This window comes from Triticum dicoccoides, chromosome 3B (assembly GCF_002162155.2).
Source record: "Triticum dicoccoides isolate Atlit2015 ecotype Zavitan chromosome 3B, WEW_v2.0, whole genome shotgun sequence".
Classification (NCBI taxonomy): domain Eukaryota; kingdom Viridiplantae; phylum Streptophyta; class Magnoliopsida; order Poales; family Poaceae; genus Triticum; species Triticum dicoccoides.
In genome coordinates this window covers 140,634,550-140,688,360 of record NC_041385.1, presented here as the reverse complement: position 1 = coordinate 140,688,360, position 53,811 = coordinate 140,634,550, and the positions used below count along the sequence as shown (strand labels likewise).

Genomic DNA, 53,811 nt, shown 5'->3' with positions numbered 1-53,811 from the left:
GATGCGACCGATCGAAGCTTCGGCCGGTGCTTCGTCGTGAAACGTTTTCCTTATTTGGGCTGCGTGCGTGGGTTGGGGTAGCGGAGGGGGACGAAAAAACCCAGTGAAAAAAAACCGGACAAAAGTAATGTGACGAGAAAAACCTGGACGCAATCCTGATTTTCCGAAAGCCACGGAAAGGAAGCTACCGATTACACCACAGCTCCTAATAAGAAAAGAAGAAAGCAAACTCCCCACAAGACTATGAAAAAAACGTAGCTCCGGAGGATCTCCAACTCTGAATCTCGTCATCAGGTCCACGACTCTGAAACTAGAAATTCCAATCAAATGTAAAATACTAACAAAGTCCAATTAAAATCAAATGTAAAATAAAAAAAGGCTACTCAATCAGTAATAACAAAATAAAAAAGTATTGAGGCTGCGCCGCTTCACTCGGCACGCACTCAGCCCATACCGCCGGGTACACACGACCCGACCCCCACCAGCGAACGGCCCGAAGCGCCACAACCTAGGCTTCGGTGCGTCTCGTGAACCCACTCTCTACGAGCGCCGCGAACGTGCACAGTTCCGCTCACTGACCGGTGGCGGCCCACGGCTCCGCGAGGCATGGCCCCACCTGCCAGTGTCGGTAGCAGGTTCCCAACGGTCACCGCAGCACGCGGCGGGGTAAACCGGGCGGTCGCGCTATATATGACCCCACCACGCACGCACTGGCAAAACCTCAATCTAACCGTTGGGGTTTCCCGGCTTCCTCCCCTTCCCCCCAAATCCTCGCCGCCGCACCACCTCGGAGAAAGAGAAGCCCCGGCCGCCGCCGCCGCCGAAAGAAGCCATGGCCGCCACCCAGCCCATCGCCAGCGCGGAGGCCTCCCCGGCAGCACAGGCGAAGCGCCGCGGCCGGCCCCCCAAGGCCCCGCTGGCGGCCGAGGTCGAGGCGCCGAGGACCCCGTCGCCCGTGTCCCCGCTGACGGCCGCGGCGGAAGGCTACGAGAGGGAGCGGGAGGCGAGGATCAAGGAGAACATGGAGCGGATGCAGAAGCTCGGCCTCGTCGACCTCGCCACCCGCTTCAACCAGTCCGCCACCCCCGCCGGCACCGGCACCGGTCGCGGCCGCTGGCGACGGAGGCCGGAGACGCCGGGCTCCCCCGACGCCGCCGCTCCCAGGATCAGGACCGCCTCCCCGATGCCGGCGCGCCGGTCCCTCAGGTTCGTTTGCGGCGAATCTAATCTTCTTGGCATGTAGCTTCTCCTGTTCGGTTTATGGGAGGAATCCACCGACTTCTTGTGCAGCTTATTGTTCTTGTGTTCACCATTTTCATCCCACTGCAAATGCTCTTCTTCTTGCGCAGCTTATTATTCTTGTGCGTCTATTATCAAGTATGAACATGCTAATTTCGTTCCCCTTTTGCAGTACGAATATGCCCTTTTTTCATGTTGTAAAATTTGCTAGTATAACGTCAAATCCGGCATTGATTACTTCCATATATTCCCCTTCCCGGCCGTTTGTTTCATTCTGACTACTACTTTTGGTAGTATTTAAATGCTTACCCTCTAAAATTGGCATCTCGAATCTTAGTTTCCCGAAATAGGTTGATTTCTCATGGGATATTTACAGTCCAGTTCATGCCACAAGTTCAGATTCAGTAGCGTCCCTTTCTTGTGTACATGAAGACAATTTACATAGATTCCGTTTACAGTACGTCAAGTTATTTTAGGGGCGTTTACTTTTTTGATCTGACGGTCTAGATTAGGCAATACTACAGAAGAATTCTTGTACTTGTGTTGATTGAGTTCAAGGTAGTTGGTTGATAATTTTTTATATTCATTTCCTTCAATCCTCAACATTAATGTGAATCTTCCTCTTTTGCGATCATTTTCAATTTAGGTTGAAGAGCGTGGAGCCAGTTAGATATGTTGAAATTTGTGAAAAGAAGGAGAAGGGTCTTGATGGTGGAAGGCCTTTCTCTATTGAGGAAGGGTGCAAGGAAGAAGTCTACACTGAAGAGCATGAGAAGCTTTTAGGTACATGTGGCACACCCTGGACTCTCTTTGTGGACGGTTGTGGCAAGGACGGTAAGCGCATCTATGATCAAGTGAGGGGCCAAACCTGTCATCAGTGCCGGTAAGTTTCCCCCCAAGAACTGTCTGGGATCGTCGCAACTTTTCTACACCTTCCTTTGCTAGGCCGTTCTCATGTATGCAGTGTGCTGAACTTACAGCATAAATAGCAGCATTAGGATGAACATATAACACTTAGTGTGTGGTAAAAAGGGTCTGATATTCTTAGTGTAAAGAGAATGTAAAAAGTAACAAGACATGCTGTTGGAATGCAGTTGCACCTTGTGGTGTAACAGAAGATTTAGAAGTTTTCTTGAGGATGCATGATGATAACTTTGTTTTTGTTTGTCATCTTTTCTCAACCCTGACACAAGCATTATCCTTCCATGATACAGCCAGAAAACTCTGGGTCATCATACAAGATGCTGTAATTGCCAGATTGTCCAAGGGCAGTTCTGTGGAGATTGTTTGTACATGAGGTGAGTTCTTTTTCAAAAAATTGAATTTTGAACATTCTAGGGGAAATGAAACATACAATTTTACGTTAATTTACTGTGAGCAGGCGCGCTTCTGTGAAATATTTGTTACCAATCTGTCTGGTAATATATGATTATGCATACATTAATGTTTTGTAATAGGGTTTTATCTGCATCATAAAGGTTGACAGTATTCAAGGTAGATGAACAGAAAAATGGAAACATTCTGACTTGCAGTTTATGAAACATATATGATTTATAGTGTCCAAGTTATGCCATCTGAGGTCCTAGTTCTGATTATTTGGAAAGCTTGTGGGATCAAAACACGGAGGGCTGGGGGAATTTTGATCTTGAATTCATTATATCCCCCTAAATTCTCACTGGTTCCAAATTGATAGTGAGATTTCACCTCCATTTTGTTACTGCAATGTTGTAACAGAAAGATTAGCCGATGGCTGTGTATTTTTCATTGGACTGACATTTTATAACTAATGCAGGTATGGTGAGAATGTGCTGGAAGCTAAGAGCAATCCTAATTGGACATGTCCAGTTTGCCGTGGCATTTGCAATTGCAGCATCTGCAGAACTAAGAGAGGATGGTTCCCTACTGGCAATGCGTACCGGAAGGTAATATACTACAGCATATATGCTTTCAGAATGGAATGAGATTGTGTTTCCATGACTGTTAGTTGTACTTTTAAAGGGGATAGTCCATATAACCCCCCGAAATTTCAGGAATCGACTGCTTAATCCCCTGAACTACAAAACCGGGTGTTTAACCCCCTAATCTTTGCAAAACCAGACAAAACCCCCCCTAAGTCTATGTTAGGTGGTTTCTATAGGTGGTATTGCTTACGTGGCAATATATAATAGTCAAAGAAAAATGATGTCTTCCCACCTGCGGTGCCCCGCGCTCCGTCGCCGCTGACTTACAGCAGGGTGGCCCTCCTGTGGATGCAGCCACTATCCATGTCATCGCTGAAGCTCTCTGTCGGCGGCACTCACATCTTGGCGACGCGCGCGCCTCCGCACCAGAGTTCATGGCGCTCTCGTGCGATCGCTTCTTCCTCAGCTCATGCGTGCGACTCGTCCGATCTCATCTCCAATCCTATATGCTCCTGAGCACGCGTTTCCATGACGAATGGGCAGTCCATGGCACAGGGATGCTTATTAGCTTTGCACGGAGAGTCTTCCACCTCCTCCCGTGTGATGCACCCGTCGTCGTTCCTGGGGAACAGCTTAGTCGGAGTCAGAGATGCCTGAAGTCGAACAGCTATAGACGGCGACGGTGACGAAGGAGTGTTCTCATGTCAAGTCAACACATCCCAGATGACGAACTGTACGACGCGTCACACTACTTCTGTCTGAGATCGGCAAGCTCCGCGAGGCTACCACATCAAAGACGCTGCATACACCTTTGTCCCGGTTCCTATCTATCCCCATGTTTCTTGCTTTCTGCAACACCGCCTTGAACCATACAGAGAAAGAAGCATTAGTTGAAATAGCGGAGAAACAACGTGTTGAAACCGCTTATAGCAGGGTGAGGGGGTTATGTGTCTGGTTTTAGAAACATGAGGGGGTTAAATACCTGGTTTTGTAGTTCAGGGGGTTAAGTGGCCGATTCCTGACAGTTCAGGGGGTTATATGGACTTCTTTCTACTTTTAAATGACCAAAGTTGGAAGAAACATAATAGAGCCAAAGTCACAATCATTTACTGGGGTTATATTTTTTGTTGCTGCTAATTGCTCGAACAGTGCTAAGCAAGCAGGTGTTTTTTTCTGTCATGCAGGTTGTCAGGCTTGGGTACAAATCCGTGGCACACTATCTCATTGCAACAAATAAGGCAGGAGCAAACTCAGGAGATTCAAGCTCAGCTGACTCCTCAAACGAGCTGCCATCTGCCGATGAGGTCTCTGAGCACGCACCAGTTGCCAAGCAGGATGCTGATCTGAGCAGCAACGCTATGAATGATGCTGGTGAAGTTGAGCAGAAGGAAGGAAACATGAAGAAGAAGGCAGCTGTCAAGGATGAAGCCAAGGCCCAGAGGAAGAAGATCACTGCTGATCTGAGCAGCAACGCGGTGAATGATGCTGGTGAAGTTGAGCAGAAGGAAGGAAACATGAAGAAGAAGAAGGCAGCAGCTGTCAAGGATGAAGCCAAGGCCCCAAGGAAGAAGATCACTGCTGATGTGGTCTGCAAGGATGATGGCAGGAGCGAGTCCGGGGTGACATTTGATTCTCTGGAATGTCACCAGGATGTCGGCTGCGTCACTCCATCCAAGCCGGAGCCGAAGAAGAAGAGGAAGTGGGTCGAAGCAAGAAGCCCCGACTGCGTCGCGAGCAGGCTGCGCTCCCGGTCTGCTCCCAAGTCATGAGCACTTGATCTTATGAGGGTCGACGACTCCTTTTGCGTGGGCGATTATCTGTCACTGGCATGATTCTGGTTTGTGGTGTGTTTTGGTTCGTTAGTCGTCGTCGTTTAGTTGCTGTAGGTAATTGCGGGAAGCAATGATGGACGTGGCTGGTGTGGTGTGTGGACTTGCTGTGTATGACCCCTCCATTTTGTTGTGACCTTGACGCTCTGGTTTATCGTGTTGGCCTATCAACCTAGTGTTTCTGTTCATGCGTGTTGTGATTAGCTATTTATGTTGTGTTCATCGTGTGCCCTGTGTAGTTTGATTTTTATATATCTCTTAAAATGTCTGGTCTCTTGTGTTTTCATCATATAAAGATCTTTCCTCTGAATCTCGCATGCCAAAATACCTCTTGTTCTCTTGTGTTTTCATCATAATATATTCGATCTCGCTGCATCAAGAACTGCCTGCCTCCACGATCACAAATACTGTCTTTATTTGTCCTGCCAGCCCAGGAGAAGAAACCGAGCGCCCCGCTAGGGTTTCTCCAGCCGCCTCCGGCGAGGAGGGCACCGCGGGCCAAAGTGACTGGGCACGGGGGAGCAGCACATCTTGGAGGTTCCGAAAAACGCGATGAACGGCCGGAAAGGTGAACGGCGGGAGATCACCGGGGAGCCAGCAAGCCCCAAAGGCAGCGGAGCGGCCGGGCTCGCCGGAGCGAGGAAGCCGGGGAGTTTCCACGACGCGCGGGCGGGGCCAAGCTCAGCCCGCCCAGCGACCCCCCACCCAGCGGGCATGGGCACGGGGGAGCAGCACATCTTGGAGGTTCCGAAAAACGCGATGAACGGCCGGAAAGGTGAACGGCGGGAGATCACCGGGGAGCCAGCAAGCCCCAAAGGCAGCGGAGCGGCCGGGCTCGCCGGAGCGAGGGAGCCGGGGAGTTTCCACGACGCGCGGGCGGGGCCAAGCTCAGCCCGCCCAGCGACCCCCCACCCAGCGGGGCGCCGGCGGCGATGGCCACCCACAGCCCGCAAGGCGCCGTCTTGCTCTGCGGCCACCCGAGGCGAACTCGGCAGCCGGCGGAGGTGCCGAGCCCGCGCGCGAGCAGTCGAACTCCCACCCCTGGGAGTAAGGCCGTCGGCGGCACGGGGCAGCGGAAGGCAATCCGGCGCGGGCAGGGGGACACGGTCGTGGCAGACCGACGCGGCCGGGGGGCGCAGGGGCCAGAGGGGAAGCGCCGGCGAGACCGTCGACGGCCAGGGACGGGGGTGAAGAAGGCGAAGGCGGCGCAGGGGGAGGCGCGTCGGGGGCGTCGCTCCGCGGGTCGCCGCAGTCGCTGCTAGCCATCTTTCACCTCCCCGGACTAGTTATCTGATACCTTTTTACTATTCACTAGTTAAATGCTAGCAACAATGCAAAGTGTGTGCATTCGTTATTCTACTTTGTTCGCTGTGTGCAATAATTCGAAGTCAATGCAAAATACATCTGTTATGTTATTTTGTACATATGTTTAGTTTATATTTACCTCATAGCTATATACTAGCATACCCGCGCGGCGGCAGGCCGCGCCATGTCGATACATGGTGTTTTTCTTATATGCACTGAATTTCAAATCGAAGTAACAGAACTGCGGTGTTAAGGCTGTATTGTCAAAAAGAAAACTAATGCATAGAAGCAAACTGAAAAGGATACATTTATTGTCAGCATGCGTGGTGCACCTTAGATATCAGGAAGTACATGTTGACACTTTCTTAATAAGACTAAATGTCATACATTTATTTCTGACGTACATCATTCTACTTATTTCCAATCTAACGTGCAAGAAAATTGAACAACACTAAAGCGCACACTTTTGAACTAAATGTGAACCAGCAACGGGAAAAATAATAAGGAAGTAGTTGCAGGGCAAAAGCACATTATTTCGTGCGTGTTTGGGGTGGCCTATTTGTTAGTGTAAACGATGTTGGTGGCACTACTGGATCAAAGCATGCATTACTCTATGGATTCAACATATTCTAAGTGTAAAAGGAAATTTAGAAAAACAAATACCATTTTCTAAACAATAGCAAAATGGGGGAAATCATGCATCATAAATAAAATTGTAATTTCAGAAAAATATTGTTTGCAGAAAACAAGGTGTGGCACTAAGAGGAGTGTCACATACAAATAAGATGGATGTTGTGCGCTCAGAAAAACTGAAAGTAAGAATTATCACCCAATTCGGAAATTGTTCACTAACTGAAGCAAAATGCTTAATTTGCTCTTCTTAGTTCCTTCGTTCAGCAGTAACAAAAGAATATCGATTATATAATCCATACACATTTGTGTTTAAAGAAACATAGATGCTCTAATTTATTTTTCAAAATTGGCATGTTCTAGAGAATATAATATAGGTATTAAAGAAACCATCGCTGACATAGTGGTACTTTCAGCGTGTAGAGTTTTACGTACAAATTAGATAGATCATAACGAAGAAGGTAGGTAGATAGCATGCCATGTGGAGAACTGGGCATAGACCCAAACAGCCAACACATGTGCTTCCAGCCGTCCATGTCATGCTAGCTCAAACCACCTTATTTGACGGCCAATGATCTGCGCCGGTCGACCGGCGGAGCGTTGGGCCGGTCCATCATGGGTCGTTGGATGGTCTTGCATGCAGCCGTTAGATGAGGATCTTTTCTTTCGTCCACTCGTTATCCTCATTGCATGCACCTCATATCATCAGAATCCTGCGTACTCTCGATCCTCATAATCCTTCGTGTCGAAGCTTACCTCACGCTGCGTCCTCGCCCGACCTCGCTGCTGATGCAGCTTGTGTCCCCCATCGCAGCAAGCTCCTGCTGGTTTGCCACTTCAATGGCCACTGCCAAGCTAGCAGCACCGCCATGGCCACTCACCCCGCTGACTATTGTGGAGGTCTTCATACTTTCTTCTCTATGTCTCGCGTACACGTCTCGGCTAAGGACTCCAGGTCCAAACAACAGTTCTATTATTGGAGGGTCGCAACCCAGAACAACACCGCTCGAGCTCGTTGGCTCACTAACCCGCGCTTGCCATCGGTTTCTCGCGCCGCCGTGCCGCAACAAGTCGCCGTCGTCGTGTGCGAGGTCGCCGTTGTCGTGACCAGCATGGGGGCACACCTTCGCATCTCCACCACCAGCCAACGTTGCAGCTGCGCCACCACCACCGTCCCCCGTCCCGGAAAATCGACTCTATGGTCATGAGTTTTCATCTCACCATCGCTGCATGTAGCTCCCGCCGTTGACGGTTTTAGCATCCGTCGATGAAGGTTGTAGCATCGCCGGTGGCCGCTTCCAGCAAAAGAACGCTAGGGGTTGTAGCTTCACGCCCAGACGGTTGTAGCATCCGTGTCTTCCGCTCGCAACTCTTCGCATTGCCGATTCCAGCATCACCGGCAGCCGGTTGTAGCATCCTCGTCCGCTTTTCGCAGCTCCTCGCACTGCCGGTTCCGCATCGCTGACAGCCGGGTGTAGCAAAAAGCGATTCTGGTTGTGGCAAAAGGAGACATGGTGGTAGCAAAAATGCGACGCGGTCGTGGTTGCATCTTCCCTGATTCGTGGTTGTGGCCGCCGCCAGCCACAAATGCCAATTGTAGCAAAATTCCTTGCCGGTCGTAGCAAAATCCGACAATGGATGTAGCAAAACTTCGTCACCGCCATCACGGTTACAGCTTCACCATGAAATCAATGTAGCAAAAAAATCTCGCCGGTCGTAGCAAAATCTGGCGATTGATGTAGCAAAAAATCTCACCGGTCGTAGCAAAATCCGGCGATGGATGTAGCAAAACATTGTTACCGCCCTCGCGGTTGTAGCTTCACCATGAAATCAATGTAGCAAAAAATCTCCCCGGTCGCAGCAAAATCCGGTGATGGATATAGCAAAACATTGTCACCGCCGTCACGGTTGCAGCTTCGCCATGAAAATCCATGTAACAAATTTATCGTGCGCCGGTTCCAGCTCGCCAACTTGGTAGCTCCCCTGTGCGGCGGATGACGCAGCAGTCCAAGGCTCCCATTCCAGCAAAGACGCAGCAATCCAAGGCACCCATTCCAGCAAACTTGGTTGCCGATCCAAGCAAAATTGGACGCCGGTTCGAGCTCTTCGCCTTGCTGGTCCCAGCAGCCTGCGGTCGTTGCAGCAAATAGGCTCGCCGGTTCCACTCGCCGCCATGCTGGTTCCAGCATCTAACGGACTGCGGTTGCAACTTGCGGCATGCCGGTTACAGCATCACGTCCGCGTGTCTCCATGTCCCGGCCCAGTTGCAACACCTCGGTTCGCCGCTTCCAGCTTTTCCTGACTGCGGTTTCCGAGCTCCGCGCCCCCACGGTTCAGTATCTGACGGTGCCCAGCCCAGCTCCACGCACAGATTATTGTAGGCTTGTAGCATCGGGGGACACCGGTCCCAGCTCCACACGCTGATGGTTTCAGCACGCCATGATGCAGGTTCCAGCTCCGGGTGTGCAGTTGGTAGCCAAGACAGCGGCAGCTCCGGGTGTGCAGTTGGTAGCCAAGACAGCGGCAGCTCCGGCGTGGTGCGCGGCTGCCGCAAACTCGTGAGGCCCGAAACAACGGGCGGCCGCGCATGGGGTAGATTGCGTGAGGAGAGCTGCTATACACACGACGTTTTTGGACGATGCATGAACGACGCTCCACATCCAGCCATTGAATCAGGGAATAAAGTGCTTCACATCCATCTGATTGTAAATCGTGCATGCATCGTGCATGGAGTGTCGTCTGTCTAGTATTTTCGTTGCGTGAGGGATGGAAGATGGCCACCAACACAATGGTCGGCTGCAGTAGCAAATTATGGATTCAGCTCTCACGTGGTTGGGGGAGGAGTATGCGTCTGCAGCAACATTAGTGGAAGAAGACGTTGAGATAGGAGAAAGAACAGGGAAAGGAGTGGTCAAGATCACGGGAGAGAAGATAAGGTTTGACTAAGCCAAAGAAAAAGTGGCGCGACAGGCTACAGTAACGCAGCTTGGGTGCGAGCAACGTGAGACCGGCCCAAAGTTCCGCCGGTCCGCCGATTATAAAGGTTTCCCTTATTTGACTTGTTTTCATATTTTTCAGTTATTAATGCAATCTTATTCTTTGTGCTACCACCACTATGAGCGCCTTCAGTTACAGTCTAGTAGCAGGTTTGCCTGGCCTGGAGCGCCCATAGGACCTGCATGTACTTTCTGCAAACTAAGGGGCTGTTTGGTTTCCAGCCACACTTTGCCACGCCTAACCTTAGGCAAGTTTGACCAAGTTAGGTAGGTGTTTGGTTCTAGCCACACCTAAGGCAAGGATTATTTTATGAGCAGTGAACCCCACATGTCATAGACACAAAAAGTATGGCAAGATTCCCTTAGGCAAGTCAAAGTGTGGCTAATAATTTAAGCAACTCAACTAAGGCAAGTGTGGCAAAAATCATGTGGCAATATATGGCAAAGATAGTCACAATCCAAACAGCCCCTACATAACCATTGGCTTGAGGCATACCTCTCGCGTACTCGGACACTGCCATTGGTTCCTCTCGGCTGCTCCGTGGCCATCCATGATGCTGGCCTCGTTGTTACGGGCAGCGGCGTCCGCAGATGGGGAGGTGTGGCGGCGCGGCCCACCCGTCGATAGTGAGCGCCGAGGAGTGGTCGGGCCGACCCCGCATGTGCCGGTGGCAGGCAGGATGCTAGTGCCGGTGGCAGGCAGGATGCTAGTGCCGCGAGATGGCAGCTCGCTACTCCCGGGACTACACAGCTGATCTCCAGGGGGCTGGCGGCCTGGGCGACCGCGATCGTGATGCTGACAGCCAAAGGAAGTGTTAGACTAAGCTAGTTGGGTAGCTGTCAGGTTCAGGTCGTAGTTTAGTTTCTGCTGAATAATGTGTGTTTGTGCTTGGGTGATGTAGCCGGTGCATGCACGTAGAAGTAGGAGTGGTGTGCACTACGCACGACCCTCACGTTTTCTCTTTGTTTTTCTTTTTCACCCTAGCTTTACTCCTGGTGGGACTTGGTCGCTGTGTGATGTGGTCGTGGGATGGCGCGGCCATCACGAATCATGGCGATCCCGCCGGGAGGTAGCTAGCTGGGGGTGGCCTCTGTAACAGAATAACAAAAAGAGGAAGGAACGCAGAAAAAGCTGCGAAGTTAGGCAGCGCAAATCTCTCTCTCGCTCGCAAGTTCTTCCTCCTCTCCCACTCACGCTCGATCCGGCAACGACAATTGGCATCAGAGTCCGGCGGTGTGCGATCCTCCGGTGGCCGGCGGTGTTTGATCCGCGGCAGCGATGTCGGGCGACGAGTCAGACGGGAAGAACAAGGGCGGCGCTAGGTCACCATCGCAGACGCCTTCGTCCAAGGCGCCGGTCGCGCGCCTCACTGGCAGCGGCAGCGGCGAGATCCGCGTGGTGGAGCGCGTCGTGCGCGAGGAGTCGGGGTCGTCGCTGATGCTCACCCGCACCAATTACCAAGAGTGGGCGCTCCTCATGCAAGTCAAGTTGCAGGTCGCCCGCGTCTGGACCGCGGTGACTGAAGACGGCGCCGACGAGAACGACGACCGGCGCGCGCTGCAGATAATCCTCACCGGCGTCCCGCCAGAGCTGCTGCGCGTGCTGGCTGCCAAGGACACGGCCAAGATGGCTTGGGAGACGATCAAGACGATGAGGATGGGCAGCGCGCGCCCGCGAGGCTAAGGCGCAGGTGCGCCGGCGAGAATTCGAGGATCTCCGGTTCAAAGACGGAGAGTCCATCGAGGATTTCGGGCTGCGGCTCTCCGCCCTCATCTCCGATCTCGAGTTGTTCGGCGACCCCGTCACCGAGCACAAGGCCGTGCAGAAATTCCTCCGGGCGGTGCCGCGCCGTTATCGTCCGATGGCGATGGCGATCGAGTCACTTCTCAATCTGAAGGCCATGACGATCGAGGAACTCGTCGGTCGCTTCTCTGCATGCGAGGACCACTACGATCTGGACGACGGCGCGTAGCCTGCCGGGCGTCTCTTGCTCACTCACGAGGAGTGGCTGGCCCGCGAGAAGGTGGGCGGCGGCAGTGGCTCGTCGTCTGGAGGCGGCGGCGGCAACACTGGCAAGAACAAGGGGCACGCCAGGGCCAAGCCTCACGGTGGCGGCAAAGGCGCGTCCGGGAGCACGGGCGCGGGCGGCTCTGGCGGGTCTGGCAGCAAGAAAAAGAAAGGCAAGTGCCATCATTGCAGTATTCCAGGACATTGGAAGAAGAAGTGCCGAACGTGGCTGCGCGAGCAGGAGCAGAAGGGCAATCAGGAGCAGGCCAACCTTGCGGAGGCCAACGCGGAGCACGATCAGGGCCTGTACATGGCCGTGGTCACCAGCGTCGATGCTACGCAGGTCGTGGCACCCCAAGAGGTGTATCTCAATGAGGAAAAAGTCATGCCCGTGCCCTCTCCGGATGGTCTGTGGTTCTTTGACACAGGTGCAAGCAGCCACGTGACGGGTGAAAGGGGCGTCTTCGCGTCCCTCGACGAGGATGTGCACGGCACGGTGAGGTTCGGCGACGGCTCTGTTGTGGCCATCCGTGGACGAGGCACGGTGGTGTTCCGCTGCCAGGGTGGTGATCAGCGTGCGCTCGCTGGCGTCTTCTTCATCCCGAGTCTTCGTACGAACATCGTCTCGGTTGGCCAGTTGGACGAGGCGGGCTGCGTCATCAGCATTCAGGACGGGCTCATGGTCATCAGAGACCCAGCTCGCCGCACATTGGCAAGCATCAGGCGGTCTGGCAACCGTCTGTACACTGGCGCACTCACCATGGATGCACCAGCTTGCCTGCTGGCACAAGGAGACGACCTGACCTGGCGTTGGCACGCCCGCCTGGGTCACCTCCACTTCTGCGCCCTCCGAACCATGTCTTCGAAGCAGATGGTGCGTGGAATGCCCGCGATTGATCGGGTCGAGCAATACTGCGACAAATGTGCTCTTGGGAAGCAGCATCGCACGCCGTTCCCGCAGTGCTCCGCGTACCGCGCAGAGCGCGGGCTAGAGCTGGTGCATACAGACCTCTGTAGCCCAATCGAGCCAGTCACGCCGGGAGGTAACAAGTACTTCCTTCTGATCGTGGATGATTATAGCCGTTACATGTGGGTAGAGCTTCTGAGGTCCAAGGATGAAGCCTTTGAGCGTTTCAAGAAGGTGCAGGTGCAGGCTGAGGCTACTGGCAACTGCAAACTGCGTGCGTTCCGGTCGGACCGGGGCGGCGAGTTCAACTCCGGTGAATTCAGGGCGTATTGTGAGGAGCTGGGCGTCAAGCACTATACCACTGCTCCGTACTCGCGGCAGAAAAACGGAGTGGTGGAGAGACGCAATCAAACAGTGGTCGAGATGGCGAGATGCATGCTGAAGAGCATGGAGATGCCGGCGTTCTTCTGGGCTGAGGCAGTGCGGACAGCGGTGTACGTGCTCAATCACGCTCCGACCCGCAGCCTGGAAGGGGTCACGCCGTATGAGGCGTGGCACGGACGCAAGCCTACAGTGCATCATCTGCGCACGTTCGGCTGCACAGTCCACGTCAAGCGCGTCGGCCCCGGCATCACCAAGCTCAGCGACCGCTCCACGCCCATGGTTTTCGTCGGGTACGAAGAGGGTTCCAAAGCTTATCGCGTCTACAACCTAGCAAGCAAGAAAGTACAGGTGACAAGGGATGTTGTGTTCGAAGAGTCAAGGCCGTGGGCGTGGCGTGTGCCGGGCGCGGCGGAGGTGTACACTGCTCCGTCGACGTTCACCGTGGTTTACACCACGGACCAAGGTGTCCATGAGGTAGACCGAGGCACGCCCGCTCTCCCCGGCACGCCGCACTCTCCAACGACTCCCTCTACGCCTGCGTCGAGTGGCTCGCCCTCGGGCATGTCCACGCCTGGGGGGAGCGCGCTCGCGTCGCCATCGTCGTCCGGGACGCCCACGTCTGGGGGAAGCGCGCTCAGGACACCACAGTCCGAGCCAGCGACGCCTGATGGGGGTCGTGAGATCCGTTGGGCCACGCCGCTCACCCATGATGAGAACCGTCGTGATGTAGACACTGGCAACATCCGCTACCGGCGTGTCTCGTGCATCCTCGATGAAACAGAAGGGGATGCGGTAAGGGAAGCCATGGAGCACTGCCTTCTCAGTGCGGAGGAACCAGGTGACATTGTTGAGGCCCTGGACAGCACGGCCTGGAAACAAGCAATGGATGCAGAGATGGACGCGATCGCGGAGAGTGGCACCTGGCACCTCACTTCCCTACCTCAAGGGCACAAGCCGATCGGCCTCAAGTGGGTTTATAAGGTGAAACGCGACCCCGGGGGCAACATTGTCAAGCACAAAGCCAGACTGGTGGCAAAAGGCTACGCACAACGGGAAGGCGTGGACTTTGAGGAGGTCTTCGCACCCGTGGCGCGAATGGAGACCGTGCGCATCTTCCTCGCTCTCGCCGCGCACTCCGGATGGGAAGTTCATCATATGGACGTAAAATCTGCCTTTTTGAATGGCGATCTGGCAGAAGAGGTGTACGTTGTGCAGCCACCGGGGTACGTCATCGCTGGGCGAGAGGGGGAGGTGCTGAAACTGAGCAAGGCTCTGCACGGCTTGCGACAGGCACCCAAATCCTGGCATGCTAAACTGGATGAAAGTTTGTGCGCGCTAGGGTTCAGTAGAAGCCCTCTGGAGCACGCAGTGTACAGGCACGGAGATGCTCGATCTTTTCTGCTCGTGGGAGTGTATGTTGATGATCTAATCATCACAGGTACTGATTCAGCTCATATCGCAGAGTTCAAAGATCAAATGCAGAAGCTCTTCAAGATGAGTGACCTTGGTCTCCTCACTTACTACCTGGGGATCGAAGTAACTCAGTCCAAAGGAGAGATTACCTTGTGCTAGCGAGGATATGCAGAGAAGATCATCGAACAGGCTGGGATGGCTGGCTGCAATCGTTGCAACACCCCCATGGAGTGCATACTGAAGCTGAGGAAGGAAGATGATGCAAAACCCTTTGATCCATCCCTCTACCGCAGCATAATTGGCAGTCTGAGATATCTTGTACACTCAAGGCCTGATATCACACACGCTGTTGGAATTGTGAGCAGATTCATGGAAAAACCAACAAACACACACTGGACAACTGTGAAGCAAATCCTCAGGTATGTGCAAGGGACTTTGAGCTATGGATGCCGTTATGTGCGTGGAGGGAGTGGAGATATTTTGGGATACAGTGACAGCGATCATGCAGGAGATGTGGGAGATCGCAAGAGCACCTCGGGGCATATCTTCTTTCTTGGTAAGAACCCCATTACCTGGACCTCCCAGAAACAGAAAGTGGTGGCGATTAGCTCATGTGAGGCTGAGTATGTGGCCGCTGCTGCAGCAACTTGCCAGGGTCTCTGGCTTAGCAGACTGATCTCAGAGTTGAAGGGAGTAGATCCAAGAAAGTTCAAACTGTTGATCGACAAAAAGTCTGCCATTGCCTTGGCGAAGAACCCTGTCCATCACGATCGCAGTAAGCATATCGATGTGAAGTTCCACTTCATTAGAGATTGCATTGAGCAAGGACAGGTGGAGGTTGATCATGTTGGAACCGAACAGCAACTTGCCGACATTCTGACCAAAGCCCTTGGGCGTGTGCGCTTTGTGGAGATGAGGCAGAAGATGGGTGTCAGTGAAATCATCAGAGACCAACAAGCTTAAGGAGGAGATTTGTTAGACTAAGCTAGTTGGGTAGCTGTCAGGTTCATGTCGTAGTTTAGTTTCTGCTGAATAATGTGTGTGTGTGTGTGTGCTTGGTGATGTAGCGGGTGCATGCACGTAGAAGTAGGAGTGGTGTGCACTACGCACGACCCTCACGTTTTCTCTTTGTTTTTCTTTTTCACCCTAGCTTTACTTCTGGTGGGACTTGGTCGCTGTGTGATGTGGTCGTGGGATGGCGCGGCCATCACGGATCATGGCGATCCCGCCGGGAGGTAGCTAGCTGGGGGTGGCCTCTGTAACAGAATAACAAGAAGAGGAAGGAACGCAGAAAAGGCTGCGAAGTTAGGCAGCACAAATCTCTCTCTCGCTCGCAAGTTCTTCCTCCTCTCTCACTCACGCTCGATCCGGCAACGACAGGAAGATCCATCACCAGCGCTCCCCACGACCATACTTCCGACCTCTACCTGAAAACCGAATATAGGCCAAAAAAAAAAACTACTGATCAGTAGATTGCAGAGAGCAGAGAAGAGGAGAGCAGCTCTCGAGGTCGAGCGCTCTTGTAGTACCAGGCTGCCAGCAGTGGAGCACACCTTGCCGGTGTCCCCGCGGTCGCTGGCCTCCTGGAGGACCTCTCACCTTCTGCATCGTCCACGTCCAACTCCTACCCGCTCTTGAGGAACACCACGCGGTACCCCTTCTGTTAGCTGATCACCTCGCGGCACCTCTAGCTCGCCATCGGTGTTACCTCCGTCATACACCAGATGGGGTACCTCCTGCATGACGCGCTGACCAGGCCGCCGAGTCACTTTGCGAACGCATGGCGTGCTCCGCGGAAGCGCTGGACTCCAGTGGGTGCTCCTGCTTGGACGCAGGGGGCGACCAAACCGGCGTGTCGTCGGCCGAGGATCCTCACCTGCGTCAAGCGCGTTGTCACCGTCGCGTTTCCTCGAGCTTTGCTGTTGCGTGTCCGACATTAGCATGACGGGTGTGACGGGGTTGCGGTCGAGGCGGTCCTCGAGGAATTTGGTGGCCTTGCGCAGCGCGTCGCCGGAACAGCCGTTCTCCGCCTGCATGCTTCTGTGCCTGTGCGCTGGCGCACACCACCATCCGCCGCAGCAATGTCAACCGGTTGGCCCCGTCGGAGAAGGCCGTGATGGAGAGTCCACGGGCCACGCCGGGGGACTGGCGGTGGCCAATGGCGAGGCACGGGCTGACGGCATGCTAGGTGTGAGCGCGGCAGTAATTTAGAAGACTAATGAAGTTCAGAAGCTAGATGAGTAGTATGCTCGGCACGAAGGAAGCAATTCCTTTCTTTTATAGGCGCAATCTGCGGCGTATGGTAGGCGGCAGGTTTTGAGATAAGAACGGAAAGAGAAATCGTATGCGGTTTGATGAGTTCCTCCCCGAGAAAGAATCGAGAGAAATCTCGGAACCCTCGAGAGAAAGAATCCAGAGAAGTCTCTCGGAACACGTGGTCCATCAGGGCAACATGCAACAACCGACTACAAACCATCACGATCCAGTCAAAGAAAAAGAAACTCCCAAATCGCTATACCCACGTAGTCAACCATGCAAAAGGAATATCTTATCCTATACCAAATTGCTCTACCCACCCCAAAGCGTACTTGCCCAGGTCCCCCACTAATTGACGTGTCAGCCTCTTATTGGTCCCATTTTTACTGATTGAAAAAAGTCAAAAAAACCAGGTAAACTAAACCTGACTAGATTTAGTATATGTATAATGCAAACATATTTCAAAACAATCTCTTTGCTTCCCCAGAGGATGGCACAACTAGCAATTGTTCGTTGGCATTCTACGGCTCAACTTCTAGTTTTCCTGTTGCCGTCTCTGTTGTTGTCCTTCTTCCTCGAGTAATTTCACCTTAGGAGAAATGAAAAAAAAAAATCTTTGCTCAGAGAGAAAAGTAAAGAGTCAATTACATCGCTAGTGCTAGAACTTGGCATGAATGGTCAGTTTAGTGCTACAAGTTGTGGTGTACATTAAAGTGATGCAAAAACTTGGTTTTGCGGTGCAAATACGGTGCAAAACTCGTTTTTGTATATCCATGACGCTGACGAGGCGTCTTAGCTTGGCATGAGGCCCGACGATGGGGACAAGGCGTGTGGCCTGCTCTTTTTTCAGAAAGAACTTCAGTATTTTTTCGCACAAAAAAACACTAGGTGGCCCACCTGTCAAAAATAGCACTGATAGGAAAATTGTACCCACTAGGTTTCGAACCTCAAACCCGCAGGTCCTGCAAGCCTTACCAAATCAACCGATCAAGTTTCCTGTTCATTTGTGATCAGTACTAAGAGTGTAAACTAATTCTTTTTGAACACAAATGAAAAAGGTGCACCTTAGTGGTTCGAACCAAGGAGCTACATGTTTTACAAATTGGCGATTAACCACCAGGCCTGACGACATTTAGTTCTCTATGATAATGAATATTTTCTATACCAGTTTGGCCTAACAACATAAATTACAACTCTAAACTTTGAATGAAAAAAATCCAACAGTCAAACCAGCGACCTCCTATCCCGATAGTGCAAACCAACACCCGACAAAGATTGTTTCTTATACATAGGCTAATGGTTCTTTTATATTGAAGCCACATTTCTATTCTTTAGAAAATATAATATTTTCCTTATAAATGTGCACATGATTTTTCATGAAGCATAAATATTTTTCCTAAAAGTACATAAGCATTTTCCAAAAGCATGAAAAATCTATATATTGCATTAATATTTTATTAAAAATGTTAATTTAAAATTATACAGATATTTATTTAAATACATTTAACCAATGTAAAATATTTATAAAAGTTCATAGAAATTTTAAAAAATTAATGTAGTTTCAGAAATGTTGAATATATTGAAAACAATAAATAACAGTAAGTTGTCCCAGGAACAAGAAATACTAATAAATATGAAGATCATACCTGAGGTCACCTGCGACATTTTTAATAAAATATTTAACCATTTGAAAACTACATACATTAATGTTTTCTAAATTATATAAACATTTATTGAAATATGTAAATTCGTATAATTTTAATATTCACCTTTTTAATAAAACATGCATGCAGTATATAAACGTTTTCATGCTTTCAAAACTGTTTATGAACTTTTAGGAAACAAAATACTTATGATTTACGAAAAATCGTGTGCAATACCTATAAGTAAAAAATTATATTGTCTAAAGAATATATATATAAGTGGCCTATTTAGCAAACAAATTTTTGGCGGCCCTGGTAGTTAATCGTGTATGCCTGAAATCTTCAGGTCGCTGGCACGGAATGTCTCATTGGCCGGTGGTTAGGTGCGCTCACATCGCATGTTACCTGGTTTTTTTTCCAGGTGTTGTTACCTGCTGGTTATAGGTTCGAAACTCTGTGTGTGCTATTTTTTCCTCAATGCGTTTTGTGCAGGTGGGCCTCCCAGCGTTATTTTTGTGCAAAAAAAAGAAACTGAAGTTTTTTTCTTCAAAAAGAGCAAGCCGCACAGCCTGTCCTCATTATCCCGTCATTGACAACGGGCCCCAAGCCTTGTTGGCATGCCTCATCAGCGTCGTGGACGTATACAAACGAGTTTTACACCGTATTTGCACCGCGAAGCCAAGTTTTTGCACTACTTTAATGTACACTACAACTTGTAGCACTGAAATGACAATTCATGTCAAGTTCTAACACCAGTGATGTAATTGACTCAAAAGTAAATGACCAATCAAAACTGTACATAACGATACTGCAACATATGTGACCCTATACACCCTATATTACACAGGAAAGCAAATATATTACCCAGTTTACGCATTTATTGCTGATATATGCATATGTGTCATTACGCACACGAAAACCATTGCCACGCATTGTTCCCGACTCTCCCTATGAGCCTTACATTACACAGGTGAGGCAATACATTACCCAGTTTACACACTTATGACTGACACGTGCACATCATTACGCACACGAAAACCATTGCTACTTATTGGTCCTGATTCTCCCTATGAGCTTTATATTACACAGGTCAGCCAATACATTATCCGGTTTCGGACTGATATGTACATGTCGATGCGCACACGAAAAACATTGCTACTTACTGTTCCCAATTCCCGCGATGTGCGTTCACACAAACCAGTGGAATTATAACACACAAAAAGAGCAACTCAAAGCGACGGTTGACTGTTTGAGCATTCGTGGATCACTACTGACCATGTGTAGGTGGGTATGTCCGAGACGAGTGATTCTCAATAACAAATGCCACAATGGAGCTCTGTTTGTGCTTGCTCGGCTGGGAACGCAACGTGACAAGCTAAGATAGCGGCTGCTGTCATTTGTTTGACAGGGCAGATGGAATATTTTGCGAGGTTTGGACACCTCGGATCCCGTGAGTGACGCTGGCGGCTGCTGCGCTTCGGTGCTCAAGCCAAAAATAGTAGGTTCTTAGGCTGGTCACAATGGGCAAGAACATAAGCTAGTAACTTACACACTTCCCTAGATTATGTTACTACCTTCAGGCTGGTCATAGTGGGGAGTAACTTGGACTAGTAACATACATATGTTACTAGTCTATGTTACTACCTTCATAGTGGGTAGTGTCATAGGTGTGGTAACATAGTTGCCTTCATTTATTACTTTGTAGACTCATTATGCATTGGAAACCGCTATGTGATGGTAACATATTATGTTACTCTATTTGCCTCTCTCCTCATTAACTACTTGCCACATCACCATTTTTGCTTATGTGGCATCTATGTTACTACCTATGTTACTCCCACTATGACCAGCCTCATAGTGGGTAGGAACATCTATGTAGTGTCATGCAACGATATATTTATTAGGTTATAGACTCATTGTTTCTTGGAGTGTGTGATGTTCCGGTAACTTAGCTAGTTACCACAAGCACCTCTCTCTTTATTAAATACGTGCCACATAAGCAAAATTGTATTGAAGTGTGTGATGTTACTTCTAAGTTCCTCCCCACTATGATCAGCCTTAGTCACGCGGGTGCTTAGTCATTGGAAACCATTTATTGTCTGAATCAACGTTTTATTACCCAAACAGGACATTGCAAGAATCTGGAGCAATAAGGCGCCGGTCTTCTTGCGCTATACGAGGAAAAAGGAAGAAGCATTGCTCCTTTTGTCTTCAAATATTTTCTAGTTGGTGCCATAATTTTCGTGACAGCCAAAATTGTAGTCCATCTCCAAGGGAACCTCAAACCGTTCTTGCATGTCACGACATGGTCCGGATAAGAAACACCGCCCAACAGCTCCAAACCACCTCCATTTGTTTGGAAGTGGTTTGAAAATGAGGTTGTCCCAAATATGTCTATCACGTCGGACCTGACAAATCCGACCCCACCCTAAACCATCCCAAACAGAACATAACCCCTGTTGGAGTTGTGTCGAATATAATGTACGAGGTAGGTTACAGTTGGACTTGTAGTTGTATTGTGTTTAGATAGGATATGGAGTCGTGTCCTAGTAGGACACTTGTATCCTAGACCTCTCTTATATAGCGAGGATAGACACACGATGTAACATATGCCAACATAATAGAACCAGAACGCAGGGGAAGCCGGCGGCAATGTGTTGGTGTCCAGGGCGAGCAGGTGCGGTATTGTAGCGGTGTCATGGGGAGGAGCGCCCATAGTCAAGCCCCAGGGATGTAGCCATATCGATGAACCTCGTTAACAAATTTCGGTGTCATGCTCGTGTGATGATTGCTTGGTCCTCGGATGATCAACGGTGGCTTCGGATTTATTCTAACAAGTGGTATCATAAGCTAGGTTGTTTGGAGGCTGTGGATTGTTGATCTAGAGAATGGTGTCGAAAAGTTGATCGCTTCGGAGAGTTCAGCAGCAGATTGGATAGAGTCGAGACAGCGAGGTGATCCCGGGATTGCTACGAGTAGTCGACGGAAAATCAATCGAGGTGCAGTTCAGAGCGGTATTTTTTCGGTGAAATCATTACACGGAAGCAGACAGAGTTCTCGGCGGATCGATCCAGGCGAAAGCAGCGTGACGTAGGGCATGTGGCTTGACGACGATTGGGCAGGAGACGTGTGCCGACACGGCCCAACAGCGCGAGGCGCACAGAGTGTGCTCTCGTGCGGGTGCGAGTAGGTCTGCAGGGCACTAGGGCGCAGCTCGGAAGCGACACAAGGGCAAGCCACGCACGCTGGAGTCCCAGGCTAGACACGTGCCTATAATAAAAAAAGGAAAAGAGGCTGTGAGCTGATCGGTCATGATGGTGGACGAGATATCAATGGCACCGTGAGGATTTGTTTGAGAAAAAAAAGAGTGTCCAGGGCCACGCGTGTGTACAAGAGCAATTTGGCTGGATCAAATTTGGTCTTTTTTCTTGCTAAGGTGCACGGAGAAGCTACAACAACAAATAAAGACAATAAAAATTATGCAGGTTGCATGGAAGTTTTTTTGGAGTCGATTTGTTGAGAAGGCTTGAAACACGTGGACAGGCTACGGAGGCGTGCGGACAAGCGCATCATGAGGATCATGTTTAACAAGGCGTCGAGTAATGCATGGTATATGCTGGTGGACACGATGCATAGTGGAGCATGATTGTAGTCGAATATGTTCGGCTGGGTCGGGCTAGACAGTCTGACGGATCGACGAAAGTCGGTTGGTACAGAAGACGGTGGTGGGATCGGCGTGATGCTGATGGTGACCGACTTCTGGGCGTGAAAACACGTGGCACGGGCCTGAGTGCTTGTGTGGCTTCGATAAGACTATGGCGCGGGGTTGATTCAAGGTGATGTGCATGTGAGAGCTTGAAGCCGACGGGGCGCGAGGGTGGACTGATCATCTACCATGGAGTCATGTTGAAGGTGAAGCTGGATTGAGGGGCTACGATGCAAGGATCCAGGGAATCGAAGCCTATTCAACAAGGGGAAAAGCGAGGGACACGTAGTTCGGACTAGAGCCCAGCGGTCTGATGAAAGCGTGAAACTCGTCATCGGTCGGTGATGATCGATGGTACTCTGCAGTGGGGGTTGAGTGGTGTGGGTTCGCGACCCTTGAGACTCGACCGGGACAGCGGAGGCTCGACGCGGTAATAGCGGCGAGGCGTGCGGTACGCACGGGACATGAAGACGGGCCAGGGCTCTGGTGGTCATACATGTAGTGAGACAACTGCGAATTTGACTCGGGATGACAACAAGCAACGGTGAAATTCCTTCAAGTTTCAGACATGCGGTCAAGAAAGGAGCGGTGATGTTGAGTTCAGGTAACTCTTATGTGTGACACCCAATATGTGAGTTGTTCACTTTCACGCAGGTCAGTGATCAATGTGTGATGGCGTTGGACGGATACTCTGGAAGTTGGGAGCACAAACTAGAGTAAAAAGAAACTTAATTTTGCTCGAGTGTTGACTGTGGTCAAGAAAAGAAGGGACTACAAGTTGCAGGTGGAGTCGCATGGAGTCTTTGGAGTAGCAGCGGTACTCATGGGATAAGCTCAAGTCCAATGTACATGAAAGTTTGACCCATGGACAAAATCCAGGGTGGTGGAGTATATTCGCCAAGGTGGAGTTTGTTGGAGTTGTGTCGAATATAGCGTACGAGGTAGTTTACAGTTGGACTTGTAGTTGTATTGTGTTTAGATAGGATATGGAGTCGTGTCCTAGTAGGACACGGTTGTCAGAATCGCGATTCTGTTGTACGATTCTACGACTTTACGATCCAAATTAACCCCTTTGATTCTACGATTTTGGTTCATAGAATCTATGTTTCTACGATCTTGATAGTGAAGATTCTATGATTTTGGTTCATAGAATCTATGTTTCTACGATCCTGATAGTGAAGATTCTATGATTTGCGATTCTACCATCGGAGCTCCGATCTGATTCAAGATCAGGATTCTGACAACCTTGCTTGCCAGACCTCTCTAGCGAGGGTAGACACACGATGTAACCTATGCCAACATAATAGCACCGGAACGCAGGGGAAGCCGGCGGCAATGTGTCGGTGTCCAGGGCGACCGGGTGCGGTATTGTAGCGGTGTCATGGGTTGGAGCGCCCATAATCAGGCCCCGGAGATGTAGTCATATCGGTGAAACTCGTTAACAAATCTCGGTGTCATGCTCGTGTGATGATTGCTTGGTCCTCAACGGTGGCCTCGGATTTATTCTAACAACCCCTCCTGATGCGCGCCCTCTCCTCTCCCGTCTTAGGCGTCCCCCCCGCATGGATGTTGGGTCATCAAAGTCTGTGGGGCTGCCCACGACACCATTGTCAAGCATCAAGAGAGGGAAGACGAGGATCACGTTGGCCATCACAAGCCTCATGGATGCCGATGCTAAGGAACGGATCATCAACACGCGAAAAAAACACTCAATTCATTCATTTTATTGGCTATGTATAAATTGTTGAATTTTATTAGCCGTCGACCATGTTAGCTTGTTTAAATTGTTGAATTGTTAAGTTATTGTGTGTTATATTTGTTGTTGACTGATCTACGTGTATGACCTACATGGGTTTGTTGAATTGTTAAGTCATTGTGTGTTATATTTGTTGTTGACTGATCTACGTGTATGACCTACATGGGTTCACTAGGACAGATAAATGAGGATTGAACCTCTGTTGTCTGGCCATGTCTGAACATTCCACGAATAAATAGAGACTGTGGACATCAAATTATATACACTTGTCCTTGCCCTTGGAGACGATCTTACGGTATACTCCGCGTATTTGAGAATATATTTTCTTCATGTCATGATTTCTTATGTCACTACTCTCTTCTTCTTTTAACATGTTGTCACTGCTCTCTTGGCTATATAACTTTGCTGTTTCGTTTTAGAAAAAGAAAATTTGTTGTTTAGCTCTCTCAGTGCCACCCGCTTCCCTTGTGCGGTTACGGATTTCAGAAACCTGCCTTGGTTCTTTGCTCGCAGCAATATTGCTAGTGCGCCTCCTCTAGAGCTTCCTACTTCCTACCGGGAGAATCGATTATAACCCCCCTAGTTCATCTGCCTTTGCTCATACACCCCTTTCTTTGTCAGCCTTGCTTATGAGCCCCCTTATTGCTCAAATTTCTTGACCATAGCCCCCTTTTCATGTTTAGCTGGATCATTGCAACTAACAATGATTCTCTCAGAGTTCTCACCCATCTGCGTAAACTGCTGCCATTCCCATGAGGTCGACAACCTCCGTGCAGTCGTCTCCATACCTCGGTCGCGCCTCCCACAACTCGGTCCCGCCCGTGCTTCTTCTATCGGCAACCCCAGCCCAAGCTCCTCCCGCCGGCAGCCCCAGCCCAAGCTCCTCTGGTGCCATTCCTGTGAAGCTCAACGACCTCCGCGCATGCGGGGCGGAAGGCTGAATCCTCCCCTTGACGCCTCCAGCGCCGCGGCGGCTTCTCCCTCCAATGCCGCCTCCACCGCCATTGCCCATCCCCGACCGAATCCAACTCTCTCTCAGGCGCGCCCGACTTGAATCCCGTCCCCTTGTGGAAACATACCAGAGGATCTACAAGCCAAATCCCGGTGAAGAGAAGATAAGGGAGAATAATTCAGTCTTTTGTTCACTTTGTTCATCTATATATCAACTGATTCGGAATCAGGTGATGAATTAATGCTTAAACGTGCAAAAGGGGCTTATGATCAAGAGGCAAATCAAACAAGGGGGCTCATAAGCAAGGCAGACAAAGAAAGGGTCGTATGAGCAAAGGCAGATGAACTAGAGGGGTTATAATCGATTCTCCCCTTCCTACCCCGTGACCCAAACCTCGCCGGCGATGGCGGCGGAAGCGTCGAGCTCGTCGGCTTTCCGCGAGGACGATTCGCTCCTGCGGCCCCTCGCCGCGCGTGGGTGGCGCTTCCGTGACACCGCGGACGAGTCCATCCAGGCCCTCCTCCACGCATCCCCCTCCCCGTCGCCGGAGGCCCTGGAGGCCGACCTCCTCGACACGGACCTGAGGCTCTTCGGCGGGAAGTCCCTCCCCGACCGCGCCGCCACCACCGCGACGAAGCGGCTCTCCTACCTCCACGGCCCCATCGTCCTGCAGGTATACAGCTCAAATCAAATCACCAAGTCCAGCACTCGTTACTAGTTTCAAAGTCTGGGGAATACCTCATTTTAGCAGTCGTTCTTAGTTTTCTTCCCAATTATGTTGCTTGGAATTCCATCCCGCGACTCAGAAACTCGCAAAGGAAATAGCTGTGTTACCTTGTCAAACAGTGGTCTTATTATTACATTACATTTTGTGTGAGTCTGCGTTCTCCTAGTGTTTGAGCATATGCTGTTCTAGTCTCTGAATGTGCAGATGTCTGTTGGTTGTCTGATCCTCGTTGTATATTAACCGGTTCCACCGATTTTATGCAGGTAGTTTCTGTAAGGGATATATATAGCAGCAGAGTCGATGCTTCTTTTAAGAACCCACAGCAACGCCGCCTTCTGCGGTTTGGTCTCACTGATGGTATTTCTGAAGCAGTGGCCATTGAGTTTTCCCCTATCCCGTTCATCACAGAAGAGATAGCCCCAGGTACCAAGGTTAGTTCATATTCTCTGTCTCAAGGTTCTAGTTCTAGTTTTGCCCCAGGTACCAGAGGCAATATGCAGTCACTGTACCTAGTTAAATAAGCGTGTATATGTGCTGTCCTAGACTGCTAGTTCAGTTTTGCTTCTCAATTCAACTTGGATTAGAGACTGGAGAGCCTGGCACATACACTTACCAAGCAGGATGCTCAGTTATTCCACTCATATAGTATGAAAATTACATAACCAAACGCTGGAAAACAAGATACTGCTCTATGCGAGTAGTTGTGAAATAAACTACTTTAAATGATGTGTGGTGCAGCATGAGATTGGGTTGGGATGTAGTATTACTATTTTCCATTGGTTCTCTGTCCCACAGTCTGTTCAAGTTTGCTTTGTTAGCTTATTTAGTAGTACATCTTAGGTTTTTTACTTTTGGTTAGGAATAGATGAAGATGATTTTTTTTCCCTTTTCTGTGGCCGTTTATTTATTTTCTCAAATTTACAACATTTAAAATAACATACAATATCTGCATTTTTTATGCTTTCTCTATGTGTTGAATATTGACGTCAGTATGCATTTTCTGTTTTTCTTTCCACTATAGATTCGTCTTGAGAACATGATTCCAGTAAATCATGGCATACTGTGCCTGAGTGCAAAAAATGTGAGCGTCGTCGGGGGAACTGTCCAATCTTTGTATGAGGAATGGAAGATGAACCAGAAATTCTCAGGCTTATCACGCCCAGTATTGAGGTTGTCACAAGATGACGATGGAGTTGGGCCTCCACCATTTGAGAAATTAGATATCGAAGCACGTCCAAACAGGACATTCCAGTTGCAAGAATACCCCGGTAATGTTTCATATTTCTTCTCTTTCTGTTTCTTCTTGCATGTTCACTAAAATGATGTCATTAGGCGTAGACGTGTAGCTGTGTACTTTCAGGAAAGCTTGGCATCTTAAGTAAATAGGTGTATGATTTTGTATTGGACTCAATTTGTGAAATCCACATGCTTGGAAGATTATGATGTTCTGAACTATTTCCTCGATAAAGAGATTTCTCTATGTTAGCCGTGAGCATCTTTGTAGATCTACATAGTTGCCATTTTCTAATTTGCTGGTTCTGCATATAAAATGACCCGGGCGACAATTGCACGTTTTGCAAAACCTTTGGTGATGTAGCTGTAACTTGTGAGCCACCCTCTGACTTATATCTTGTGTCGTAGCAGACCAGAAGGCTAGAAACTTGGCAGTCGCTCATGACCACGTGTCGGTTAATTCCAGTTCAAAACCTACGAATGAGGGTTCAAGTAACATGAACAAAGAGAATACAGCTAGCAAAGCTGAACCCAAACAGTCTACTGCAGATATCAGGCCAAAAGAAGGTTGGCCCCCAAAACCCTAGTTGCATCTTGTCTAAATCTACTGGGCATGATATTATGCACAGTTAGAACTTAAAACTTACTCATTTGCATTATGCAGTAAGCGAAGCTGTCCCTGTTCAGAACCAAGCTGCTGCACAGAAACTACTGCAGAAAATGGCTATCCCCGAAGATAGGCATGGTCGGGGTCGATTCAAGGGCAGGAGCAAGCAGGAAGAGACTCCGGTCTTCACCCTTGATGAATGGGAGAGGAGAAAAGCAGGCGGTTCAATGTCCACAGCAGAAAGGCATATACAAGACACCAGTCGAGACGAGGAACTGGCAAGACAACTCCAAGAACAACTAGATCTAGAAGATTCCCACGTTAGTTTCGACTCCCATCTCCTATCCCTTTCCTGTTAAAAAAAACATCCACTGGTCCGGAAATATTGTTTTATTAAATGGCCATGCGATGTCTTTCAGGCGATGCCCGTGACTTCAGAGGCCGAACGCCTGCGGATGAACATGTTCAGCTTCAATGGCCCTGAAGAAATGGGTGGCGGGAGAAGAGATTTCCGAGGGCGCGGGCGGGGAAGGGGCCGAGGGCGAGGTCGAGGGAGGGGAAGATTTTAGCACAGTTTCAAAACCGTGTTTTTTTAGGGTACTCTGCAATCTTCAGAGATGGTGGCAGTAATAGTGGTATTGATGATGATCATCATCACCTTTTGAAACGGAGGCGGTAGTGTCATGATGGTCATCTTAAAAGCTTCTCTCTGTAGTATCTTATGACGATGATGATGACCTTTTAACTCTTTATTAAGCATTTTCGTTTCACTCTGAGTTGAGTTGCCTCACCTGATGCCAGCTAGCAAAATGTCAAGGGTTCAGAAACAAGTCAAGCAACATGTGTATTTCCATGGAAGATTTTGATTTTACTCGTGGATTTGTGGAATTGGCAGATGTTCTGAACTTCAAACTGTTGACAACGAATCAAACTTTTTGGTTACTTGTTTCTTCTTCTGTTTTATAAAAAAATTTGTTTTGTACTGTATTTCATGTGATAAAGAATTATGTAAAAAAATCCCACATGACATTCTGAACAATATCAAGGTGGGCCCTTGCTAGAAAATATGGGTATTGGGTTACAACTCGGAAGAACGTCAAGGTGGTTCCTGAAAAAAGTCCAAAACATAACGATCTTCTCCGGTGAATTTCTTAAACCTGAAGGAATCTCACGAGCACGAGCGCGAGAGCCAGTGCAGCAAACCACCGCCACCTTCGCCTCACGCGCCGCGCTGCAGCTCCAAATCGAACCCACGACCAGCTCGAGAAGGCAATTTGGTAGGAGTCGGGGAATCGGCGGCGGGTTGTAGGATCCGCAGGGGCCGCGATGGATCCGGCCGGCGTCAACGGCGGCGTGTGGATCCGCGCGGCGGTGGCCGTCGCGGCGGGCGGCGCGATCGCGGCGCGCGCCGTCCGGCGCAAGTCCGTCGACTTCACCGCCGTTTTCGCCGGCGTCCCGGCCATGGTGGCGCACACCGTCGCCGGCTACAGGTGAGAGGGCGCGCGTTTAGCTTGGAGATCTTCTTCCTTCTCCGTTGGACTCCGTCGTGAGTCGTGACGGGGATCTCGTGTCCGGTATCTTGCAGGTTTGCGGGGCTGCTGCTGGTCTTCTTCTTCACGGCGTCGAGGGTGACGAGGATCGGCGAGGCCAGGAAGCGTGCGCTCGATCCTGAGTTCAAGGAGGGGGGCCAGCGCAACTGGTGAGCCCAGATCGCTCCCTCGTTGCTCTCTTTTACCGTCTTTGCCTGGGCACATCTTGGAAAGCTGATCTTGGTATTGTTGGGGATGCTTGATTTTGATTCTGTGGTAATCGTAGTGCTTTAATTCAGCAACAACTTTGACAAGTTATGACGCTTTACATCAACAGAAGAAACTTCAAATGAGTTTGGTTCCAATTGTAGAGCAGGACAATGATATAATCTTTCAAAAGAGAATTCACTGTTCAGTGGAAAACGTTTGTAATTCAAATGTTCAACAAACGAATTGTGTGCCTGAGTAGTATTGATTTCATTTCAGTGCGAGTCTGATTATATGGAAGAATGCATTTTATATGATTATATTATGTGAAAGACAGAAACCGGTGTTAATTTGCATGGATTCATTTTACAGAAGAGCTAGTGTGGTTCTACTTCTGTTGAGTTTAAACCTGAAGCATGTGGTTCAGTTTGCATGTGAATAGCAAACTTTGCTTAGAACAAAAGCAACTTTCTTCTATAGAGAACCTTGAGAACTTACGAGGTCTTCAATTATGCTGGTTTAATTTGGCGATATTATCTTGAGGTGTGTCTATTCTCTTTCAGCCCAGTAGCTGTATTTTTGGTTGCTGCATCAAGTTGAACCATGAATGAACTTTTGCTAGAACACCGACTAAAAATCATGAATATTTGCTACTTGATGCAACCTGTTACACCTTCCCCAGAGGTTTCTCCAATTGTGAGATTTGACTAGATATTTATAAAGAAGGTGACAAAAACTCAACATATCTAATGAGATGCGGAAGACGCCTATGTTTGTATGTTTCTAAATTCGATCAATATTATGACCTTCGTTGTTGAGATAAGACGTCTTTCAGCTTCAGAAAATTCCCTTCTGAATCTTTCTAATGCAGGTCCGCACCACTCTTATTTGGCAGGAAGCAAGTCTTGTCAAACAGTGGTATCGCAAGTATCTTGGTAGTCCTGATAGCACTAATTACTGGAGGTGAAGACAAATGCTTGGATTCAAAAGAGTCGGGTCTTATAACTGCGCTTATTGGTGGTGTTATTGGACATTACTCTTGCTGCAATGGTGATACATGGTCTTCTGAGCTTGGCATACTTAGCAAATCTGAACCACGAATTATCACAACATTCAAGGTATGAACCAAATCTTCTTTTCTAATTGAACAGAACTTCAGTATGAATATACTCTCACTTTTTCTCTTGACATGAAACTTCGTTAGAGGGTGCGGAAGGGGACCAATGGTGGGGTAACCATCGATGGACTTCTTGCAGCAGCAGCAGCTGGATGCTCGATTGGGCTTGCATTTGTGCTAATAGGATTCTTAACAACTCAGTGTGCTTCTGATGTATTTTGGAGGCAACTGCTAGTTATACCCTTAGCTACAGCTGCTGGCCTATGTGGAAGCCTGATCGATTCATTACTGGGCGCAACCGTTCAGTACAGCGGGTACTGCAGCGTTCGCAAGAAGGTATGACACTCCAAGCATTGTAGATTGCTATATGTGTAAATACCGTAATCATCTTTGAGTCATAATTTGATTGTTTGTTTGGCGCTGTATTATGCTGCTGTAGGTGGTTGGAGTAGATGGTCCAACAGTAAGGAGGATTTCTGGAATGAACATACTGGACAACAACGGCGTCAATGTAGTGTCTATCTTCTTGACAAGTCTGCTTACTGCCTTGGTGTGCACATGCATTTTCTGAGGTCTAGTTGGGTTGTAGTGGTAGCACCACATTACAGAGGATAACTAGGAAGGAACACGATTGGTAAATTAGAGCACGGAGTCTTGAAAAGTGGCCTTGTTCATTTATTTACGATCGGTGATATTGGTGGTTGTTGATTTAGCATTAGTGTTTCACACCAAGTATAGGCTTTTAATGTAAAAAATTCAGTTGTAGTTATCCCATTCAGATGTAACACTGAATATTCGGATAGAGGAATGGTTCTGCCAGAATGTTTTGCTGAAACTATTTATTTGTATATAGGCCATTTGATTAGTTTATCTTCTGGAGCCTATAAGACCACCTCCTCAATTAACCAGAACTCGCTTATTTGATTGCTAGTACATTAGAAGATAACTGGAAGATTAAATCCTGCTTAATCTCAACCAAACTACTCATCTACCAAATGTAGTAAAAGTTGGGCAGTTTTGCACCTACCTTTAAGTGGTTGCCCTGCTCCACATAAAGATAGTTGGACCCAGTTTGTGTAATGTACAAAATCTCAAGGATGCATTACAAATAATCAGAAGGTTCCATTATACAAATACATGCTACAAACAATCACAAGACATTTAAGTAAACTCAAATCTTGATCGTTTGTAGCAAGAGTGGGCGCTGCTGACTTTGTATGTGAAGATTCAGTTATACAAATACGAACTATCAGCCCGCAGCAGCAGAGGCACTCGAAGGTCTCGTGGCAGCAGAAACAGCAGCACACGGTGAACAGGCTGCAAAAGGAAACCAGGCATCTCTGTCAAAAAACAAAATTAAATAAAAGGTAATAAGATAATAAAGCCCTTCTGACATGAAAGTTGCCACTAACTAATCCTTTTCCGAGCCTGCAACACAATGAATTCACAGGTGCTAGAGCTCTTGAATGAATATACTCCCTCCGTAAAGGGAGTAAGTTTTATTTGCTGCCTGCTGGAACTCTTGCTCATGTAACGAAGAAATCAGGCAGGCTGATAGAAGAAAATTATACTCTCTCGGTCTCTCCGATCCAAAATAAATTTCATGGTTTTAGTTCAATTATATTTTGGATCAAAGGGAGTAGCATATGATATCAGTATTATCATCACCATACGCATAGATGCAGTCTTTGCCCTCATGGCGCTTCTGGACATGGCCGCAGCAGGACATGCCCTGGCACCCTGCGCAGCCGGAAGGTTATACTCCCTCCGTCCGAATAGATACATCCATTTGAGGGACAAGATTAGGAGTTGGGACAAGCTTTTTCAGACGGAGGGAGTACATCTCCCAAGCTTTCACCGCAACTACAAGGGAGTAGTAAGTACTCCCTCTGTAAACAAATGTAAGGCGTAGAGGGAGTAGAAGAGAAGGCCAAGCGCAAAAGCAAGCAAAGAAGATGGAAGGGGTTTCAGATGGTATCCATGGTTGGTGCCTTGAGGCTCCTCTTATAGGAAGCTCAGCTCAAAGCTCAAGTAGCCTCCAAGCAAAAGCAAACTCAAGCTCAGGCTCCACCTGCAACATGCCACTCTGAGAACAACCGCTGATCTGGCCTCGCAGGAAGCGATAACCACGAAGAGTTGGCAGGTGCCTAGGGGTTTATTGGATATGCCATTTCAGCTTTAGTTGCAGGTGAGAATGACATAGCTTATTGTTCTATGAATGTTTCCTTTACATAACCCTTTGAGAATGTGCTTGTCATGTTCTTCTTTCATGAGAACACATGAGCATAGAAAAGGCACAGGGGCAGAGCAAGTGGATAGCCTAAGCCCAACAGCTGCCAAAAGGGATGTCCATGAGATTCCAGCAACTCCTGTTTTCTTCCTCCATCTACTCCACATTGCTCATGGTGTTAGAGAAGGCATTTTGTTCAGAAACAAACAAGTGTATCTCAATAAAAGGTACTCCTTCTGTATTACTAATATAAGAGCGTTTAGAATACTAAAGTAGTGATCTAAACACTCTTATACTAGTTTACGGAGCATATGCTGTTAGAGAAGGCATCTTGTTCAGAAACAAACAAGTGAACCTGACATTATATGACGCTGTAAAAAGAATGGAAGTCTCACATACAAAAAAATGGCTGCAAAATTGCCACTCCTAACATACAAAGTCAGTAGCGCCCACTCTTCACAGAACACTGGGGGGTAAATCTCAATCAAGTGCAAAATCAATGCCCATTACTCGAGAATTCGCCGCAAAAAAGAGAAGGAAAAAATCAAGAATCCATTTGTCTTCGAATCAACAACTATTAATTACAGACTTTGTGGCAAGGGTGGGGGGGTTTACAAAGGTAACAAAACGCCTTCTGTATCCCAGGGAAGCAAGCAACTTCATCTAGCTAGCTAGGAAGCAAGGGAAGGTGGGGTGGAGAATATTCGGACCCGTGTCATGTCACGGTGGGGACTCTCGGAGGGGCCGAAGAAGGGGGCGTGTTGGCTGGTCGGAATGCAGGGTCGGCATTCCGGGCATTCCGCTCCAGCTGCTCCCATGTGAGCCTTCGACGCTCCTCCGCTGCGGCTCGCTTCTCTTCGTCCGCTTGGAAGTTGCTCTGGCAAGCCAGGAGCAATCTCTCGTCCATGTCGAAGAACATTTTTCTCACATTCATAGTAACGTTGAGAACCGATTGGTTCCAGTGCAAACGTGCATTTCTCTCCAGAGCTGGGTATACAATTGGCACAATCACTTGACGGTTTTGGGAGATCATATCGAACAAATGTTCGTTATTCCACAAGAATAAGGCTCTCTCAGCAACCTGCCAAAAGACAGGAAATGGATTAACCCTTTTTTCAAGAAAAATGAAATCTTAACAAATAACTTGGCCAAAAACTGCAAGAGAAGACCTGCAATACTTGTTCCAGGACATGGAATTGTCATGAACCAAGACAGTAGTAGTGCTACTAGGTCATTCATAATCTTATATTTATGCACTTCTCTAACATGAAAATCGATGGGGAGAAGACAGTATACATAAAAAATCTTCTGATGTTCTTTCCAGAGCAACTGCTATTAACTAGTACTCCCTCCGTTCCAAATTACTCATCGTGGTTTCAGTTCAAATTTGAACTAAAACCACGACGAGTAATTTGGAACGGAGGGAGTATTTTAGTAGTCAATGCCAATCACTGATTTATTTCCTTCCAAGCATTGAGCTATCAAAGGATGTTCTCTACTGTGATGTTTCAGCCCAAACGACGCTCTTAATCAAATCATGGTTCTGTGGTTAGCATATCCCAATAAATTGATTAGAATATCAAATGGAAAGCAGAATTCTAACTAATTGATTGTCAAGCTCCACAAACCCCAGGATCTGATTTATTTGGGTGGTTGCAGTCATAATTCATACCATGACATGACCTTATAAGCTATCAAACAGTTGTGATCATCCTAACTTGTACCTCAACCAATATATTCTGCCTCATTAATTGGGCCCAGTTTCAAGTTCCCTGCCTTTGGATTGAGGATTTCACCTTTTTGTGACTGTGCAACCACCCAATATAAGATAGAGCCAAAATAATAATGTGGTATTTCATGTCTATTTAAATGTGAGTGGTATACTCTCTACAGAGTTCCAAAGTGAAGTGCAGACCATCAATTGCACCAGAACCAACAAGGCAACAACTGAGGTGTTTGGTCCCACTTTAGCCAACATGGAATGAGTTTAACCACTGATCAAATATCTAAACAATAATGGCATAAAAGGTGTGTGGGACCATGCAAGTAACACTAGCAAATTTAAAAGGTGCGAGGAAAAGGAAAGAGAACAAGCAGATTCTTCGACTAAAAACCTAAAATAAGCAATGGAATGGACCAGTATACAACTTTGCAACTACTCTACAAAATAATAGTGATGATAACTTCCTACCAGAGGACACACATGCTAAATTCTTACTGATGTTTCACAAGCTTTTCTTGTTTCTTGTCGGTATCTCTAACCCTAGCAATTGTTGCAACACAAAAAGCAATTTTTACAGGGGAGACACGGTATAGGGACAAATATTAATCAATGGCTTGGGGACGAAACTTGCCTGAAAATGGGAGCTATTGAGGCAAGTCGCAATCCTCCGGAATAATGGCACCATGCACTTCTGAAACTCAGCCATGTCAATCAACTCAAGCACTTCTTCTAGCTCCCCCAAGAACATCATCTCCTTCTGACTATTTGTAACTGGCCAGTACTTCAACAGACCCCTAATCACAGTTCCTGCAAGCTTGGGTTCCTTCTCTATAAATTGTGTTATGCAGTAGGTCAGCTGCGGCAGATATACACCCACTGTCTTAGGCTTGTGAAGTGGGATCAACGCTTTCCATAGGAACAACTTATGCTCCTCCTTCAATGGCTTTGCAAACCCACTTATTACGCTGCCAAACACCTCCAACAGCTCCGATATCCCATTGTGATGGTCGGCCTCGGAGACAAACCTATAGAAGATATTGCTCACGGCCTTACGGATGAACGGTCGGTTTCCCATGAATTTTCCATATATCCTGTGCAACACCGTCTTCAAACAGTCCCTCTCTCTGGGATCATCAGAATCAAACAGGTCAAGCAGCTTGGAGATGAACGAACTGTCCACATACTTCCTAGCTACCTTGGGGTCAACAAATGGCGAGGTCACAAACCGCAGAAGCAATTCATACACAACTTGCAGGTGGTACCAAGAGGGGTCAAAGAAGGGCTCGTCCTCCTCTGTCTCCGACGTGGTGGTGCCTGATCGGACCTTGGGCGGGAAGACCCTGAAGAGGTTCACAGCGAACATGCGCACGCACGCCGACATCATCGCCTCCGTGAGGGGCTCCTCGGCGGCGCCAATTGAGTCGACGAGGGACATGAGGACCTGCCGCTTCCTCTCCTTCTCCGGCGAGTCCTTGCCCCGGTCGGTGAAGTCGTACACCGTGCAGCAAATGGTCACCTTCTCGATGAAGGCGTCCTCCCTGGACCTCCCCTCGGCTCCGGCGGCCCCCGAGGGGGACCTGGGCGAGGCGGGGGGCTTCCCGAATGCCCCATTCTCCCTGGGAGACATGGGATTGGACTTCGCCGTGGGCGAGCCCCCTCCTCCTCCGCCGCCAGGGCCAGATTTCAGCGATTTCCACGAGAGCTTGCCGATAAATTGCTTCCACATGGCGGCAGAATACGGCGGCACCAACACCACATCAAATTCTCCCCCAATCAAAGAACCATTGCGAGGAATCCGTCCTCCCGAGAATCAGCCGTGAAATTCCTCGCAGAAATTTTATGTAAAAGACGCACCTTGCGACAGCAACAGGAGATTGCAATGGCAGGGAGGGGGGGACTTCGACGGCAACAGCAACCGGAGATCTCAGGGTGAATTCCTTGCTCTCGGGCAGCTCACCGGCGCAAATGCGACGGATCAAGAACCGACGAATGAGCGCACCGCCAGAAAAAGGGGGGGAAAGGACAGGCCGCCTCAATCAGCGGGGTGCGCGGAGGAGCCAGGAACGCGACGGCGCGGAGGGGGGAGGTGAATCCAGCAATGGCGGCCTCAGGGCCAGATCCGGGGGCGGGAGGCGGCCATGGATGGGATCTCGGGAGGAGGGAGGGGAGGGGAGGGGGGAAAGGGCGCAGAAGTGAGGAATTTTTTTGGCGTTTTGGAGGGGGCGGTGGTACACAGACACACTGGAGGACGACAGTGCGAGTGAGGGAGAGAACGTCGCAGTGGCGATGCATGGACGGTTCGGTTCATCTGGGCCGTCCGATCAGGGGGATCGTGGTACGGCAGCCGTTGGATTGTCGAGCGGTTCTTTCCTCCTGGTAATTTCTTCTCCTTGCACAGACGATGATAGCGATGTTGGATGATAGGAGATCAGGTGCAACGGTCGAGAAATGTCTTGTCATTCGGCAGTTCATTTTTTTTCTCTATATTAAATGATAAAAATCACTAAGATTAATTAATCATGAAGAGAGCATGGCGTCTTTTTGAAAGAAATAATAACGTATCATTATGGAGACAATGCATAATATATAATCATCTGGGGGCGTCAGTGAGCAGGACCCCCCCACAGGACCAAACTCGTCTTCCTCCTCGTCAACATTTTTTTTGTAACAAGCTTCGTTCTTTGGTTTAGTAGTGCTTGTCGAGGTGTTGGGTTAGGCGAGGATTTCTTCGAGTTGCAGAACATACCGCATGCTTCTAGATCTTGTTTCATGGTAGGTGACTCATGTGGTGCCGACGACTCTAACGCAAGCCCTCTGAGGCAACACCACATCTGTGTTTCGGCAGCAACTTGACAAGCGAGAGAGGGAGCAAAATACAAGAGCTCGCGGCGGCGTGCAGTAGATGTTTTGCCATGGATTTTGTAGGAACCAGAAAATATTTTCAGGACAAGGATCATGATCCTTAGAACTTTTAGAGCCAATTCTCTTTTTTATTCCAACGATGCTTTTTGGCTCTTGGGCTCCATGAAACCTGAAATTTTTAAAACTTTTAGAGGTAATTCCCCCTTTTTTTGCTCGACTAGGGCTTTTTGGCTCTCAAACTCCATGAAGCCGGGAATTTTTAAAACTAATACAGCAATTCCCTTTTTTGCTCAACTGGGGCTTTGTGGCTCTCACGCTCCATGAAGCCTGGAATTTTCAAAAAATCAAAAAATCATTTTTAAATGTTGAAACAAATACACAAGTACTTATAGATGTATATTAGGGCCCTGTTCGAAGACCCGCCACTCCACCACTCCACGCTCGGAGCTGGAGTTAAATAGCACGGAGTTGGGAAACATATACTCAGTAGCTCCTCGTATTTTGAGGAGCTGGAGTGACTCCGAATAGGGCCTAGATGTGTGTAAAACTTCATCATGAAATACGTTCTGATGTGAGCAATAAAAAAATCATGGACTTTCATAGTGAATAGTACATGTGCTAGAAATCATGATTTAGTTATTTTTTGTGTAGCTCTCATATGTACTTTTAGAAGAATCTCCAAGTTTGAATATCTTCCATCACATGGGGCTTCTGGGGTCTTTTTATTACATGGAATGATCAAGTCTTCTCTGGGCAACTTTTCCACTCCAATGATTTCTCCATCACTGTTCATTTCACCTCCGCTCACTAAGGGGAACAATGGTACCTCACTAATTTATATGGCCCATGCCATCTTGATGCCAGAAGGGATTTTATTATTTGGTTGCAGACTTTTCAAATGGATGATGAAGCAAACTGGATGATTCTTGGGGATTTTAACTATGCGGGATAACCCCATAACATACCCCATAACATAAATAAACAATCAGGAAATGTGTCTGATATGCTACTTTTCAATGAAGCCATTAGCAGACAAGCTCTGTTGGGTTCTACTGTAGGGTGAGTCGACTACAAATTAAAAAATTTCTACGCGCGGAACAACCAGGAACATGCTACGGGAATGGATCACAGATTGTTACCACTAGACGCGCAGTGCCTTGAAGCGGAAGAAGAGTTGGGGCAGCGCGTCCGCGTGGTTTGTCTCCTCCTCGTCTGATCTCCCTCGAACAGTCGATCATCGGATCCCTCGTACAGGTTCGCCGGAGCGGCGCAAGTGCTCCGCCTCTAACGTATCCACGCGTGCAGGAGGAACATCGTGCGGCGGACTGCTAGGTCCGATCACACAACCGGCAGTGAGTGGAGGTGTCTATTCGTAACACATGCAAACCCTAGTGACAGCGCTGAAGCGATCAACCGAATGAGTGCGCCGCACCTCCACTTTATATAGGCGTCCGTCGCGGGCTCAACACTTGGGCCTTGCACGGATCCTAAAGCCCAAAGTCTACTCGGTCGCGTTCCAAGTCCAGCTCGGATCACATCCGACCAGTGTCCTCCAAACCGACCTCGTAGGTTCCTTCCCTTAAGCGCGTGACCCTTAGGTTCAAGTCGACTTGGTCATAGTTCGGATCACCTCCGACGTGCACGGTTGGTAGCGGCCTCTAGCAAGGCGTGCTGACCACCAAGCAAACTATGAAGCTGGTTAGGCGAACCTGTACAACGTGTCACACTTCTGTTCCCTTTGCCTCACGATATTTGTTGTCAAGCTCAAGGCGAGACTGTCATCCTTGTGCTAGCCCGACCTCTTTCTCGTTCCAGTGATACCGACCACAAACTGGATTATCTCATAATCCTTGTTGCATGGCCATGCTTATCCTGGTCGGATCACACGAGGGGCCCAGAGTATATCTCTCCTCATCGGGGGGCAAATCCCATCTTGCTCGACCATGTCTTGCAGCATGGGACTGGACAAACCAAAACCTACCTTTGTAACTACCCAGTCACGGAGTAGCATTTGGTCGGCCCAAAGCAAGTCTGTCACCATCCCGAGTACATGCGTCAGCTCAGGTCTTAGGACATAGAACGTATGTTGTACTAGAGACTCACAGATGACACATCGTTGCGTCTCATAATTGGGTCTGTCCGACTCAGACCTTATCTCGACTCGGATTAGACTACATCAAATCTGACCAGATCCTTCTGAGTCCATATTATCCAGTTAGCATCAAATGCTCCATGGGCAGTGAGACCAAGCCATCGACCATGGTATCCTAGTCTAGTCGGTTGCGCGTCCACACAACCCTTTCAACTAGGGACCTTTTAGGCAGTCATCATACAATGCATACAAACAAGTCACATACTTGCTGATACACATCATTGATAATGTCCAAAGACTATCTTTATTCATAAACACATAGGAAATATCATCATACATGATTGCCTCTAGGGCATATCTTCAACAGTCTCCCACTTGCACTAGAGTCAATCAAATAGACATCGAATGCCCATAGCTCTAACGTGCCCCTCATGCTTGGGTTGTGGAAGCGACTTAGTTAACAGATCTGCAACATTTGCATCTGTGTGAATTTTGCATAACTCTACATCACCATCTTTACGATCTTTCGTATCAGGTGATATTTCCGATCTATGTGTCTGACCTTGTGATGATTCCTCGGCTCCTTGGCTTGTGCGATGGCACCAGAATTATCACAATAAAGGTCCAACGGCTTTACTGAGGCTGGGAAAATACCAAGATCATCTAGAAAGTTTCGGATCCAAACACCTTCCTTTGCAGCTTCACAAGCCGCAATGTATTCGGCTTCTGTGGTAGAATCGGCCACCGTATCTTGCTTGGAACTCATCCAGCTCACTGCTCCTCCATTCATAACGTACACGAATCCAGACTTTGATCGACAATCATATCTGTCGGTTTGAAAACTAGCATCGGCGTAACCCCTTACGACGAGCTCTTCCTCACCTCCATAAACTAGGAACCGAAGGAAATATGCCCTAGAGGCAATAACAAAGTTATTATATATTTCCTTATTTCATGATAAATGTTTATTATTCATGCTAGAATTGTATTAACCGGAAACTTGGTACATGTGTGAATACATAGACAAAACATAGTGTCTCTAGTATGCCTCTACTTGAATAGCTCGTTAATCAAAGATGGTTATGTTTTCTAACCATGGACATGTGTTGTCATTTGATGAACGGGATCACATCATTAGGAGAATTATGTGATGGATAAGACCCATCCGTTAGCTTAGCATCATGATCGTTACAGTTTCATTGCTACCGCTTTCTTCATGACTTATACATGTTCCTCAGACTATGAGATTATGAAACTCCCGAATACTGGAGGAACACTTTGTGTGCTACCAAATGTCACAACATAAAAGGGTGATTATAAAGGTGCTCTACAGGTGTCTCCGAAGGTGTTTGTTGGGTTGGCATAGACCAAGATTAGGATTTGTCACTCCTTGTTTCAGAGAGGTATCTCTGGGCCCTCTCGGTAATGCTCATCACTGTAAGCCTTGCAAGCAATGTGACTAATGAGTTAGTTGCGGGATGAAGTATTACGAAACGAGTAAAGAGACTTGCTGGTAACAAGATTGAACTAGGTATGATGATACCGACGATCGAATCTCGGGCAGAACATACCGATGACAAAGGGAACAACGTATGTTGTTATGCAGTTTGACCGATAAAGATCTCCGTAGAATATGTAGTAGCCAATATGAGCATCCAAGTTACGCTATTGGTTATTGATCAGAGATGTGTCTCGATCATGTCTACATAGTTCTCGAACCCGTAGGGTCCGCACGCTTAATGTTCAATGACGATATGTATTATGAGTTATGTGTTTTGATGACCGAAGTTTGTTCGGAGTCCCGGATGAGATCACAGACGTGACGAGGAGCCTCGAAATGGTCATGACGTAAAGATCGGTATATTGGAAGGCTATATTCGGACTTCGGAAAGGTTCCGAGTGATTCAGGTATTTTTCGGAGTAGAGGGGAGTTACGGGAATTCACCGGGAGAAGTAATGGGCCTTATTGGGCCATACGGGAAATAGAGGAGGCAGTCCAAGGGAAGGTGGCGCGCGCACCCCCATGGGTCCGAATTGGACTAGGGGAAGGGGACGGCGCCCCCCTTGCCCTTTCCTACTCCCTCCCTCTTTCCTTCTCTCCTACTCCTAAAAGGGAAAGGATTCCTACTAGGACTTGGATGTCCTAGTAGGACTCCATATACTTGGCGCGCCCCTAGAAGGCCGGCCTCTCTCCCTCCCTCCTTTATATACGGGGGCAGGAGGCACCCCAAAGACACACAAGTTTCTCTTAACCGTGTGCGGTGCCCCCCTCCACAGTTACACACCTCGATCATACCATGGTAGTGCTTAGGTGAAGCCCTGCGCCGGTAGCATCATCATCATCGTTGTCACGCCATCGTGCTGACGAAACTCACCCTCGTCCTCAATTGGATCAAGATCATGAGGGACGTCATCGAGCTGAACGTGTGCTGAACGCGGAGGTGCCGTACGTTCGGTACTTGGATCGGTTGGATCGCGAAGACGTTCGACTACATCAACCGCGTTATTGAAACGGTTCCGCTTTCAGTCTATGAGGGTACATGGACACACTCTCCCCTCTCGTTGCTATGCATCACCTGGATAGATTTTGCGTGATCGTAGGAATTTTTTTGAAATTACCGCGTTCCCCAACAGTGGTATCAGAGTCAGGTTTATGCGTAGATGTTATATGCACGAGTAGAACATAAAGAGTTGTGGGCGATAATAGTCATACTGCTTACCAGCATGTCATACTTTGATTCAGCGGTATTGTTGGATGAAGCAGCCCGGACCGACATTACATGACCGCGTTCATGAGACTGGTTCTACCGACGTGCTTTTGCACAAAGGTGGCTGGCGAGTGTCTGTTTCTCCAACTTTAGTTGAATCGAGTGTGGCTACGCTTGGTCCTTGTTGAAGGTTAAAACAACACACTTGACGAAAACTTATTGTGGTTTTGATGTGTAGGTAAGAACGGTTCTTGCTAGAAGCCCGTAGCAGCCACGTAAAACTTGCAACAACAAAGTAGAGGACGTCTAACTTGTTTTTGCAGGGCTTGCTGTGATGTGATATGGTCAAGGCATGATGTGATATAAATTGTTGTATGAGATGGTCATGTTTTGTAACAAAGTTATCGGCAACTGGCAGGAGCCATATGGTTGTCGCTTTATTGTATGCAATGCAATCGTCATGTAATTGTTTTACTTTATCACTAAGTGGTAGCGATAGTCGTAGTAACAATAGTTGGCGAGACGACCACGATGCTAGATGGAGATCAAGGTGTCGCGCCAGTGACGATGGAGATCATGACGATGCTTCGGTGATGGAGATCATGAGCTCAATATGAAGATGGCCATATCATGTCACATATTTTGATTGGATGTGATGTTTATCTTTTATGCATCTTGTTTTGCTTAGTATGGCGGTAGCATTATAAGATGATCCCTTACTAAATTTCAAGGTATAAGTGTTCTCCCTGAGTATGCACCGTTGCGGCAGTTCTTCGTGCTGAGACACCACGTGATGATCGGGTGTGATAGGCTCTACATTCACGTACAACGGGTGCAAGCCAGTTTTGTACACGCAGAATACTTGGGTTAAACTTGACGAGCCTAGCATGTGCAGATATGGCCTCGGAACACTGGAGACCGAAAGTCGAGCGTGACTCATATAGTAGATATGATCACCATACTGATGTTCACCATTGAAAACTACTCCATCTCACGTTATCATCGGACATGGTTTAGTTGATTTGGATCATGTGATCATTTGGATGACCAGAGGGATGTCTATCTAAGTGGGAGTACTTAAGTAATATGATTAATTGAACTTTAATTTATCATGAACATTAGTCCTGACAGTATTTTGCAAATTATGTTGTAGATCAATAGCTCGCGTTGTAGCTTCCCTATGTTTTTTATATGTTCCTAGAGAAAACTAAGTTGAAAGATGATAGTAGCAATGATGCAGACTGAGTCATGATCTGCGGTTTATCCTCATTGCTACACAGAAGAATTATGTCCTTGATGCACCGCTAGGTGACAAAACTATTGCAGGAGCAGATGCAGACGTTATGAATGTTTGGCTAGCTTAATATGATGACTACTTGATAGTTTAGTGCACCATGCTTTACGGATTAGAATCGGGACATCAAAGACGTTTTGAACATCATGAACCATATGCGATGTTTCAGGAGTTGAAGTTAATATTTCAAGCAAATACCTGAGTTGAGAGATAAGAAGTCTCCAACAAGTTCTATAGCTAAAAGATGGAGGAGAATAGCTCAAGCTATGAGCATGTGCTCAGATTGTCTGGGTACTACAATCGCTTGAATCAAGGGGAAGTTAATCTTCCAAATAAGATAGTGATTGACAGAGTTCTCTAGTCACCATCACCAAGTTACTGGAACTTCGTGATGAACTATAGTATGCAAGGGATGATGAAAACGATTCCCGAGCTCTTCGTGATGCTGAAATCAACGAAGGTAGAAATCAATAAAGAGCATCAAGTGTTGATGATTGACAAGACCACTAATGTAGCGACCAGACCTCAAAAAGTCTGATCTCTGTGCATCAGTGTCATCCCTGGATCGGTAATGCTGACACGCACAGTACTTGAAGGATTTATAACAGAGTAGCAATCACACACTTATTACATTGAATGTCGCAAAACAGAACTTATTACAATAAATATGGCTTAAGGCCATCTAATGACGAGAACAGCGGAAGGCTTGGAAGATAAGTGTGTCCATCAACTCCGACGACATCACTGAGTATAGGACCACGACCTAAGGCACCTTACTCGTTGTCTGAAAAGTCTGCAACATGAACATTGCAGCCCGAAAACGGGCTAGCACATGGAATATGCTGGCAATGTAACACATAGTGAGTAATGAACAGAGTAATGCTATCACTACATGCATATATGGCTGATGGAAAGCTCTATGGTTACAGTTTTGCATAAAGCCAAATTTTCCCTACTGCAAAGGAATAAATTTTATTTAACTATCATGGTGGTTGTTAAACATTGAGAAGGTTCACCCAACTCAATCCCAATTAAGCATCATCATTAAACCCAACAAATTAAATTAAAGTAACATGATGAGATTCACATGATAATTCAAACACTAGATACTCAAAACGTCCATAACCAGGGACACGGCTAACCATGATTAGTTTATACACTCTGCAGAGGTTTGTGCACTTTTCCCCACAAGACTCGATCTCCTCCGTTGGAATTCTCGCACTACATGGTGTTTGAGAAGCGGATGACCGAGACACGGTCTTTCAGAAGTGCTTGCACCTTATGATCGGGTAGACAGTTACACCTACTTTCCTCTACATCTGCTAGTCTACCACTTTAAGAGTTCACACGACTTAATCAACTATGCTAGAGCCCATACTAGCTTGCGGCTGCACATAGAAGTTTCTAGCATGAAAAATTTCATGATCCCTTTGGGCCTGGGTGGCGGTCCATAAAAAAACAGGCAATCACTGGGATCCCCAGGTGCCTCAATCCACCCAGATGTGTATTAAAGTTGCCACCTTAAATAAACCATTAAATAACAATCTCACATCTGTCATGGATTCACTCACCCAATCCACCTCTACTAGCATAGCATGGCATTATAAGCAAATGTAGAAGTAACTCCCAAAGGTTTGATAATAAAACAGGTAATAGGTACTACCTCATCTACTTCCCAAAACCCACATATTAATCAGATCCTAACCATGCAATTGTTTGAGGATTGATCTAATGCAATAAAACTGGGTAGTAAAGAGGTATGATTAAAGTGTTACTTGCCTTGCCGATGATCCGTGAAACCTAGAGATTCGAAGTAGCAAGCGGCGCACTCCGAGTACTCTATCGCAAACAAACAAGCATACAATAAGCACTCAACTAATGCACAGGTAAAACTCAAATAAGAGATCTAACCAGAAAGTTCAACTTAAGAACTCCGGTTTGCAAAAAGAATCAAATCAAACGAAGCAACGAAAGTCAAACGGCGAAAGAAACAAACTTTGTTTACTAATCTGGACCTAAGTCAAATTTTACAGTAGCAAAAACTTGTTTGAGTAGGTTAAACGGAAAGAGGGTTTCGAGACGAAACTCTAGGCATTTGGATCGCCTGATTCTGATAAACGAGTGAAAAGTTATACTAAAACGAAAACCGGATAAGAAATCGCGATCTGGAATAATCGCGGAAAATTCGAGAAAAAAAACGGACGAACGAGCTAACGAATGTACGTTCGCTGCCAGCGGCTTAACGACAAAAAATGTTCGTTAAAACAAACGTACGAACGAACATCCGCTAAATAGACTAAACCGGAAAAAAAATAAAACCGATCTAGAAAAAAACGCATCTCGTTTAAAAAAAAACCAAACAACTATTTTTTTTAAAAAAAAACCACGACTACCTCGGGATGCGTGACAGCGGCGGCGACGGGCTACTCCGGCGGCTGGGTCCGGCAGGGTCCGGTGGTGGCGGCGGGTCGGCGGCGGGGTCTGGTGGCGGCGGCGGGGTCCAACGGTGGGACGACGCAGCGGCGGCGAGGCGACGCTATGGTTCGGCGGGGCTGGGGCTGGGGCTGGGGGCGGCTCAGGCCTTCGGCCTTTAAAGGGCCGGCCGGCAGGGTCCTAGTCGGGTACGGCCCGGCTAGGTCGGTTCGTTTTTTTAAATTATTACGCGCAGAAAAACAATTAAAAGAAATACTAAACTGACTCCAAAAATTCCGAAATAAATTTTCCCCGTCTCTAAAATCAAGCCGGACAAGATGAACATTTATTTAGGTCCTAAATGCAATTTTGAAAAACGCGCATTTTTTTCTAAAATCAAATAAAATAGCCAAAAACTCCGAAATAAAATCTTATTTGATTTTAATATTAAATCCTCAATATTCCTTTATTTTGGGAAAGTCATTTTATTCCCTCTCTCTTATTTTTACAATAGAAATAATTGAAGATAAAATAAATAAAATCAAATGATCCTATCTTCAAATTTTGAGAAAACTCAAATATGAAAATAACGAAATCCCCAGCTCTCTCCGTGGGTCCTTGAGTTGCGTAGAATTTCTAGGATCAAATCAAAATGCAGTAAAATATAATATGCAATGATGATCTAATGTATAACATTCCAAATTGAAAATTTGGGATGTTACAAACCTACCCCCCTTAAGATGAATCTCACCCTCGAGATTCGGGTTGGCTAGCAAATAGGTGAGGGTGGTCCTTCAGCAGATCTTCCTCTCGCTCCCAGGTGGCTTCATCTTCAGTATGGTGGCTCCACTGAACTTTGCAAAACTTGATAACCTTGCTGCGCGTGACTCGGCTGGCATACTCGAGAATTTTGACTGGTTTCTCCTCATAGGTCAAATCACTATCCAACTGAATCGCTTCCAGCGGCACTGTATCCCTCAGTGGAATACCAGCCATCTCTGCATGGCACTTCTTCAACTGGGAAACGTGGAACACATCGTCAACTCCTGACAATCCATCGGGCAATTTCAACTTGTAAGCAACTTCTCCCATACGCTCCAAAACTTTATATGGTCCCACAAAACGTGGCACTAACTTTCCCTTAACTCCAAAGCGCTTGACTCCTCGAAGTGGAGATACACGAAGATAAACTCTGTCTCCGACTTCGTAAACTATCTCCTTGCATTTAGAATCTGCATAGCTTTTCTGCCTGGACTAGGTTACCTTGAGCCTACCGCGAATCAACTTCACCTTCCGTTCAGACTCCTTAATCAAATATGGTCCAAACAACTGGCGGTCTCCAACTTCGTCCCACAACAATGGTGTCCTGCACCTCCTTCCGTACAAGGCTTCGAAAGGGGCCATCTTCAAACTAGATTGATAACTGTTGTTGTAAGAAAACTCCGCATACGGCAATTTATCGTCCCAACTAGATCCATAATCTAGCGCACAAACTCTCAGCATGTCCTCCAGAATCTGATTGACTCTCTCGGTCTGTCCATCTGTCTGCGGATGGAAGGCTGTACTAAACTCTAGCCTGGTACCCAAAGTTTCGTGCAACTGATTCCAAAACTTTGAGGTAAACTGGGTTCCTCTATCTGATACAATGCTCCTTGGAACTCCATGCAGACATACGATCCTGGTCATGTATAACTTTGCCAACTTAGCACTGGTGTAAGCGGTCTCCACAGGGATGAAATGAGCTACCTTCGTCAAACGATCGACTACAACCCATATTGAATCATAGCCTGAACGAGTCATGGGCAATCCTGTGATAAAATCCATGCCTAGCTTATCCCACTTCCATCTGGGTATCGGCAATGGCTGTAGCAATCCTGCTGGCTTCTGATGCTCTGCCTTCACTCTCTGACATACATCGCAAACTGCTACATACTCCGCAATATCCTTCTTCATTCCGGTCCACCAGAAAGTGTCCTTCAAATCCAGATACATCTTGGTGTTTCCTTGGTGAATCGAATACGGCGAATCATGGGCCTCTTGCAGAATCAACTTCCTGATCTCCGGATCATTAGGCACATAAATGCGGTCCTCAAACCATAGGGTATCGTGCTCATCCTCACCAAATCCTTTAGCCTTTCCCTTGCTCATTTTCTCCTTTATAGCGCCAATCTCCTTGTCAGTCTTTTGAGATTCTATGATCTTATCCATCAAAGTAGAATGAATCTCCAATGCTGCTACATAGCCTCGCGGAACTATCTCCAAACATAGCTTACAAAGATCCTTGGCTAACTCCTTCGGTAACTCTCCGGTCATGAGCGTGTTGACGTGGCTCTTGCGGCTCAACGCGTCGGCTACTATGTTAGCCTTTCATGGGTGATAATGCAATCTCGTACCATAATCCTTGATGAGCTCCAACCATCTCCTTTGCCTGAGATTCAACTCCTTCTGCGTGAAGATGTACTTCAAACTCTTGTGATCTGTGTACACCTCACAATGATTTCCGATGAGAAAATGTCTCCAAGTCTTCAATGCGTGCACTACGGCTGCTAACTCCAAATCATGTGTAGCATAATTCAACTCATGGGGTTTAAGCTGTCATGAGGCATACGAAACAACTTTTCCCTCCTGCATAAGCACTGCTCCAACTCCTCAATGTGAAGCATCACAATACACCTCATAATCCTTGCGTTGATCTGGCAAAATCAACACTGGTGATGTAACCAAACCTTTCTTCAACTCATGAAAACTAGCCTCACATTCATCAGTCCATTTGAACTTGGTGTCTTTCTTCAACAACTCCGTCATGGGCTTCGCAATCTTCGAGAAATTCTCAATGAACCTCCAATAGTATCCTGCAAGTCCAAGAAAACTCTGGATCTCTCCAACTGTCGTTGGGGCTTCCCAATTTGTCACAGTGACAACTTTGGTAGGGTCTACTGCTATTCCTTCTCCGGATATAACATGTCCGAGGAATCCAACTTCCTTCAACCAGAATTCACACTTGCTGAACTTGGCATATAACCGATGTTCTCTGAGCTTCCAGAGTACCAAACGCAAATGCTCCTTATGCTCCTCTTCATTCTTCGAGTAGACCAAAATATCATCAATGAACACCACGACAAACTTATCCAGAAACTCCATAAACACCTTGTTCATCATGTTCATGAAATATGCAGGTGCGTTAGTCAGACCAAATGACATAACGGTATACTCATACAACCCATACCTGGTGGTAAAAGCCGTCTTAGGTATATCCTGCTCTCGAATCTTCAACTGGTGATATCCTGATCGCAGATCGATCTTGGAAAATATCTTAGCTCCTTGCAATTAGTCAAACAAGGCATTGATCATCGGCAGCGGGTACTTATTCTTGATTGTCACTTCATTCAATCCTCGATAATCAACAACCATCCTTAATGATCCATCCTTTTTCTCCACTAGAAGCACTGGCGATCTCCAAGGTGAAGAACTTGGGCGAATATAAGCTTTATCCAGTAACTCCTTAATCTGCTTCTTAATTTCCTCCAAATCCTGTGCGGGCATCCTGTACGGTCTCTTAGATATTGGCCCTGTGCCTGGCAAAAGCTCAATCAAAAAATCAATGTCTCTATCTGGTGGCATGCCTGGCAACTCTTCCGGAAATACATCGGGGAAATCCTTCACCACTGATACTTCCTCCTGTACAACTCTTGTTAAGGAATTTACTTGTGTCCTCTTCGGTTCATGCCGTGATACATACTTGATCCTTCTCCCTTCTGGGGTGGTAAGCAAAATTGACTTACTGGCGCAATCGATGTTTCCTCCATACATCGATAGCCAATCCATACCTAGAATCACATCCAAACCTTACGATTTCAAAATGATTAAATCCAAGGGGAAAACATGCCTACCTATGCTCAATGGCACTTGAAAACATCCTTGACTAGCCATATACTCCGCTCCTGGTGAGCTTACTAACATAGGTGTTCTAAGAACTTTGGTGGGCAGTTTATACTTGTCCATAAATCCCCTTGATATGTATGAATGCGATGCACCAGTATAAAAAAGAACGATCGCAGTAAATGACTTAACCAAAAACTTACCTATTACTGCATCTGGCTGGGCTTCAACCTCCTCCACGTTAACGTGGTTCACCTGTCCCCTGTTGAAAGGGTTCGGCTTCTTCCTAGAGCTTCCATTGCCATTACCATTCTTAGCTTCAGGACATTCATTAGCATAATGTCCAGTCTTTTAACACTTATAGCAAGTGACTTGGCTCAGATCCCTCTTGGCTGGGGTTGATGGGTTGGTACGGTTATGGCCGTTGCTTCCTCCATTCCCATTACCATTCTTGGGACCACTATGATTGTGCGAACTCCCTCCTCCAGGGGTATGCTGAAAATGTCTTCCCGAGTTCGGGGTAAAAGAAGGCTTCTTCTGAGCTCCAGAATTGTACTTCCCTTGTCCATACTTGCTCTTGCGGTTGTCAATCTGCTGTTGCTTCCCTTCAATCATGAGAGCTCTATCTACCAACTCCTGGTAGTTGTTGAAAGTTTCTATCATCAACTGCATGCTCAACTCATCATTCAGTCATTCCAGAAACTTCTCCTGCTTGGCTGCATCCGTAGCAATGTCATCTGGGGCATAACATGCTAGCTTACTAAAGTCATCCACATACTGGCCAACAGTACGTCCTCCTTGGCGTAAGTTGCGAAACTCACGCTTCTTCATGGCCATAGCTCCTGCTGAAACATGGGCAGTACGGAAAGCCTGCTGAAACTGATCCCATGTGATAGTGTCGATAGGATAAGTGGCGGTGAAATTCTCCCACCATGATGCTGCGGGTCCATCTAGCTGATGTGCGGCAAAACACACCTTCTCCGCATCCGTGCATCCTGCAGTGGTCAACTCCCTTCCTGTCTTACGGAGCCAATTATCTGCAACTATCGGCTCGGTTCTACTGGAGAACACCGGCGGATTCAGCCTCAAGAAACGGGCTAAGTGATCAACATGTGGTGGTGGTTGTGGGTTGTTGTTGTTGTTGTTCCCCTGATTCTGATTATGGACTAGCATTTGCATCAATGCATTCTGCTGCTGGATCAACTGAGTGAGCTCCGGCGGAAAAACAAATCCATTGTCACGTCTCGGAGGCATCTAAGGGTTTAAAAAAGATGAGAATATAAAATAGAATGAGGTCTAGAGAGAATAACACTACCCATATGCACATGAGACAAAAACAAACAAATTCACTTCAATCAATTCAAACAAGGGTATACAACGGTCTAACTATGTTACAAAAGTGCTCGAACTATACTATATACATGGGGGAATACTACTACTGTTATGGTGGTCGACTAGAAAAATTGCTCGGTCGAAGACTCCATGATATCTGCTCCAGCTTCATCAACAAAGTCATCATGGCTATCGTCCGGGTCCAAGTCGGTGTCGTTGATGATGATGTAGTTCTCCAGGCAAGTGCAATCATCGTCTTCTCCTCCAGTCGCGGGAAATCCCATGAATACTTTTAGCTTATTCTTCAGATCTTCATTCTTCTCCATGAGTGTTGCTATTTCCTCCTCATAACCATCGCGTGTAGACTTAAGTTCATCCTCCAGCTCCATGATCTTGGTCATAGCCTTCTTCAGATCCATCATTCCTGCGCACATATGGTTCTCCTGGCGACGAATGTGCTGGTTTAACTCCTAGATGAACGCTGCAATTGATCTATCCTTCCTGGTGCTGATCCTCTCCCATTGCTCATCTCGGCACCCACAAATCTGGTAGATAGTATCCTTGAGATCCTTTTGGTAAACTTCTCCAATGCGTCCAATGGTGATGTGGGCCGCCATGCTCTTTCCTAGACTCCAGGTTGGTGCATCGAAGGAAAACCCTATGGGTTCAGTGACGGGCATGAACGTTCTTCCTGGTACTTGAACTTCAATCATCCAGCACTCCTCTTCGGGTAAAGTGGCGATGTAGGTCCCGGTGAAACTAGGTGCTCCGATGTTTAGGTACTTAGTGACTTCCTTCAAGTGGCGTCCAAAGGGTGTATCTTCATCCGGTTGCGTGAACTTGTTCCTTGCATCCGCCATTCCTAAAAGAGTAGAAAAGATGAGGAGTCAGAAAAGGAGAATAGAGTAGTGATCTAGGGCTTGAGCTTAGTGGTCGTGTCCTACAGTCAGCGTGTGCTCTAATACCATCTTGTAGCGACCAGACCTCAAACAGTCTGATCTTTGTGCATCAGTGTCCATCGGTAATGCTGACACGCACAGTACTTGAAGGATTTATAACAGAGTAGCAATCACACACTTATTACATCGAATGTCTCAAAAGAGAACTTATTACAATAAATATGGCTTAAGGCCATCTAATGACGATAACAACGGAAGGCTTGGAAGATAAGTGAGTCCATCAACTCCAACGGCATTACTGAGTATAGGACCACGACCTAAGGCACCTTACTCATCGTCTGAAAATTCTGCAACATGAACGTTGCAGCCCGAAAATGGGCCAACACATGGAATATGCTGGCAATGTAACACATAGAGAGTAATGAATAGAGTAATGCTATCACTACATGCATATATGGCTGATGGAAAGCTCTATGGTTACAGTTTTGCATAAAGCCATTTTTTCCCTACCGTAAAGGAATAAATTTTATTTAACTATCATGGTGGTTGTTAAACATTGAGAAGGTTCACCCAACTCAATCCCAATTAAGCATCATCATTAAACCCAACAAATTAAATTAAAGTAACATGATGAGATTCACATGATAATTCAAATACTAGATACTCAAAACGTCCATAACCAGGGACACGGCTAACCATGATTAGTTTATACACTCTGCAGAGGTTTGTGCACTTTTCCCCACAAGACTCGATCTCCTCCGTTGGAATTCTCGCACTACATGGTGTTTGAGAAGCGGATGACCGAGCCACGGTCTTTCAGAAGTGCTTGCACCTTATGATCGGGTAGACAGTTACACCTACTTTCCTCTACATCTGCTAGTCTACCACTTTAAGAGTTCACACGACTTAATCAACTATGCTAGAGCCCATACTAGCTTGCGGCTGCACATAGAAGTTTCTAGCATGAAAAATTTCATGATCCCTTTGGGCCTGGGTGGCGGTCCATAAAAAAATAGGCAATCACTGGGATCCCCAGGTGCCTCAATCCACCCAGATGTGTATTAAAGTTGCCACCTTAAATAAACCATTAAATAACAATCTCACATCTGTCATGGATTCACTCACTCAATCCACGTCTACTAGCATAGCATGGCATTATAAGCAAACGTAGAAGTAACTCCCAAAGGTTTGATAATAAAACAGGTAATAGGTACTACCTCATCTACTTCCCAAAACCCACATATTAATCAGATCCTAACCATGCAATTCTTTGAGGATTGATCTAATGCAATAAAACTGGGTAGTAAAGAGGTATGATCAAAGTGTCACTTGCCTTGCTGATGATCCGTGAAACCTAGAGATTCGAAGTAGCAAGCGGCGCACTCCGGGTACTCTATCACAAACAAACAAGCATAAAATAAGCACCCAACTAATGCATAGGTAAAACTCAAATAAGAGATCTAACCAGAAAGTTCAACTTAAGAACTCCGGTTTGCAAAAAGAATCAAATCAAACGAAGCAACGAAAGTCAAACGGCGAAAGAAACAAACTTCGTTTACTAATCTGGACCTAAGTCAAATTTTACAGCAGCAAAAACTTGTTTGAGTAGGTTAAACGGAAAGAGGGTTTCGAGACGAAACTCTAGGCGTTTGAATCGCCTGATTCCGATAAACGAGCGAAACGTTATACTAAAATGAAAGTCGGATCAGAAATCGCGATGTGGAATAATCGCGGAAATCCGAGAAAAAGAAAAACGGACGAATGGGCTAACGAACGAACGTTCGCTGCCAGCGGCTTAACGATGAAAACTGTTCGTTAAAACGAACGTACGGATGAACATCCGCTAAATAGACTAAACCGGGAAAAATAAATAAAACCGATCTAGAAAAAAATGCATGTCGGTTTTTTTTTAAAAAACTGAACAACTATTTTTTTTGAAAAAAAACCATGACTACCTTGGGATGCGTGACGGCAGCGGCGGTGGGCTACTCTGGCGGCTGGGTCCGGCGGGGTCTGGTGGTGGCGGCGGGGTCTG

General features: G+C 47.3%; 5 protein-coding genes across 6 annotated transcripts; 3 read left to right on the top strand and 2 right to left on the bottom strand.

Annotated features, from left to right (window-relative positions):
* The first annotated feature begins 734 nt into the window (after window positions 1–734).
* On the top strand, window positions 735–5,238 carry LOC119275200 (cell division cycle-associated protein 7-like). Its single transcript, XM_037556002.1, has 5 exons — window positions 735–1,206; window positions 1,886–2,122; window positions 2,454–2,537; window positions 3,032–3,161; window positions 4,325–5,238. The coding sequence occupies exons 1-5, from the start codon at window positions 833–835 to the stop codon at window positions 4,907–4,909; spliced, it is 1,410 nt and encodes a 469-aa protein (XP_037411899.1). The 5' UTR covers window positions 735–832; the 3' UTR covers window positions 4,910–5,238.
* Window positions 5,239–15,734: 10,496 nt separating this feature from the next.
* On the bottom strand, window positions 15,735–16,836 carry LOC119280999. The gene is made up of 2 exons (XM_037561659.1): window positions 16,212–16,836; window positions 15,735–16,039 (listed from the first exon to the last, which is right to left on the bottom strand). Exons 1-2 carry the CDS (start codon window positions 16,646–16,648, stop codon window positions 16,036–16,038), a joined length of 441 nt encoding a protein of 146 aa, XP_037417556.1. The 5' UTR covers window positions 16,649–16,836; the 3' UTR covers window positions 15,735–16,035.
* Window positions 16,837–24,615: 7,779 nt separating this feature from the next.
* Window positions 24,616–28,373, top strand: LOC119275199 (tudor domain-containing protein 3-like). Its single transcript, XM_037556001.1, has 6 exons — window positions 24,616–25,598; window positions 25,916–26,083; window positions 26,674–26,920; window positions 27,297–27,452; window positions 27,550–27,812; window positions 27,912–28,373. The coding sequence occupies exons 1-6, from the start codon at window positions 25,329–25,331 to the stop codon at window positions 28,059–28,061; spliced, it is 1,254 nt and encodes a 417-aa protein (XP_037411898.1). The 5' UTR covers window positions 24,616–25,328; the 3' UTR covers window positions 28,062–28,373.
* Window positions 28,374–28,655: 282 nt separating this feature from the next.
* Window positions 28,656–31,215, top strand: LOC119275198 (protein PGR-like). Of its 2 annotated transcripts, none has more exons than XM_037555999.1 (5): window positions 28,656–28,982; window positions 29,078–29,191; window positions 30,100–30,346; window positions 30,433–30,681; window positions 30,785–31,215. In XM_037555999.1, the coding sequence occupies exons 1-5, from the start codon at window positions 28,819–28,821 to the stop codon at window positions 30,914–30,916; spliced, it is 906 nt and encodes a 301-aa protein (XP_037411896.1). In that variant the 5' UTR covers window positions 28,656–28,818; the 3' UTR covers window positions 30,917–31,215. The 2 variants fall into 2 exon arrangements, with proteins under 2 accessions (XP_037411896.1, XP_037411897.1); XM_037556000.1 differs by having other exon boundaries at window positions 28,657–28,982; window positions 30,124–30,346.
* A 1,834-nt stretch (window positions 31,216–33,049) lies between these two features.
* Window positions 33,050–36,484, bottom strand: LOC119275197 (serine/threonine protein phosphatase 2A 57 kDa regulatory subunit B' kappa isoform-like). Its single transcript, XM_037555998.1, has 2 exons — window positions 34,930–36,484; window positions 33,050–33,656 (listed from the first exon to the last, which is right to left on the bottom strand). The coding sequence occupies exons 1-2, from the start codon at window positions 36,022–36,024 to the stop codon at window positions 33,291–33,293; spliced, it is 1,461 nt and encodes a 486-aa protein (XP_037411895.1). The 5' UTR covers window positions 36,025–36,484; the 3' UTR covers window positions 33,050–33,290.
* Window positions 36,485–53,811: the final 17,327 nt, after the last annotated feature.

Bases quoted from the DNA above. Each gene is read 5' to 3' on its own strand.
- LOC119275200 (XM_037556002.1), top strand. From the start codon at position 833: ATGGCCGCCACCCAGCCCATCGCCAGCGCGGAGGCCTCCCCGGCAGCA. The intron at 2,123-2,453 runs GTAAGTTTCCCC...TCCATGATACAG, and splicing joins CAAACCTGTCATCAGTGCCG to CCAGAAAACTCTGGGTCATC. The intron at 2,538-3,031 runs GTGAGTTCTTTT...TAACTAATGCAG, and splicing joins GGAGATTGTTTGTACATGAG to GTATGGTGAGAATGTGCTGG.
- LOC119280999 (XM_037561659.1), bottom strand. From the start codon at position 16,648: ATGCAGGCGGAGAACGGCTGTTCCGGCGACGCGCTGCGCAAGGCCACC.
- LOC119275199 (XM_037556001.1), top strand. From the start codon at position 25,329: ATGGCGGCGGAAGCGTCGAGCTCGTCGGCTTTCCGCGAGGACGATTCG. The intron at 26,921-27,296 runs GTAATGTTTCAT...GTGTCGTAGCAG, and splicing joins CCAGTTGCAAGAATACCCCG to ACCAGAAGGCTAGAAACTTG. The intron at 27,453-27,549 runs GTTGGCCCCCAA...TGCATTATGCAG, and splicing joins AGATATCAGGCCAAAAGAAG to TAAGCGAAGCTGTCCCTGTT.
- LOC119275198 (XM_037555999.1), top strand. From the start codon at position 28,819: ATGGATCCGGCCGGCGTCAACGGCGGCGTGTGGATCCGCGCGGCGGTG. The intron at 30,347-30,432 runs GTATGAACCAAA...AAACTTCGTTAG, and splicing joins GAATTATCACAACATTCAAG to AGGGTGCGGAAGGGGACCAA. The intron at 30,682-30,784 runs GTATGACACTCC...ATGCTGCTGTAG, and splicing joins ACTGCAGCGTTCGCAAGAAG to GTGGTTGGAGTAGATGGTCC.
- LOC119275197 (XM_037555998.1), bottom strand. From the start codon at position 36,024: ATGTGGAAGCAATTTATCGGCAAGCTCTCGTGGAAATCGCTGAAATCT. The intron at 33,657-34,929 runs GCAAGTTTCGTC...GTCTTTTGGCAG, and splicing joins TCAATAGCTCCCATTTTCAG to GTTGCTGAGAGAGCCTTATT.